The sequence below is a fragment of the Chelmon rostratus genome, chromosome 18 (genome assembly GCF_017976325.1).
Source record: "Chelmon rostratus isolate fCheRos1 chromosome 18, fCheRos1.pri, whole genome shotgun sequence".
In the NCBI taxonomy this organism is placed as follows: domain Eukaryota; kingdom Metazoa; phylum Chordata; class Actinopteri; order Chaetodontiformes; family Chaetodontidae; genus Chelmon; species Chelmon rostratus.
The window spans coordinates 15,642,616-15,703,563 of record NC_055675.1 but is presented as its reverse complement, the minus strand read 5'-3'; the positions used below and the strand labels follow the sequence as shown (position 1 = coordinate 15,703,563).

General features: G+C 44.0%; 4 protein-coding genes across 6 annotated transcripts; 2 read left to right on the top strand and 2 right to left on the bottom strand.

Annotated features, from left to right (window-relative positions):
* The first annotated feature begins 1,269 nt into the window (after nucleotides 1-1,269).
* Nucleotides 1,270-8,818, top strand: LOC121622488 (reticulon-4-interacting protein 1 homolog, mitochondrial-like). The gene is made up of 9 exons (XM_041959465.1): nucleotides 1,270-1,859; nucleotides 1,952-2,103; nucleotides 2,886-2,954; nucleotides 3,449-3,573; nucleotides 4,047-4,095; nucleotides 4,210-4,346; nucleotides 4,947-5,130; nucleotides 6,839-6,934; nucleotides 8,031-8,818. Exons 1-9 carry the CDS (start codon nucleotides 1,580-1,582, stop codon nucleotides 8,232-8,234), a joined length of 1,296 nt encoding a protein of 431 aa, XP_041815399.1. The 5' UTR covers nucleotides 1,270-1,579; the 3' UTR covers nucleotides 8,235-8,818.
* Nucleotides 8,819-8,910: 92 nt separating this feature from the next.
* On the bottom strand, nucleotides 8,911-38,843 carry LOC121622487 (beta/gamma crystallin domain-containing protein 1-like). Its single transcript, XM_041959464.1, has 22 exons — nucleotides 38,659-38,843; nucleotides 34,289-35,706; nucleotides 30,234-33,717; nucleotides 29,771-29,950; nucleotides 29,070-29,108; nucleotides 28,160-28,278; nucleotides 26,835-26,991; nucleotides 26,437-26,576; nucleotides 24,788-24,914; nucleotides 23,643-23,678; nucleotides 22,710-22,873; nucleotides 22,389-22,512; nucleotides 21,011-21,156; nucleotides 19,568-19,694; nucleotides 18,764-18,793; nucleotides 18,532-18,644; nucleotides 17,904-18,036; nucleotides 16,755-16,894; nucleotides 15,211-15,334; nucleotides 13,162-13,320; nucleotides 11,409-11,571; nucleotides 8,911-10,715 (listed from the first exon to the last, which is right to left on the bottom strand). Exons 1-22 carry the CDS (start codon nucleotides 38,659-38,661, stop codon nucleotides 10,627-10,629), a joined length of 7,215 nt encoding a protein of 2,404 aa, XP_041815398.1. The 5' UTR covers nucleotides 38,662-38,843; the 3' UTR covers nucleotides 8,911-10,626.
* Nucleotides 38,844-43,123: 4,280 nt separating this feature from the next.
* LOC121622177 (melanocortin-2 receptor accessory protein 2A-like) lies at nucleotides 43,124-45,463 on the bottom strand. Of its 3 annotated transcripts, XM_041959061.1 has the most exons (5): nucleotides 45,206-45,463; nucleotides 44,983-45,120; nucleotides 44,337-44,436; nucleotides 43,771-44,195; nucleotides 43,124-43,652 (listed from the first exon to the last, which is right to left on the bottom strand). In XM_041959061.1, coding segments are annotated over exons 2-5 (645 nt in total). In that variant the 5' UTR covers nucleotides 45,101-45,120; nucleotides 45,206-45,463; the 3' UTR covers nucleotides 43,124-43,650. The 3 variants fall into 3 exon arrangements, with proteins under 3 accessions (XP_041814995.1, XP_041814993.1, XP_041814994.1); XM_041959059.1 differs by having other exon boundaries at nucleotides 43,124-44,195; XM_041959060.1 differs by having other exon boundaries at nucleotides 43,124-44,195; nucleotides 44,983-45,463.
* An 8,246-nt stretch (nucleotides 45,464-53,709) lies between these two features.
* On the top strand, nucleotides 53,710-54,262 carry ripply2 (ripply transcriptional repressor 2). Its single transcript, XM_041959247.1, has 3 exons — nucleotides 53,710-53,832; nucleotides 53,935-54,005; nucleotides 54,100-54,262. Exons 1-3 carry the CDS (start codon nucleotides 53,710-53,712, stop codon nucleotides 54,260-54,262), a joined length of 357 nt encoding a protein of 118 aa, XP_041815181.1.
* Nucleotides 54,263-60,948: the final 6,686 nt, after the last annotated feature.

Genomic DNA, 60,948 nt, shown 5'->3' with positions numbered 1-60,948 from the left:
CTGCCAGCAGTGACCTATGTGTAATGGTCAACAGCAGAGCAGCTGTTTTGCTTTAAGCCCCCTTGTAGTTTGCATGCTAACCAGCTAATAGTGAAGCAAGTTTCAGTTTAAGAATGAGCAGTGCTACTGATGTGCTGTGTTCATGCATCAAGAGGGCATCTTGTTTGTGATCACTGTTCCCAAATGAATCTTTAAGACATGATACACTAATGCCATGTTATAACTGTGAAGCATCATGTAAACATTAAAACAAACCCCAAATGAACCCCCTGGGTATTGCTCAGGCATAAACAGATAATGTTTTCAGCCCATTTGCCTTTGGTTTTCTGCGCTCATCTCTGCCCCATCCATTAGTCTTTGCTACACTGATATGCATTCCACCCATTTATCTCCAGCTGATGGAGCACTCAGCAGTTACTTTACTGTCAAGTAGACCTCTCAAGCATATCAGTTTATAATTTTTTCATGTACACTTGCATTTTTATGATAATAGACTATTATTGCTACATAATGGATTTTTGTGTTTGAGCCTTAATGGAGCCACTGCAATTCTGATCTTTCTCCTAGGTGTGTTGATGTGTTTGGTTTGTTACTACTAAAACATTAGCAATATCATAATGTCATATATAACATTTATCATAACACAATTTATTATTAGCATTGCTATTTTTTGAACAATGAACAAACTATAACACAAAACACTACAGACAGCATAGTATAATATTAAAGTCAATAAAGCATTGAGAGGTCTATATCATTCATAATAAAATAAGAAGATGGATGGATGGCTGGATGATTATGTATGCTTTACAAACAGAAAGTATGGGATTTACATACAAGACAAATCATCAAAACATCAAAAAAATTATGCCCATGAATTCAGAGATTATATTGGAGGTATGAAGTCTGTTAAAAATAAATTCAAATTCAATACACCTGTTAATTATGCTGGTAATATGAAAAAGCAAATGCCAATGTTTGTATTTCTATAAGGTAACATCATTATATCATTATATTGTTATTAGTGTTATCATCATCATCATCACCACTGTCATCAATGAACGGATGAATATACAACATTTATTATTATTATTATTATTATTATTATTATTATTATTATTATTATTATTATTATTATTATTATTATTATTATTATTATTATTATGTCGTCTTTCACGTAAGAGTCATTCTCTTACTCTATTGGTCAGCATATCTAGTTACAGAACTCTGATTGGCTGTCGTCGTGAGTTCAGAGGTCAGTGTGTTATGTAGCCGTCTGGCATGAAAGGGGTGTGTTATCAGCTGATTTTTGTAACAGCGGTTTGTACTTTAGCCTAATGTGACACTCGATAATACACTTAACGTGCACAAAGGCGTCGTCGCTCATTTATTTGACCTATTATGCACATTTTTCGATATGCTTTTAGCGCTGACGACCTGCAGGTGCTAGCTCAGTAGCCACCTAGCTAGCCAGCCAGCTAGCTGAGTGATAAGTGTTCCTACAATTGATATGTTGTGAAAAGCTGACCTTGTCGGCAGAGCCAGCTGAGGAACGATTGAAACAGGTTCAGATAAAGCCATGGCAGCAGTCAGGTTCATGTGTTTGTTCAGCGCGAAAGCAGCAGGCTCGACCAAAACATTAGCTCGAGCAGGAAGGAGTGTGTGCTTCAGTAGAAATGTCTGCAGTTCACCTTCAAGACTACAGAGCTGCATGTCTGCATGGGTCATTGATCAGTATGGTACCAATGGGGTTTTGAAGTACACAGAAGAAATCACCGTCCCCAGTGTCAGTTCTCCCACTGAGGTGATGATCAAAGTCCATGCGGCTAGCCTCAACCCTCTTGATATATCTATGAGGGGTAAGTGTTGTACTAATACTCACCTGAGCAAGAAAATCAGTGATTTGTGGTTTAAGCTTCTGAACATACCTGCTCCCTGTCTTCATTTTCAGGTGGTTATGGAGCTAAATTGCTTAAATTAAGAAGGGATCCACTGTCTGTGACGGACAGTGGTCGTGAGTTTCCTCTGATTCTGGGTCGTGATGTGTCTGGTGTGGTGGTGGACTGTGGATCTGAGGTTACCCATTTCGTTCCAGGGGATGAGGTAGGAGCTGCGCTGCACACCAGTCATTTAGAAGATATAATATTATGTAAGGAGTGGGAATAATTTTATTTTACAATGCTATAACAAAGTACATCATCTGTTAAAACAATTAGAGGGATGTCTTGTGGTTAATTAAGTTGAATTCCTGAGAAATGGAGGCTCTTCATCATATTGATGCAAAAGTCATAAAAAGATAAGTAGACGTTGCTTAATTTTAAAGGATCATGAGCCAAAACAGTTGGAAACCACTGGCCTAACACACTTCAAGATGTTTTTAAAAAGTAGCCATCATAACATAAATGTTAAGGCAAAATCATTGATAGTTAACAAATGTGAAATGTGTATTATCTCACATCATAATACTTACTCCTGATTCACACAACTCCATCATTGAGTTATTCGCAGACATTTTCTTGGAGGAAAGATTGAGCTCTTTCTGCTTGGTCATCACACGAGTGCAATTCATCATAATTTGAAATGTCTACTGTGCTGTCGCCCACATATACTCATTACTGTCGTCCTGCAGACAAAAATGCAATTATGCAAATTGAATGTGATTAAATAACAGAACTATACACCAGTAAAAAAAATAAATAAATAAAATCCACATCCAGCGTTCCAGTAGTCTTGTTCCATCGGTGTAAAAATATCTTTGGAAATGACTAACGACGAGGACAGGAACAGCTAAGAGCTTAATAGTCGATTAACTACAGTCTGGGATGAAGAGTAGGCGGTAAGATGCACTTGTGTTCAGCATGTTAAATGTCATATCTGTGTTCCAGGTGTGGGCTGCTGTTCCCCCATGGAAACAAGGCAGCCTGGCAGAATTTGTGACTCTAACGGAGTACGAGGTGAGCTACAGAGCCAGTATAGTTATATCATTGCAGTAGTTTTTGCTTCAGTCCACTAATTAACTGTAAGAGGGTTTACTATTCAGTCCTTGTCTTGCTTAAGACCCACTTTAAAGTGATTTGACTTTCCTGTCAGTATGTTTTCAAGCAAATGGAAAGAATTGATTTAGAGCTGTTGTACGATTTATAAACAAAATGTTAAACAAAAGTTTGGAAGAATTGCATCCTGTTATGCAACCCTGCAGTGTAAGAAGTAATTAGGATTAAGTTTGTTTGGTTCGCAGGAGCCACTGTGGCAGCAATTACAGAGACCCACAAATTGCCCTCTGTGTTTTTTGCTGCACTGTACTTAATTTATTCAGCAGCTCCGAACCAGCTGCCCCCACAGCCGCTCTGCTGATTAGACTCGGCTTTTTAATTGATAATTAAAAAGATTGTTGACATGTTGATACATTTCTAACTTTTTACATTGTCTGTGCGGTGGTTTTTTGCAGGTTTCCCACAAGCCGAAATTACTGAGCCACACAGAGGCAGCATCCATCCCCTATGTAGCCAACACTGCTCTGTCTGCACTCGTCAATGCAGGGGGTCTTTGCAGAGACAGCTCTTCTAATAAAAGGCAAGGACCAGCCTGATCTTGGATAACCTTATATTAAACCCCTCTATTCGCAGTATCAGGGCGGAAAAAGTAAGAAGTCTTAAGTTCCTGAATACATTATGAATGGCCATCAATTAATTCTTTAAGGTCTTTGAGTTTCTAAATGTGCTCTTTTTCTTTGAAATCAGTGTAGTCTGGCAGACTTATACTCTGATAAGACATCTTTTTTTTATCACATTCATCTCAGTGGTGAAATTGGTCATTGTAATTGGCATCAAAAGGATTTAAAGATCATGTCTTTAATCCATGAACTGTAAGATTTAACCTGATGTCTAATTGAATGGAACTTTCTTTCCTCCTCAAAAGAAATAGCTTCAGATCCTGCGAATCCCTTTTTTACCCCCCGAGGCTTCCACTTCTCTTAGTAGCTTTCACTTAAATGAGTCACACAGTAATTGAATGACCCTCTGGTCGCTGGGGGTTTCTTCTCCTAGAGTTTTGATCACTGGCGGATCGGGAGGTGTTGGAACATTCTCCATTCAGGTAAGGCGTAATGCACCAGCGTGTGCGTTTGACTCTTTTACACTCTGCATGAATGTAACGCCCCTTGCTGAGTCTGTGTGTACAGTTCTGTTTTCTTCCTCTGTGTGCTGCCAGTTATTGAAGGCCTGGGGTGCCCACGTAACCGTTACCTGCTCTCAGAACGCTGAAGGCCTTGTTAGAGGGCTGGGGGCCGACGAGGTGGTGGACTACACAGCGGGGGATGCGGCTGAACAGCTAGAAATGATGGGAAAGTATGTCGTTGCTGTGAAAAGCATGTGCTTTTAGAAGTAACCACACAATGAAATCATACAGCACATTGTGTGTAAAGTGGTGACATTGTGTTGTTTTTGTTATGAAAACAAATCGCAGCAGAATGTGCTTTACTAGCCGCAGGGCCAGACTCTAATGAAGCATCATTAGAGTCAGTGCCAGGCCAATGAAGCTGCTAATAAAAAGGAATCATCCAGGACTGCGAGAACCGTGTGTGCTTCTCCCCTTTAAACACCCCCAAATGTGGCAAACATCTTCCTGTCAGCATGGCACAACTGCTCACTGACTTGCTTTCCAGTTTCCATGGAAACCAGGGCTCAAGGTCTGAGTGGACGCTGGTTCACCTCTCTCCTCGCCCCCAAAACCAAATTGGTTAATCCTGGCTTTAGCTTGAAGACAAAACATCGTTTCTGAGCATACTCTATAAACCATTGTCCTGGCAGTGCTCACCTGAGATGATGAAACATGCGATGCTCTTATAACTACGAATCTGCTAGGACTTGCGCGTATGTTTATCAGTGTTCTAAAGGTTTCACCAGCAGGATTCCTTCAGGTTTGACCGTCTGTGTTTGCACCCTCAGGTTTGACGTGATTTTGGACAACGTGGGTGGGGAAACAGAGCAGTGGGTGATAGGCATGCTGAAGCCCTGGTCTGGGGCAAAGTACATCACACTGGTTACTCCATTGCTACACAACACCGATTCCATGGGCCTGCTGGACGGGATGTTCCACGCTGGATTCACCCTGCACAGCAAGGCCATACAGGTAAACATGAGCAAAACCAACTTTCAGCACTGAATCAAACACAGCTGATGGGAAACATTATGGTCTGACATGCGCCTCCACTCGCCCTGTAGACAGAACACTCACTATCCTGTTGTTTGTTTTTACTAAATCCTTCAAGCCTGGTATTTCTCATGATGCCATTAGTTGTGGGTGTGGGCCACAGGGGCTCCCAAGCTGAAATGAATTGATCTTTCACTGGAGTGGAGATACGCCATTGTGTAATGGGTAAACACCTGTTCCAGCCAGTAGCTGTTTTTGCTTTATTTCCATTCGGTTGATCAGATTAAGTTCAGTTCAAATGGGGAGAGAGAAAAAAATCATGTCATAACTTGACTTCATAGCTTCGTAACATACTCAGTTTATGCTTGAGGTGTAGAAATGTGCCCTGCAGGGTGTAATAGATTTAATCGTGCACAGGTGAAGAGAGAATCTGAGCCTTTATAGTTGGAGTCCCTGCATAAGCCTCATGGTTCGCCCTGTCCCACCAGTTGCTCTATTAGTGGAGAGCATGTGTAATGAGGGTAGTGGGTGAATAGGCGAAGACTGGGTGGAGCCGCTCTGGGGACTGAGTCAAGTTGTCCTGGGCATTGCAGGCGTTGGTGACCGCACGGCTGGCGGTGTTGGAGTTGGGTATGTGTGGATGAGACTGTGTGCGCGTGTGCATGTGATTGCTGCTGAACCAGCAGTATTTGGTGTTTTTGTGCAGATTGTAGCCGACTACCCCCCCACCCCCGGCAAATACCAGTGTTTGTGTGTTTCTTGCCAAGCCTCAGGGCCCCTTTGTCCACAGGAGCAGCCAGCTGGTCAGTTTGTTGGGGCTCAGCCACAGCAGGCACACCCTCAGCTCTGGACAGCAGGCTTCAAATGGGGGACCGCAGCGCAACTGAGCCCTCTAGTGTTCAGCTTCCTGTCAGCACTGAGCGGTCAGGACGAATCTGTTGTTGAAATGTTTACCGAAGGCTGAAGAGGTGTGGCAGATTGATGCCACATCATAATGTACAGTAGCATGATCAAATATCAGGTGGTGTTGAATTTCAGGATTAGCACATGGGAGTTTCTTTCTTTTTCTTTCTTTCTTTCTTTCTTTCTCTCTTTCTTTCTTTTCATTTCATTGTGTTTTTCTTTGGAACATAATTAAATTTGAGGAACAAAATACCTGTTTTCAGTAGATGGATTACATTGCTAGGAAGAATTAAAACAGTTACCATAACAGATAATTGCAGAAAAATCATAATATATGAATTATAATAACCTGGGTAAAAAGGAGGAGTTAGTTTGCTCGTTAAGATCGCCACCAGCATCCTTCTCTTTTTTTAAGTCTTCAAGTCAACCAACACAGAGAGTAGCACAGTATCCACCTGTATTACAGGTGATCTCAGGAAGAAAAACCCAGTAACTGTTCAGTAGCTACTGTAGGTAACTCGTCTATCTGTGAAATAAGGTGTTACCCAAGTCACAGTGATGATGGAGTGTCTCCAGCGTACACTGCCTGTGTGTCTTGGTTGGTTTTCAGTAGTGGGCTCATGGTGTTTTTTTTAGCATTATGTTAAAACTTTTGATATTTATGAACACGTAGAGAACAAATTTGGATTCCCAGAGACATTTGTATGCTAATTTCCTCATCTTTTCATGCCAAGATAACCACTCTGTGTTCTAATTGATGCCTCCTCTCTGTTTCGATTCCTAGAACATAACATCTAGTGGAGTCTTCTACCGGTGGGGATTTTATGCTCCAGATGGGCCCGCCCTGGACGAGGTCAGCAGGCTGGTGGATGCAGGGAAGGTACTGTACTGCCTTATTACTGATTTCATACATGCTGGCATACTGGACATACAGAACCACTCATGCTGTTAGAATGGGGAGATGGAAATCCTCTCATTTGTACACGGGTCACGCACTGAGGGTGAAATTATTGCTGATCGTATGTGCTGTATGATATCCATCCCTCTCATCATTGAATATGAACGTACCAGAGATTCCATACATGCCTGTACTGAAGGCTCCCCTGTGGCTTTGTGAAGCACATCCCATTGTGCCGGCTGGTTGGTTGGTTGGTTGGTTGGTTGGTTGGCGGTTTGCACGGTTGCCTGCTGGGCGATTGAGTCAGGCGCCAGGAGACGATGAATGGATTTTTAAACAGTGCTGAGCAGCCATTCGCAAAAGCGTGTGGCACCTCTGTCCTTTTGTCCCGGGGCTTACAGCGAGCGGCACACTCAGCCCAGTGGCGGGAAGCTACGGACCCCCCCTCCCTCACCCCACACACACACACGCTCTCTCAGTCAGAAGTGTGGATGCTTTCCAGCGTGACGCCACTGTGCTCCCCATTCATTGTTACCAACAAGAGATGCTGACCAGAATAACAAGCCTGGCTGCTCATGTTGTGGGACTAGTGCAGGATTGTCCAGCCTCATCACATTCTGGACCCCTCCCTCACATTTTCAGCGATGAAAGCAGCGATGATGAAGCATTAGGAGCTTGGGGTTATTTGTTTGTCTAAATTGATAAAATGTGATTGGTGTAATTGCCATGCATTGGACAAAAAACACTGTAGCAACCTCACATCTGGGTACAGGAGTTGTGAAACTAGTGTGGTTATCCATTTTATCTGGTTTATGCTTGGGAGTTTACCCCATCAGCATGATTTAGAAAGCACACGTTGTCACAGAAACATCTATGTCATTGATTCAGTTGTCAAACTGTCAACGCTAACTCTGCTGTATAATAAAGCCGTCCACTCATCCATTTCCCTAATCCATTAAAACAAATTATCCCATGTGCTGATATGCTGAAGGTTTAAATCTGATCTTTTAATTGCTTCCTGACTTACCTCCTGATTTTAAGCTCATATTCATGATATATTTCTGCTGGTTCATCACAGATCCTGCCAGTTGTGGAGGCCCAGTTTCCGTTCGCCCAGGTGCCCCAGGCCTTTCAGAAGTTGGAGGAAGGCCACGCCAGAGGGAAGACGGTCGTCAGGGTGGTTGAAGAGGACGACAGACAGGCCGAAGAGTTGGTGCAGAGCAGTCACACAGAGGCTGCGGCGTCAGAGCAAGAAGTGCAAGAAACGGCGAAGCAAAACTGAAGACAATAAGCAGGGGGCTGCGATTCCTCTCATGTTTTCAGGGTCACTCTTAACAGCAGTAGACTGTTTTTCAGAGAGATCAGAGGTGCTGCTGTTGGTGCAGCAGACAACAAGCGTGACCTGAGCTTGGACTGGGAACGGGCCAAAGGTTGTTCTTGTTAAAGCTTTCATCCTCATGTCCTGTGTTGAAGTTTTCAAGCAGTATTTCAGTTATGCTGAGTTCATGTCACAGAGAAGTTTCTATAATTACTAACCGCAGACTAATAAATACCATTCAGGTCAGCGTACAGCTGGTAATTATAACCAGGCAGCTTTCTGATTCTGCAATCTATCCAACAAGGAGTTACATAATAAAAACACGTCTGTTACAGCCAGAAACTTTATCAAGAGATGTGTTTATCGTCCAGCACCAGGTGAGGCAGGAGCAGATGAATTTGCATTTCTTTGCGTTTGCACCGTCTCCATGTTGAGTTGTTTGACAGCTGGAATCTTTCGCACCGCCATGCTGCATCTCGCATTATGTGAATGCAGCATAAAGAAAGTGAGCCAAAAAAAAAAAGTAACCATTCAACATTTGGGGAAAAGCAAACGGTGAAACTTAAAATTGGAAGCATTTCGTCTGTACATTACTGAAAACCCAGTGCAGCTCAAGCTACTGTACAATGTGTTTAAGAAATCTTGACAAAAATACTTTTATTGTTCTGAAAAAGAGTTGTGTGCTGTATAGTTTTGATTAAACAAAGAAAAAAAAGACATTTCAACTGTTGTTTGCTTGTCGCATGGAAAATAAAGCCACAGTATGTGTGTGTGTATAGACAGTTGTGTTCAAAATAATAGCAGAGTGTTTAAAAGGTGAGTAAACTTCAAAATTCTTCAGATAAATTGTATTTTAATGAACACAAATGCATTGGGGACACTACACATTCTATTTCAAAGCAAGAAAACTGGAAAAAGTAATTGAATTTGATAATATTTTGCAGAAAGTCAAGAAATAATCTGTCTTTACAAACTCAAAAATGTACTGTATAAACTAAGAAATGCTTGAAGATTCAACTTTCCTGAGAATCATAAATTAATATTGAGTTGCATAACCACGGTTCCTGATAACTGCTTCACATCTGTGGTGCATGGAGTCGACCAACTTCTGGCACCGGTCAACAGGTATTGCAGCCCAGGACAATTGCACTACATTCTACAATTCCTCTGCATTTCTTGGTTTTGCCTCATGAACAGCACTTTTTATGTCAGCCCACGAGTTTTCTATGGGATTAAGATCTGCGGATTGTGCTGGCCACTTCATTACTTGGATGCAGTTTGTCCGGAACCATGATTTTGCCCGCTTGCTGGTGTGTTCGGGGTCATTGTCTTGTTGAAACACCCATTTCAAAGGCATTTCCTCTTCAGCATACGGCAACATGACTTTTTCCAATATTCTGATGTACTCAAACTGATCCATGATCCCTGGTATGCGATAAATAGGACCAACACCATAGTATGAGAAACATCCCCATATTATGATGTTTGCACCACCATGCTTCACTGTCTTCACTGTGTACTGTGGCTTGAATTAAGTGTTTGCAGGACGTCTGACAAACTGTCTGTGGCCGCAGAGATCGCTCTTCTTCTGAACAGTGTCTTGAACGACCCATTTTACTCTGTTTCTCAAGGACAAATGCACAGCCAGCATGTGTAGCGTCAGTTGCCTTGATCCTTAAATGAGGGCCACCTGTTTAACACCTATTTTTTTTCACAGAATCAAAGACCTCACTAAGTGAACTCAGCACTGCTATTTTTTTGAACACGCCCCTTTCAGTTAATAATTCATTTTCACAGAATCAGCCGCATGCACGTCATGCCTGTTGGGTCTGTTGGTTTTCTATACCTTTACTAAACCTTCTAGAAACCTACTTACAGTGTAGAAGATGAAATTCTGACAAAAACAGTGATTTATCTTGCTGGTGATGTGGGACTGCTATTATTTTGAACACAACTGTATATATTTATATATATACATACAAAGACATACAGTGCATCGAAAAGATAACACTTTTTGTTAACACTGTTTTAAGTTAATTAACATCAGGCAATTGGATTTATTCAATGAAAAGACACAAAATAAACATTAAGACATTACTGGAAGTGTAAATTATGAAGTATTCAGAGTTCAGGCTTCAGACTATTTGTATGTTCATGGGCAGTCGTGTGTTTAGCGGATTCTCCATGTTGACCGTCTCATCGGAAACCTGTGCAGTTCTCCTGCAGCAGAGGGTGATAATCTCCAATGACGTGCCTCGTCCTTGAGCGCTTGTTTTGCAGCTGCATAACAGAGCCTCTAGTTGTGAGCTGTGCCTCTGATAATATTAGGGATCCAGTCCAGCAGCTCATTTTCTTTTCATATAATCTCCACGTCCCACAGTTGTTGTAGTTTATTTGGATCGAGTGTGTTTAGAATCACTTGGTTTTTGTCGTAGTGTTGCCCCCCTGAAACAGAGAGAGGGGTTTATTATTACTGCCGATCAAGTGTCATATTTTGGCTGTGTTTTTCATGCAGGTGGGATCACTTCATGTTCTGTATCATACTGTATATTATTAAACACAAATGCTTATTATCCAGGGTCAGATCATATGGTAATGGTCATTTCTTCATGTGTTTAATTCCAACTATAATCAGAACTAATATCCTGCAGTGAATCAAAGTTTGTACACTGACATTATTTAGTCCACAAGGTGTCACTAATTGACAGTGATGCAAACCCAAAGCTGCCACAAATACCCAGCTTTCAGTTGAAGTGAAACTCGTCAACACACAAAGTTAGGCTCAGAGTCCTGTTGCTAATACAGGCTTGGTTTGAACAATAATTAATGTATGGAAGTTGCATCCCAGGTAACAGTAGTGTAATGTTGCTGAGGACAGTGAATATATCTTGCATTTAAAACAATCTGAACACAAAGAATTTTTGAAAATAATTGTAGAATTTGCTTTAATGTCCTTTAATAGATGGGTTCAACTATAAAACCTGGACATAAAGTGTATGGAAGTTTGACTGACACCGGAGAATTACATAACTATGAAATATGTCACTGTGATCATGGCGGCAAACTTATCCCAGCTGCTGCTAACGATCCGAAGTCTTCTATACAAATCATTAATACTAATGACGGACGGATGCTCACCTTTGACTTCCAGGACCAGATCAGGGGTGGGGGTGTAGCAGATAAAGCCCTCTGGAGTGATGCTCCAGAGGTGGACTTGGTTGTCCAGTTCCGGGGTGAGACCCACGCGGCCTCCTGCTATCGTCACACTGCCACTGGGACTCAGGCAGCACTCCTCCAGCAGCTGGAAACACAGGCAGAGGAGTTGGTGGCTTCCTCGGCGGCATTTCGATTTTTATTTTTCATTTATAAGTTGGATCGGCCAGTGTTTAAACAAACTGTCTCCTGTTTAATTGTCATGCACTGCTTCATGTGGGTGTAGACAGTGGTGGACATATTTAGATCCTTTACTGAAGTAACCCTGTTAATACCACACTGTAAAAATACTTGTTTCAGACTAATTTTCATTTTAATTTTTTTCTCATCAGTCTGCACACAACACTCCACAATAAGAGGCAAAAACAGTGTTTTGGAGTGTTTTGTTAATTTATTAAAAACAGACTGAAATATAAATTCTTTAATCAGTATTATTATTATTCAGACCCTCATAATTGAGCTCTGGTGCATCGTACTTCTCTCAGTGGTGTGTGAGATGCTTCTGCAACTTAATTGGACCTGTTGAGGCAGTTAACCTGTTCCTCATTGAGTTCATTGCACCTGATTAGGGACACACCTGTCTGTATAAGGTCTCACACTTGACGGTGTGTCAGAGTGAAAAGCAAGCTGTGACGCTGAGATAATGGATTTGTTCAGGTGCAGATCTGGGGAAGGATAGAAGAAAATGTCTCGAGCATTGACCCAAGAGCACAGTAGCCTCCATGAGTTTGGAAGAAGCTACAGTCTTCCTAGATCTGTCCGCCCAGCCAACCTGTGGAGATGGATGAGCCTTAGAGAAGGACAGCCATCAGAGCAGCACTGTACCAATCAGGTCTTTATGGTAGAGTGGCCGGACGGAAGCCATTCCTCAATAAAAGCCACGTCAGCCTGCTGGGAGTTTGCCAAAGGGGACCTGAAGGAGTCTCAGGCTATGAGAAGCAAAATCCTCTGGTCTGATGAAACAATTCCCAACAGCATGCGTGTGGAGGAGACCAGACACTGAGCATCACCTCATTAATACGGTCTTAATCGTGCTGTGGGGATGCAGAAATATACAGCAATCCTGAGTGAAAACCTTTTCCAGAGTGCTCAGGGCCTGGGGAGAAGGTTTATATTTCAACAAGAGAACCTGAAGCATGCTGCCAAAAAAACAACACAGGAATGGCTTTGGGAAAAGTCAAAGTCCTGGAATTGGCCAGACCTGAACCCAATAGTGTACCTCTGGAGAGGTCTGAAAATGGCTGTACATCAACGCTCCTTCCAACCTGGTTGAGCTTGAACGATTGAAAGATGAATGGGAGAAACTTGCCACAGAAAGGTGAGCCAAGTTTGTAGGGTCTCTTCAAAGAAGACTGGAGTCTGTCACTGCTGCCAAAGGTGCTTTAACCAAGTACTCGGTCAAGGGTCTGAATACTTATGTAGATGGAACATTTGACTTCAAAAATCTGTTTTCACTTGGTCATTATGGAGTTTTGAGTGCAGATTGATGAGGATTAAATTAACTGTCTGAAACATGATTAAAATGTGGAAAACCTGGTTTGCTTTCTGTATGCACTGTAAGTACAATCTGGAAATGTACTTAAAGTATTAAAAGTACTCAATGCAGAAAAATGTCCTGTTACTGTTGTACTATTATTTATATATATAAGGGTTAGGGTTTTAATGATGGTACTGGCACCTTGCAGTGGAGATGTCCATTCTGGTAGAACCAGATCTGCTCGAATCCATCAGTCTCCTCGGTTTCCTGGATCCGCATTAGTTTGACATCATCCAAATCGCCGGTGACTGACATCAAGAGCCCGGTCTGTCTGTTCCTTAAACGGAAGTGCACTTGCTTCTACTCAAAAAAAAACACAAGAAAAAGCACGTATGATCAGAGCCTCAGTGAATAACAGGGTTTATAATATGTTAACATGCAACATCTGCACAAAGTCTGACCTTTACAAAATTACAAGCTTTCCAGGAAGCTTTTCTCCACACTAACCAATCTGAAAAATCAATTTTCAGGTTCGAGGTGAGAAATGTAAAAGCAAGAAAAGTCAGTGCTGCGAGTCCCATCAGGATTTCGCTGATTTTCACATTAAAGCTTGAAGATCACAATTCTCCACAATACAAGTGCTGATTATGCCTCAGTAATTGCAACATGAGCCGCTGGGAAGGTCTCACCTATAACAATGACAGAATGAGCTAAAATAAGTCGGCTGCCGAGGCTTGCTCTGTGTAGCTGTCATCAACTCACAGGTGCTTTTTAAGTCACACCTGCTGACAGGACTTTTTGGCGAGGGGGAGGCATTTACGCAAATTCTTGATGTCTACTTTGAAATGCTCTATCAAATCTAGGCCTGTTACGTATGTTGCCTGTAGCCAGCAGCCGTATAGTTCTGTAACTGTAATAAAAATACAAGAAAGCCAAGTAACATTTGGCACTTTTTCCCTGAAATTTAAGTGTAACAAGTAGTATGCAGCAATTTCGGGATTTTGTAAGATTTTATAAATGCAGCCTTGCATCTGCAAGGACAAGCATACAGTAAAACAAACAAAACATGCCCGGTCCTAACCAATGAAGCAACTGGCTAAATTTACACAGTGAGCCTGCAATGTTAGAAAGTCTGTCCACGCCCCAGCACTGCTCTTTGATAGCTGCTCAGAGGGAAAACTGGACTATTTTTCTTGTCTCACTAGTTTCCTGTTTGTGCGTTTGTGAGGATAACGTGAGTACCGTACCTCTAGAGCCTGTCGAGTATTATTTCAGGACATGTTATAGCTTAAAGTTATGGTTTTAACTGTGTGGATGATGCAAGTTACTCGTGCTGATATGCGAGCCTTTTTCCTTTGAATGATTCCCTCACAACTCACTCGTTGGTTGTTTCACTTAATTTCCATAACTACTTTAATATATTACCAGTGCAGTTATTGTCACTGCCTTGCATTTACTCTGAAGTGCTTATATGTTTGTAGTTTAATGTGCATGTGAATGTGATCTCCATTTCCATGTTCTCTATATTACCTTAATTACCTTAATTGCTCATAAATGCTTCATGTCGGTTTGAGTAGCAGCTAAGGTTCATAGTGAGCATTGATTGATTATGGATATCTTGTTTGTGTGATGTCAGTATATTCACCATTAGTTGATTAATGCCGGATTTGTGAGATTATCATTTCATCATTACAAGCCTTGTTATAGGTTATGATTCTACTATGGATTATATTGATATTCCTCATTGTAATCTTCCTTTACTTATTTTTATGGACCATAAACACAAACACATCTTAAATCCACACATAAACTGGACACACAATGTGCAGCAACTAAGTAATAAGACAGCTGTGGACCAAATATTTCTCCTCTGGAGCCTGATTCTGTGACTGGAGTCCATATTTGCCGCCTCAACCGTTTCATGTGACTATGGCTGCCAACGTCCTCACTCTCATGAAAATATGGCCTTATGTAGGTATGCATGGAAGCTCCCTGTTGGCTGGTTCTGGCCAATCATATTGTGCTATTGAGATGAGTGAAAACACTGGACTCCAGTGCTACTACGAATAGCAACAAATTATGTTTTTTTAAATGCTTGGCCCCTAAATGTCCACCCATAGCCCCAGTCTGTTATAAATGAATACTGTTTGAAAATGAAGTTAATGCCGCAAAACATTTAGAAATGCACAAATAAATACTTCCACCATTGTGTTGTAAGCGTTGTGCTCAGTGAGGAGCATCAGGACTCACCTGTATAAGAGGGCGGAGGGATCCTATTTTCATCCAGCTGCTGAACGTGTGCCAGTCAGGCACCTCACCAGGTTTCAGCAAAATCTGAGCTCCCCGATAGTTGATTTCCTTATATAAAACCCACCTGGTCACAGAGAGGAGACAAAAGTTGGACATGTTCAGCAGCTACAGTGAACGCAACACCACTTCCTTCTCAGCTTTCCTCTTGTGGCACTTTGACTGACCTGATTAATCACCATCAGTCCAAAGATAAATACTGTTTACAACTGTGTGTTTCCTGCAAAGGGAATTTGGGCTGTACGGAAAACAGTTTTTTGTGTCCGTGCATTATTTCTTCATTTCAGCAGACTGATGGACGTGCAGAAAGTTAGACAAGAAGAAAAATAGCTTTCATATTTCTCTTTCTTTCATTACTCCTCTTCCTTCTGTTGGCTCCTGTAACATTGTGCTGCATTTTGGCAAGCAGCTCTCGGCCTGAGAGAACATCCTGATTAAATATGGTTCAATTGAAAAAGTTTTGAATCTTCATTTCAGTTGCTGTGAGGCTATCTATCAATCTAACTCGCAATGCTGGTGGGAGCAAAGTTTTCTTTCGAGTCCTCGCTTCCATGCAGCACCGTGCCAAAGATAATCTCCTAAAATGTGCCGAACTGCACGTCCGTACAGTGTCGCCATGACACTAAATGTTGCCTTTAACTCTGGTCTCAATGGCTCTGTTCTTTGGCTGATTGCCTGTCTCCCCGGCAGCAGGAATGTGCCACTGCAGAGACAAGTGCTGGCTCACTGTGAGGCTTTTATTTCCTCAGCATGGCCTCACACCCCCAGTCTAAATCTCACACATCAGCAGCAGGTTTCCATCATCGCTCCATCTGTCAGGGCTGTCATACGGCCATACTGCTGACCCAGCACTCCGCATGCACTTAATTTGAATGTCTGAGCACACGGGCCGAAACTGCTACCTACCTACACGGTCTTATAAAATAACTCAGGAGACCATATTCACCAACAGACCTGGATTAAACACTGTTCATGCAAATCTAAAGATACAAACTTCCTTGAAACTTGAAAAGAACAACATTTATTTAGACACACACCCTTGACTTTGCATCTTTATGTATCTCTAAACCTTTCACCTTAAACCTTGAAGTACCTTGTTTCATCTGTTCAGAGTTACCCCTCTGTGGATCACTGTTACAGTAGTGGCACACTACATGGGTGTGGTTCACCACAAACAGCCTAAAAACTCTCTCGACTTGGCAGTTGATAACTTTTAAATTAGAAAGAGATTCAACAGAGATTCAAGTGGAGCTGATGAGGACCAACAGACGCCACTGAAGGGTGCCCAAGTAAAAATTAAAGGACATTATTCTGGTTCACACGCTCTTAGCAGAAAAAATGACAGCAGAGTGGGTTCACACCCGACTAGAAACACACATGGGCTGTCATGCATGAACCTCTCGAACTCACACCAAGAGGAAAAACTGCTGCTGCTGCTTTGCATCCTTGCAGAGCCAGTTAGCACACCGCAGTTGTAATGTACTCACATGCCTCCTTCCACCAGCACAGACTGCACCCTGCTACAACCACCAGCCAGCTGAAGGTTGACCGATCCGTCTGTCAGGATCACCCTCCTCCCCCGCAGACCACACCGCTCGAACAAAGTGATGGATGGCAGTGAGAACTCCTGCAGAGAGGGAGAAAGCACGTTAAGATTGAAATTAAGACGCCACACTCACGGCTTTGCACTCCCTGACATTTCCCCTCTGTGAACTGTAGCAGATCGGTTGTAGTCATGCTGTAGGTCTGGCGTAGTGACTTGTCCATCGACTCAATTATGTGGAGAACGATGACTGACGAGATGAACTGAGATAATCTTCAGATTAGTTGCCCTCCACGTGATGCAGGCTGGTAGATGTTCTTGGGTTGAATGTTGTTTGTCAGTAATCATGATTCTCATAGAAGCCAACCCAGAATATCTTTTGAACCAATGGAATCTTTCTTATTCCACTTTAAAATTTAGTTTTAAATAACTAAAATTTAAATTATTTAAATGCATGTAAAGCACTCAGAAACTACCCTGTGTGTGAAATGGGCCTTAAAATTAATTTGCCTTGCCTTGTCTAATAGGTTGGATAAAGTAGTTGGGTACTTGCACCATGTACTGCTATGTAAAGTTGAACGTGTAATTTACGTATTCATGTTTACACTAATATTTATTGACCAGAAATTCTCATTTTCAAAAAGGAAGTCTTGGCATAAAAAATAAACCTTTAACATCTGGCAAACTTGTTAGCAAACAGAGGCCTTTTCACTCACCCAGCAAGCACAGACATTAGCATTCATTCTGTGTCATGGTAAGGTGAATAATAAGCTCCAATTGTGTGCCTGCCAAGTCCTGAGGGTAATATTTTGCCCTAAATGCTCCGGTGCTCACAAGCTAAGCGCTAAGTGCAGCTAGGATGAGAACAGCTGGAAAACGAGCAGCACCTTTCACATGAACCATAATCATTTGATGCTTTAAAGGGGAAATATTGCCCGTCAGTGGTCATGTTGCCTCGTGGGTAATGTAGGCGCCAGGGTTTTTGACAAGGATGAAGATTGAAGAATGCACAGAATAAAAAAAGATGACATCTCTGGTTCTGCTGCATTTAAATTTAAATGATTTTTCTTATTAAAAAGTAGGAGAAACTTACAAAGCCAACAGTCTGTAGTGACAGGATGGAGGAACTTGCGTGGAAACAGCCCATCGCTCTCAGGTCTGGGTAGCTCCCCATGTCTAACACATACATCCTGCCGGCGAAGTCCCGGCCCTCATATGCCAGCCAGCTGAAAGTCATTGACACAAATTCACAGACATACAAACACATTAACACACACACACACGAGAGGAGCACAGCATGACACTCGCGCACTGGCTTGATGATGATAGACGATGACCATTTCAAACTATTCGCATAATGTAGGTTTCCAATTTTAACATGCACATTAAATTACTTGCTAGCACAGATTGAGATGCAATGCACCTGCTATGCTTGATTATTCACGCCTGAGGATGAACATGACAAAGCAACTAATTATGAGACATTTTTTATTAAGCGGCAGCCTGAAGCAGATCCTGAGACCCAGAGATAATTTTGGAATTTGAGCAATAAGCAGCTACAACTGCATCACGTCACCTTTGGAAAATCCAAAAAATCTATTACTAAAAAAAATCTGCTTTTGCAGGATGGTGCAAAGTGCTTCAAATACCCATGATTCAACTTAATCACCATCACCGCAGTGTAAAGGTTCGCGTGCACCATAATGTGCAGTATTACTCACCTGCCAGACAGAACCTTGCAGGAGGCCACAGAGAAGCCGTCCTGCAGGGAGGCCACGCTGTCCTCCAGAGCCACGACACAGCCTTGAAAACCCGGCTCAGAGAAGAGCTGCACCTGAGGCACACAGAGCAAAACCGCCTGAGTCACCCCCACCGAGCCCCTCCACGTCAGATAAGACAGTCACCACCTCACAGAGATTAGATGTGATCTTTCATCCATTTCAGTCCACCTACCTTAAACTTGGCTGCGTTCTCAAAATCATCCTGAAAGGAAACAACAGCGTAATGAGACTCATTTACATCAACAAGAGAAAGGGGGTCATTTGCATATTTCTATGTTGCATGTAAACACAGCAGTGGTTAATGTGCACAGGTGAGAAAGACAAAGACAACACCCATCTTTATTTCTTTGCTTTATAAACAAAGCCAAATTCTTGACGATATTATTGGTCTTGGTTTTGAGAAAATGCATGATTTTAACTTCAGAGGCTTCTGGGTGGAGCTGCACCACCACAGCAGACTGTTCATGGTATCTGTCCGTTCGCATCATCTGGCTTGAAATCGAGCTTCGTGATGACTCACCTCTGTGATCTAAGATGTTTTCGCATTCAGTCTTATGACAAGCATTTTTCCTCTTGTGCATATCAATTTACTCTTGTTTTGCCTGCGCCTCATGCTCCCAAACATAATCTACTGTACAAAGGCTTGTCTGTCCCCCCCCCAGAGATTCCTGTTCTCCCTCTTAAATTTTGACTTGGTCACAAGAATGAGTGTCATGACTGGTCACATGCGATGAAAGCACTTGGTTAGCCAAACTGGGACGACTAGGGGAAGTGAGAATACAGCAAGCACTCCAATATTGCAAAATTGCTCAATTATTAATCGCAGAATGTTAAAATCAAGAATAATGTGATTATGTGAAACTAACCGTGCAGCTCAGGTGAACGCAGTGCTGCAGTGACTGAACGTGTCCAGCAACTGAAAATTTCCCCAGCAGAGCAAAACATTTCAAAACTTTGTCTGAGTCACTGCTCTTACCAGCACGACAGGCATCGCCGAGGCAATTCTGGGCTGCAGCGCCCCCCAGTCCTCCGGGCTTCCATACAGGCCTTTCTCCAGGAGGTAGGGCTCACCACAGAAGCCCGGCTCCTCAAACACCACCCAGCTGAGAGAGAAAACAGAGGGAGGAGAAGCACGAGGGCCCTTTAATTTTGCACCGACATTTCCGAATTGTTTTTTCTCCCTTGATCTTAATTCATGGAGGAACACAGCCTTTGATGCACCCACACTCGTCAACCACAAGAATTCACAGTACGACATGTAAAAGTGTCCATCTATCATGTGAGCCAACAATCCCTTGTCAGAGTCCGAGCCGATAATCGCCTCCCATGTGGTAGTATCTCAACAGTTATGTACTGCATGCACTCTCTTTGCAAAATATCTTGGGTAGCTGTGCGAGTGCGTGCCGCAAATGCAGCCCCAGACCGGGGCTGCATTTGCATTTGCGGGCCCGTGTGTGTCCTGACGTGCTAGACAACAAACAAGTCTCCCTCGGCAACTGCTAAAACAACACACTATGCCAATCAGAGGCTCGGAGGGATGGCAGCACGGCATGGGCGAGGCCGTGCAATCTAATAACAGGCTAGCAGCAGAGCAAGAATAACCCCTCGACACCGCGAGAGTCCTGCCTGCTAAAGAGGGACGAAATGTTCCACTTCACATTATTCATCATTTTGTTAGTCTCTCCCTTGGGTAGCAACAATCAGCGTCTTCTGCATTTCATTATGCTGATTTGAATAATGATTCTAATTTTTCCTGATTTGCACCTGGTTTTGTTTACCTCTTTTTTTTCTGCTGATCGTGGCATAAAGACACAGAAATCAAAACAACGCGGGAGCACAGCCGCTGCATGGATCTTCTATGGAATAATGAAGATGATGAACAACACATTTGAATCTAAAAGCAAAGCCTCTTTTACGGCATTCAGTTGTCTAAGAACTGTTCCTGCACACCCTGCAGTCATTTCACATTCACTTCCACGGTGAGAGGGTGTGAAGAAACATGCTCGATGACCAATTTACGCTGACAGGAAGTGAGGTGTGGCAGACTAAACATTAGCGAACAAGGTAATCTGTCTCGACCTGTCAGCATGGGTGCGGCAGCCTCACCGCTGCACACCTGATCTGCAAAGAACAGCAGTAAGCTTCACAGGACCTCAATGTTAGTGTAGCCTTAAGTAATTATCAGGTTGGAGCGTAGGAATGCGTCTTGAAGCATGCACTGTAGTGTACGCGGCAGCGGAGCAGGTAGGGAAGCGAGCAACACACCTTAAGTTTTGCAATGGAAAGACATCTGAGGAATTCCAATAAACGAGGATGGACTTGAAAAGTTCCCTTTAGCAGGAGAAACGATCCCGGCCTTCCTCTTGCTGCTCACACAGCAGCGAAGGCCACAGGGACGAGTATAATATTTGTAACTTACACGCCACCGATGACATGAATTGATTGCGTCCTCAAGCCGTAGCCAGTGGCATCCATGTTGATGACGGGCACCGTTAGGTCAATGTTGACTCCCCGCTCGCTGAAATCTATGTCGCTGAACATTTTGAGGTGTGGAGACAAGAAATCCTGCGGCGGAAATGAAAGCACCTGGTGAAAACCTGGCCAGCATCACGCCAAGCTGCATCACAAATGAACAGGGCAATATGTTCTATGGCGGTGGTTCTTTTTTTTGCACTGTGATCTTTGGAAGAAGAAGAAAAAAGTCCAATTCCCTATATGAACCAATGACATTTTCATAAAGCATTAACAATACCGGAGAATTTAAGAAACAAGTCAAGATGAACTAGCAAAATAATATTATTAAGGGCATGAACTGCATGTTCCCTCTTGACAACACAAGTTTCTATTTTTCTAGCTTTCAGGCACAAAGGGTCACATCCAGCACACGGAAGGCAAGACAGACTCATATTTTCTTGGCTTTAGATTTTAGATAGATTTGCTTGTAAGAATCTGTTCATCTTGCTGCACACGCATCTTTTCACCGTCTATTAATCTGGATCTTGACAGCCTTGCAAATGTGAAAGATCTCATGTCTTTGTTTAGCCCTCATGAATCAAATTCTTGCTCCATATCTCATATATCTTGATCTTGAGTCCTGGTGCATGTTTTTCCACGTGTGCCGCCTTCTGTGATGGCCCGCCCAGTTTGAGAACCACTGATCGAGGGTTTGACCAGTAAACCACTTTACCCGAAATATTGAACTTTTTTGTGCCATCCAAAAATCAGCAGTGCCCGCTGCTACTCATGTGAAGTTTACTCCCTTACCACATCTTAAAATGCTCCAAAAACACCTGTTTGGAACATTCCACAGGTAAACAGGTTGATTGATAACAGGTGATAATATCATGACTGGGTATGAGAGAGGCATCCTCAAAAGGCTCAGCTGTTCACAAGCAAGGATGAAGCGAGGTTCACCACTTTGTGATCACATGATTGTTTAGAGGATGTTACTACATGGGCTCAGGAGTGCTTAGTAAACACAGTTTGTTTGCGAGTGATTAATTCTCCTTTTATTTGCATTTCACAGTGTCCCAAGCTTTTTGGAGTCTCCCTGCTTCCTCACCTTTTTGCTGTCAATAATGCGAGTTTATGTGGAAAGTCTTGGTCTGAATGCTTTCATATGGATTTTCCATTCTGAGAAGAATAAACTGTTCAGTTTGGAGACTAATCTCAACCTTCACAAACCCATAACTGAAACACTACACCACCACCGCCACTTTTCATTACATACCTTTGTATTATGAGCTAACTTTGGTCACACAAAGGTATGCAGTGAGTTAGCCCAGTGTGGTACTCACAGCCAGTACTGGTTGCAGCGACAGCAGCTGCTCTGAGCCTCCCCAGCAGCTGCAGTCCAGGTACTCTCCTTCCTCCAGAATGTGCTGCTGGCCCTCAAACCCAGGCTCGCTGTAGCCCACCCAGCTGCAAGGAGAGGAGTGCAGCGGTTTTGCTGGTTAGAGCTGTATTTATAACTTGTGACTCTGTTACACAACCTCAAAATCACCATCTGGCAGCAGAGTTAGTCCTGCAGACACCTTGCTCCGAGCGCAGATTAGCACCGAGATTAATCCTGCGCCAGCACAGGAAACGAACGGTGCGACAGAAGAGCAAAGACTCACAGTCCTCCGATGATCTTTAAAGAGCCCACAGACTTCGGTTTCTTTGAGTCAAGGTTTGCTCCATCCGCTGAAATGCCTCCTTCTTCGCTTTCACAAAAGCTGAAGACGTCGCTGTCGATTTCCAAACAGGAGCCCTCGAAGCCAGGCTTCTCATACACCACCGCCTGCGACAGAGGAAGGACAGGGCTCATTAAGCTCGACTGATCATTTAATACAGACAAACAGCGATTAAACTCAGGTGTACTCAGTATCACTGTACGTTTTTTGCACCTTTGTTGTATTTTTATTCAAAGCCAATTAGGTCCTTTGAGTTTGAGATAAAGTTGCTGACACTTTATCTACGACAGTCGGTTAAAGCGTAAAAAATGAATATAAATTTGTGTTTTTGATAAAAAACAAACAAGACTTCCTTCCAAACGGGATCAAATACATTTGAGTTTAACGTCTCCTTGAACGCCTTGCTGTGGTTCAGCGTAGCCACAAATGAAGCGAAAAACACATGGATTCACAGTTTAAGCTGTCAAACCGTACACCAGTACAAATATGCACATTTCGGTGATTTTCACCTTGTACTCTTGTTGAGTGACGCTACGAGAAGTTGAGTCTGAAAAACGGCTCTTTGTCTTTCATCCTGAGGTCTGAAAATGCCTGCTGCCAAAACAAACTGTGGTTTGCACTGGAAAGTCCTTGACATCACTTCTGATTTTGGCTTGAAATAAAACCAAACAGAAGAATGGGCCAAAGAATGCACCGCACAATACCGGGAGGCCTTTGAGACAACATGTTTTCTCTTAATAAAGTAATCACAGCTCGTCGTTTGGTGACTTTATAATTTGCAGATTTAAAAAAAAAAGCCCTGCTTCTATCAACAATGAGCATGTGCAGCATACAAGTGAGGTAAAATAAAGCTGTAGAAGGCTATGCCAATCCTACCTTGACTTCATTGGGATTCTCCACTTTGAAGCCACCCTGGAACACAGACATCATCATCAACAACCATTTTCTCTAATTAAATGTACAGAGACAGTTGGCAATTCCACAAACAGTTATATTTTTTTGGACAATTCCACTGAACAGTGACAGGGAGCACAGAAAATGAATAGAGGACAGGACATGCTGACCTAAACTTCTGTGTCTCTGGGTAACTAATTACTGCTGATTCTCACATTGACTGTCTTTGAACAGAGTGTCAGACAGGGGATATTGACATAAAGGAAACTCTCATTACAGTCACAGTAATTAATTCGTTTTAGAACTGAAATGTTCAAAGGAAATGTGTGTTCATGAAATTCTGTCATTGTCATTTTACACATGACTTAGCAGGCACACAGATACTGGCGAATAGAACAGAGTTGAATGCTAGCTTCAACTCCTTACTTTAGCATGCTAACATGCTGATGTTTCGCATGGAAGCATGCACACATTTGCTAATCGGCACTAAAAACAAAATACAGCTGAGGCTGAGGGGAATGCTTTTACTTTTGCTGGTATTTGGTCACAAACCAGTGTTGGACACATTTAAATTTTGACCTGATGGAGATGCTGGATAAAAAGTCACAAAACCACTCGTCCTGAGCTGCACATGAACACGTGCACCAAATATCATGGCAACCCATCCGACAGCTGTCGAGACATTTCATGCATGCAAGCCACAAATGTGAACCTCATGTTGGTACTACCAGAAAAGTCAGGGTTTTAAGATTCATCCTATGGGCACCTTGAACTTTGACCTGCTGGTGGTGCTTAATGAAAAGTCAAAGGATTATCAAGGTCATTAGAATTTATCCTCTGGGGACCTTGAATATCTGTACCAAACCTCCTATATTTGCTGAGATATTTCACTAATAGCTAAAAATGGTGGTGCTACAGGAAAAGTCATGCGCTCACTAAAGTCAGTAGGATTCATCCTCTGGGAGCCATGAATGTCTGCAGACAATTTCATGAGATGGTCTGGAGCAAAGTGGTCGGCTGCCTAAACATTACCAAAGGACCATGTTGCTAGCGTGGCTAAAAATAGCAAATTAACTTCATCCTCCGCCATCCGTATCCAACATTAGATGCCGCACAGAAATACGCACCATTTTAAGTGGTCTAAGAGATCCAACAAATGGTGATGGGAAGCCCCAGGTCTCAGGAAAAGGGTACACTCCCGTCTCCAGCACAGCCAGCATGCCCTGGAAGCCCGGGTCACTGTACACCAGCCACCTGAAGGACGGAGAAACACACAGATTGCATGTTAATTAGGCAACAAGCCAAAAGGTCCCACCACATTAAAGCTAACTGAACCTCTTGGCAGTTTTAAAATGAGTGTGAGTCATGACCTTGCATGGCTTTTTGCTTTTAGAAAACAGCAGTAAGGCATCATCGCAGCGACAAAGAACAACCTGACATTTGCTTTCCCACATCAATCAGTAGCCACAGGTGTGATTGGTAAATTTACTCAGTGCGCTAAGTATTCCTTAATCGGCTGTCATATCTACGTCAGCCATGAGTCACGCGAGGAGGGCTGAGAACAAAAGCTGTTTGTTTTAGGATGAAACATCTTGGGAATGGAATGCTTCAGCTCAAAAGCATTTTCCTTTGCGATTCATTTTGAGTGTGGGCAGCCTTCTGCTGGAACTGTGCCCCCTACCTCCGGCATTTTGAGCCATTATGCAGCGCAACACAAAACCTCGTACCAGTGACCACATGTGAGCCACTGGCAGAAAAACATAAACCCAGCTCATTCAGTCAGCGCAGAGGAAGCGATACCAAGAACTGAAGCCAGCCTTATGGCGCTGAAAGATATATAATAACAGGAGCCGATGACTCAGTTTGGTCAGTGAACTCCGAGCTGGAAGTCTGTGAAGTGAATTTGTTGCACACGGAGCTACATCTGGTTAACAGTTGCTCCACTTGTCACAGAGCAAACAGGAGGAGCTGCTGAAGCAGGATTATTTGTAAGTGCCGAGATGGCATCTGACAGCAATTAGTTTGGTCTAGATTCTGAGAAATGCTGAAACAATCTCTAAAATGTTCTACCAAAGCTGTAACGCTACAAAGAAGAGCTGTGGGGAAAAAAATGATCCGCTGTCCTTAACTTCCTCTGGGGCAGGGCACAAAACCTCCTGACTGTCTCCACCTCTCACGTGGAAAAAAACCTTCCACCCTTTGCCAAATTCTCTCCACACCTTTACTGTCTCTCGCTCTCCATCTAGTCTCCACCTCTGCTCTCCGCAACACCCACTCTCCCTCTCTTTCTCTCTCTCTCCGTTTTCTAACATGCAACAGCAGGACAGACATTCCTGAGTGTGCAAACGAGCGTCAAAGCAAAGACGAAGATAAACGGCGTGGAACGTAGTAATGATTATTATCTCTCAGCTGTTTGTCAAAGCAAAGACAGCTCTGCGTTGAGCACGGCGGGCCACATTCCCGAGGTTATCTCCTGGTGGGTCATTAGCGATAAAAAAGATCAATGCAGAAGACTGGGATTGTCTCATTGCCTTGCTGCTACAAAGCAACGCCACTCCATCTTGGTTCTTTAGCACCTGAATGCATCGTATTCCAAATAAAATCTAATCTCCAGGTAACTACCTTTCCAACCGCTCTGATCAATCACAATAAGCAGATCATGTGTCTCGCTAACGATTTCATTTTGTCAGCCTGTTTGTTACTGTCAGGCATGCTTTGCCACAGGTCAATCGCAAAGATCTGAATGATTGGTATTTGGTGGAACAGCCGTACTTACACCCCAGAGTGCACTTGGATGGAAGCAGTGCTCAGTGGGATGCCAAATGAGCCCGTCTCTATTGTGTCATCATGGTAAGGTGTTACTCTGCCGAGGCCCTCCGGTTCAGTAAACAGATCAATATGAGGGATGCTGTAATCCTACAGAGAGGGGGAAACAAACACAGCAATTATCAGCGGTGGCCCGTGCTGGCTCTTAAATCATTCCTTTGCAGTGTAACCAGGGAAGCGCTGACTCTTTTTCACATTTATTCTGTTCTTAAGGAGTCTGGAGTGAATATCAATGAGGCAATAACACATATTAGCTGAGCTTCAGAGGTCCGTGTGAGGCGAAGGTGATGTAGACACTGAAATACTGAGGGCCAAATGAGGTCGAAAGTATTTATCCAGTGCGCTCACCCAGACAGCGAGTCGAATGGAGCCGATCAGCATTGGCGGGTCGCTGTGTGCTCCTGTCTCCGGCCCGGGCTCTGCCCACATGTTTGTCAATTCGATGCCCCCCTCCTCCAAGGCGATGGTGCGTCCCTGGAAGTCGGGCTTCTCGTAGAGCACCCAGCTGTGATGAAAACAAAATAAAAGACATGTAATCATATGGCAGAGACAGATAATTACATGCTGGGCGAAAGAGGAAGGACCAGGATAAATTTATCTGATATGAAAAGTGTTTTTAAAGCAATGCTTGAACATTCAGGAAAATTCTTCTTTGCTTCCGTGCCAAGAGTTCGATGGGAAGATCCATACCACTGTTATATCAAGTAACAGCTAGCAGACTAACAGTCAAGGCAATCTCTTTGTCTACCAGCACTTCTGAAGCTCACCAATTAACACGTTATATGTCATTTATTTGAGTTTTGTTCATATGAATTCATTATTTTACAGAAGTTATGTGCTGGACTACTTCTTGACTACGAGCAGGAACTTCCTGAAGCCTCTGCTGGTTGCCCGGCAACCTCATGGTGGCAACAAGCATCAGGAAGTTACTGCTCATGTCCAAGAGATCCACCACATCCCCATAAAGCTCACAAATTGACACATCATATGTTAAATCAGTACAAAAACCAAAGAATACTAATGTTCTGTTGCATTTTGTAGATGTTTTTGTTCCCTTCAGAGAAAGCAAAGCTAGTTGTTTCCCCGTTTTCAGTCTTTGTGCTAAGCTAACATGCTGTAACAGTGCATTTAATGGACAGATGTGAGAGTGGTATCAGTCTTCTCTGAGGGTACCAACTGGAGCTTGACAGCCACTGTTTTGTTTGCCTTTGTGCACACACAGGGGACGCACGTGCACGCACACGAGAGTGCCATACACCCTCCTGCCGAAGGTTTCCACTGACTATTCCACTCATCTAAAGGTGGTGAGGTTGTCAAGAGGCAGGGAAGAAGACGACCGCCAGCAAATAAACACGAATGTAAACCATGCAGGTTTCAAAATAAAAAAGAATTGTTTTGCAAATGTTTTATGGTGAAGCAAACGCATTCAACCTGTCTGCCAAGCCCGAAGGACACGCAGCTTGTTTTGGTGTGACACTGACTGTAAACACACACACACAACACGGGCCCTTTCATGGAAGAGAGTGTGAGAGTGGGTACATAACGAGCATGGAACTCTCAATGCTGATATTCCATTTAACTAATGCCGCGATACATCCAGGAGCCTTAACAGGCAGCGCTAACCACTTGACACCAATTAGAACAAGACCGTTTTCTGTTCCAGTTCTACGTACCATCCTCTAATGACCTTCACAGATACGAGAGGCGAGAGCTGCAGAGAGGTTGCATCTGCTACATCCCTGTAAATCTCATACGCCTGGCCGCTGAACTGAGCCTTCTCAAACAACACCATCTGCATAGAGACATGGGGTGAAGAAGAGGTATCATCAGTGGCAAAATACATCTTTACTCCATACATTCAATAAAGGCTCATGGAATGATGTGACCCTAAAGGCTCTTTCCTTTGTTGCTCTGATATGTTTACACTAAAAGCATATTCATTTTCATCCACACCTAAAAGCATATGCATGCACACAGTCACTTAACCCACCAGGGCTTACTGTTAACATAATGCATCACTTTAATATGAAAGCTACATTTTTAGTTTATAGGCCGACAAAATGTTGAAGTTGCGAATAACAAACTACAAAAACTGTCTGGTTTGGACCCTCTGCAGTCAGCAACACTGTCTTTTTTCTAGTTTTATTCTAAAAGGCTTCATCTTTTCATGCAGTGCTGATCTTTTGTTTGTGCATTAAAGCCAGTCATGACAGTGGCTCCCCAGCACAGCTAAAGCTGGAGGGAGACTGAATTAAAACAATGTGTAGGCAAGAAACTGAAAATGTTGAGCACCAGGGGAATACATTACTTTTTTTTGTTTTTTTGCAACAGCTACTATTAAAGTTCTACAATAATGAAGAACCACAAGTTCTGCATCGCGTTGGCAGAACCGAATTCCCTCATTGTAATCACATCCAGCTGAGCATCTGCACTAGACAGTTTTTTTTAAATACATTGTTTACCCCCAAGTACACCATATGAAAAGCAGATGTTTTTGCAGAACAGAGAGTTGTCTGTCCAGATTCCTCCCCCCCGGTTCTGTCTCTGTTCGACAGCATGTGGGCAAAGCTGTGCCTACTGTACCTTTCCAGGGCGCCTGTGAAATCCTTTGGCGATTCTTATCTAGAATGCAAAAACAAAGAATCATCATTGCGGCAAAGGCTAGGTGGGAAACATCTACAAAACGCTGGAGAAGCTAACCAGCGTTCGTTTGTGCTGCAGCTCCGTGCCTGTTGAATGTCCTGACCTTTTAGTTTACTTGCCGGGACGCAGTGGGTCCGTGGAGACTACACTGTTTTGGATTTGTATTCAGGCGCAGGGGCCAGCAGGGGAAAAAAAATGCTTCTTAATCCAGCATTCTTACAAAAGAGGCAATTTGCAAGTCTGGCAGCTACAAATGGCAGCGAAAGAAAACTGAAAAAAGTCAGCAACATCAAGTCAGTAACACTGATTAATGATTTCAGTCGTTCTTTTAGAAGAGTTCAGTTGGTCCAACTTCACAAATATGAATATTTGCTTGCTTTCTTTGCCTTATTTGACAGTGAACTAAATAACTTCGGGTTTTGGACAGCTGGTCAAGCAAAACAAGCAATTTAGATATATCCATTGAGGCTTTTTCTATAATCTTAAGCAGTGCAGCTTTAAGGGAAATGACAGCGATAAATACTTTCCAGCTCACCTGCCAGTGCAGCGTGGAGTCTAATCTCAGACACACTTCAAAGAGCTTTCATTTGTAATAATAAAGCATTAGGCATCCTTTAACAGTGTGTGTGCTGCACACTTACAGTTTTTCTGCCTGTCCCCTGTGGCTGAGCCGGAGGCTGCTTAAGCTCATGGAGGGCAGGGTGCGTGGTTGGAGGAATCCCAGGAAAAGATGGAGGCACAGCATCAGGAAGCACCAGACCTGGTTTTGCAGCCAGGTCTGCTTCATCTCCACCAGCTGGAGCTGACATTTTTCCAATAACCTGAAAGCCAATGTGGCAAGTGTAAAACTGTTTCTTGTGGTTTTCCACTTGCAAAAAAATAAAAAATAATTTAAGGCATTTAAGTGTGCTGTTATTTTGAGACACACTAAAAAAGGAGCACTCTGGCATTTCCTTTCATTCACCGACCAGAACACGGTGATAGGTGAAGTTCTTGATCTGTGACTTTGAGGTATTTTGAGTGTGAAATCTCAGTGTTGTGAGCACAACTCTTTAACGTTCTTATCATTTCTAGCTGGCAAAAGTAACACACAGAGGAACTAACCTCGATTTTCTCTTGCTCCCGTCCTGTTGTGCTCTGCACTGGTTTTGCTGGTTCTCCCGGGAGGTACTTCTCCAAATAGTCCGGCAGCTTGATGTCGTTAAAGGAAGGAAGCGGAGGACATGAGTCACTGACCACAGGCTCCACAGCCTGGGCTTCCTCTCTCTTGCTCGGGGCTGCACTCTGTTTGGCCAGCATGTCTCTAAATGGAGCTGTGGCAGTCGGGCTCGGCGTGGGTGGATGGGATAAAGGTGGAGGGCTTAGCTGGGCCTCGCTAGGTGACACTTCCGCAGAGTTGGTGCCCTCTGCCTGCGTCTGAACCCCATTCTTCTTCCCTCTGAGGATGGAGGAGTTGAGGCTGCTGAAGACGCAGCTCCCCTCCAAGCGAGACTTCACCTTGATCTGCTCGTCCTTCTCCTCTTTGGCGTCCTCCTCATCTTTGATGGCGGCCTTGTCCTTGAGGCGACAGTGGACGTCCAGGCTGCTGATCAGCATGCTCCTGTCTGCCAAACTAGCCCTGGCAGGCTTCAGGCCAGATTTTGTGTCGTTCTGGAGCTTGGCTAAGGTGCTCGGGGTTGTGTCTACGGTAAACTTCTGCTTCCTCAAGCCAAACTTGAACTCATCGGGGTCAAACGTCTTCTCAAAGTGGTCCTCCTTGATGGCGGGCATCGCGAATGGCGGCTGAGGTGGCCGCAGCAGGTTGTGTTTGCGTGGTGGGAGGGAGAACGGGGAGCACAGATTCTTGATTTTCTCAATGAAATCATCATCATCTAGCTCGCCAGAAGTGTCCAGAAGATTGCTCTCACTTCCAGAGGAGCTCAGTTTGGGCACAGGCATTTTAAGTTTCCGTTTGGGAAAGTCCACATCCAACCAGCTGGAGGGGGCGTCTTGCCGTGTTGCAGAATCATCTTTGCTGAGTCCCCGTGGCGAATGGGGCTTCTTCATGGAAGAACGCTGGATTGCGTCTGGGATGAGCTTATTAGCCTCTGGGGAAGTGGGTGCTTTCGGAGTTGGACTCAGCTTGGCGCTGACCGTCTCCTTTTTGACTGCGTGAGACTGAGGATGTGAGGAGATGTGACCGTTAGCAGCAGGTGAAAGCTCATTCATTGCCGAATGGAAAGTTTTCTCAGGTTTCTTCTCTCCCGCACTAACCGTGGCGCTCGAAGCAGCGCTGTCAGAAGGCCGCTGTGCCATTTTCTCTGCACCCTTGAGTGTAGTGACACCACTTGAGCTCTCCGTACCTTTTGATGCCTCACACTGTGGGCGTCCAGGTGCAAGTTTCACGACACCACCTGAGATGTTGGCTCCTGAGGGCGCCGATTTGACAGTTGAACTTTTGTTGCTGCCCTCCTGCCCCGCTCCCTTGCTGCTCACAGATTTAGAGGCAGACATCAGAGGAGGCTCTTTCACAGACGATGCTCTCTCTGCTGTGCTGTCAGCCTGTGGGGTTTCATTAGCGGCTTTTACAGTCACTTCCTCAACTGCCGTAGTTGCTTTGGTAATAGGCTTTGCGCTGGCGAGCTCAGCATCATTAGCTCCATGTGCACATGAGTCATCTGGTGGATTCTCTGTTTTTTCCACAGACACGGAGTCAGGCTGAGGCTCTGCTGCAATCCCCACAGTTTCTGTTCCAGGGCTTTCTGCAGACTTTGTTTGCAGATCAGTAGGCGCGTTTGTTGCCGTCTCTCCCTTCGAAGGCTCTTTATCACTCTCGGTCACACTCGCGGCCTCCTCATTAGTCTGGGCGACAGCACAAACAGCAGCCTTTTGTGGATGCGTAGTCGCCGCCTGTCTGGCGTGTTGTGTTTGAGCAGGGAGGTCTGATGTCTTGTCTGAGGACTCTGCTTCCACTTGCCTAGTTTCTGGCTTTCTCTCATCTTTAGCCGGCTCCGTCTTTTCTTTTCTTTCTGGATTACGTCTTTCATCGTCCCCAGCAATGCTCCTCTCTGTCCCTGAGATACCTTGTCCACCGTCAGAAACCCTGACCTCCGTGGGGGTTTTATCTGAATGCAGGAGCTGCTGTGGTGTCCCTATGTCTTTCCCCTCAGTCCGATTTGTTTTTTCGCCCTCCACTTTCTCTAATCTCTCCACGTCTTTACTCTCGGCCTGCTTTATCAGCTCTGTGTCCTTGTGCTGGGAGTGCTGTGTTTGCCCTGCATCTTTCTCACTGGGCTCCCTTACTTTTCCTTTACTTTTTGGTTCAGATCGCACTGACAACTCTTTCTCTAGTTTGGGAAGTTTAACAGGTGGCTCCAGCTCCTCTGAAGGAGTCTTTTTAATGGGTTGTTCAACCGCAGGCGAGGGGGAGGAGGCTGGAGTTCCTCTGCTGTCCTCGGACTCCTTTTCCCTGTCCTGTGTGAGTCTGTGTCCCCCTGCCTTTTCCTCCTTTTGGGATAAAATAACAGCATCCTTGTCAATAGGCGTCTTTGTTCCACCACTACAAGGAGCAGTATCGGGTTCATCTTTGCTGACAGATGGTTCAGGCTCCTGTCTGTTGGCCGGCTTGACAATATTCTCCTTTTTAAGCGAAGAATCTAACTGTTTTTTCTGTTTGTCCTTTTTGAATTCTTTCTGTTTGTTATCAGGCAATGACTGCCCATCTGATGCATTTTCTTGGGCTTTATCAGATGGTGATGAGACTTTTTCTAAGGCAGAGGATGTCTCTGAATCATTAACCTGTTCTTGTTTTGTAGCAGTGACCTCTGGCTTACTTGTTAAGCAATCTGGTTTGTTTTCACTAGTTGGGCTGATGGGACTGGTTGGTTCCCTGCTTTTTCTCCTTTTCGAGCGGGAGCCCGTTCTGGGGGTTTTGGACTGTTGGCTAATATTATTGGTCGGTTCTGCAGGATCCCCTGGACCTTTAGCTGGAACGCTTGTTTCAACAACCTGAGGTTTCCTACCTCGATCTGCTGTTTTCGAGGCTGCTGTGTCTATTGTTTTCAAGTCTTTTGGCTGTTCTGCAGAAAAGGAGATCTTCCCCCCTGCAGCAGCAGTATCTCGTCCATCTGGTTTTAATGTTATCTCTGACACAGCGTTTGTTTGCATCTGCTCTTTAGCATCCAGTTTACCCTGATTGTCCAGTTCTGGTGATACTGAAGCAGCAGCTGGCACAGACGAGGTGGGTTTTTGAGACATTCCTGTCATTGCTGCCTTTAGAGGCAGTGCTGCCCTGTCGTCTCTTTTAGATGCCTCTGTGAAGTTCCTCGCTCGCTCCTTGATCGTCATCGGCCTCTCCCTGGCGGGTGACGCAGAGCTGGACCTGGCCGGGACATGACGTTCAGCTGATCTTGACCTCTGATCTGACAGCGAGAAATCAGCTTTCAGCCTGTCGGCGGCTTTTCTGACTGGAGAGACATCTGCGCTCCTCGGGGTCTGGAACGTCTGCTTGTTGACCTGCCCCGCAGGGCGCTCGAAGAGGCTGATTTTATCTGCGATGCGGCTCACGACTTGTTTAGGCTCCTCATCTATTTTCTTCAAGTTGGGCAGTCTGTGTGTGATAAGAGGTCAAGGTTTGAATTCAAACTTGTGCGTTGCAAAATTCAAAACACTTTCATCTGATTTTGACTCATGTTATAAACTTGATCAGCTTCCTGAATATGCACCATGTTCTCTGTTAAATCAGCATTTGTTTGCACAGCACATTTAAAACAATCACAGTTGGCCAAAGAACAGGCATAAAATACAAATATAAAAACGCAGGCAACAGCTGATTTGTCAAGTCTAATCTGACCTATATTCTAACCTTATCTTAACTTCTTTGCAGTGCTAATTTTGAAGGGTGGGGCCGTTCCTTGCGCTATGACACACAACGCTTGTTCACTGTGCAAACACCTGTGCTAATCCACCTGTTGCAGTTAAGGCACATTCCCTGTTTTGACAGCTATGTCATGTTTGACAAAAGCTTGACAGGTAGGTGAAAATGGCTGCTAATGCTAGAGGAAGACTAGCTTTTAAACATTTATTCTTCACAAGATATGACTGGAAAACTTTCATTCGCAAATCACAAACCGCCCTGTCCATCTTTAACCACGTGTGACCACACCTGGGTCAAGACTTACCTTGCATCAGTCTCTGTTTTGGGCTTATCCTTTGCTTCATCTTCAGTCTTTAGTGCTGACTTAAAATCCTGGTTGTCTGCCGCTTGACTTTGTTTCAAAGGCACATTTTTTGCAAAAAGCTTCACCTCGCTCCGTGAAACCTTCAGACTCCTGCGCTTGGACTCCGGGGTCTCCGTCTTCCTTTCCACTTTGTACAGGCTGTCATCGTCCTCCATGTCTGCGACCCCATCAACCACACACGCCTGACTCGCTGCCGCGGCTGAGTTTGAGTCCTGGAAGTCGTCCAACTGCTTGACGGAGTCAGGGCAGGAAGTCTTGGCCTCCCCTCCTCCAGGTGAGGCCTGAGAGGTGGGGTTGTGCTTGGAGGAGGAGCTTGCAGATGACTCTCCCACGTGAGTATTTGGACTTTTGCCCTGTGGACTGGTCACAGATCTGCTATCTGATGCAGGGAATCCCTTTGGGGCAGGTTGGGCACTGGGCGACATTTTTTCCTCTGGGCTGTTCACTCCATCTCCCTGAGAGTTCTTCCTCACTTTCTTCCTGGCTGCGTTTTTACGGCCCATGCTGTCTGCCTCTGTTTGCTCTCTATCAGGCTCAGGCTTGAACTGAGATTCTTTGTGTGCTTTCAGTGACGCTCCAGCTACAGCGCTGTAATTACTCCCTGTCCCAGCAGCGGGACTCACATTTGTCCTTCTGTTCTCGGCCCTTGTTGAACTGGAGCTCTTCGGTGAATCAAAGCTCGCTGATGACTTTGCCTTGGGGAGGACCTGGAGACTTTTTGTGACTTTGGTGCGGACAACTTCCTGTCCGGCACAGCTGTCTTTGCCGCATTGAATCACACTGGTCTCCTCCAGGTACACATGGAGCCTCCTGCCAGCCTGTGCTTGTCCCTGTGCCTGAGGCTGAGTGTGGGCCTGGTCAGAGTCCCATACCACTCCCTGCTCCGCAGAGGAAGAGAACTGTGTCAGATGACTGGCATTCTTCTCAGGATTCCCGCTCGCTGAAGTACCGTTGCTGCTCTCCTCCCTCTCTTTGCCCTGCCCTATTCTCTTCTCCCTGCTCCCCACAAACTCCTCCTCTCTTGGAACTCCTTGTGCTGTCTCACTGCTGCTCACAACAGAGCCATCTCTGTGGGCAGACTGCGTGGCGTCCTCCTCCTCACAGGGGAAAATGTCTCTGGAGGAACCCAGTGGATTGGGATTGGAGCTCTGTGCTTTCTCCTCCACCCACTGTTGTCCCCTTGCCTGGGGTCTCACAGACTCCCGACTCTCCTCTTGTCCCTCTGATTTAAGAGCCTGATCGCTAGTTGGAGAAGCATTTTCAGTGGGACTCTTCGGACCGTTTCCCCTCCACGGAGAGAACCAGCTCCCGATACGGCCCAGGACCCCGGTGCTCGGCTGCGTGTCAGGGCTCTCAGACTAAAGCAAAGCAGAGAAATAACTTACATAAATGCCTGTTTACTCATGCAGTGCCAGTTAATAAACATGCATATTTCAAATGAATAACCTTAAATGAACTGACAGTAGTTACACATGGAAGTGCAAATACCAAAGACTGCCAATGAACAAAGGAAAGGGAGAGCAGGCTTGGGATGTAAACGCAATATAAGTGAGGGCTGTTTGGTCATAGACATGTTTTAGTACACCCATGCATCTCTCAGCATAGCAAAGGCATGCAGGAGTGCTTATAACCTGTAAGCTTACCGTAGTAAAAACCATATCATTCAGATTCTTTATGTAGGTTGTGAACATGATTTTGGTTTAGAACAAAAACTCCTAAAGAGCATAAAACAAAAACAAAATCATTCCAACAGGTAAACAAGAGAAAGAGAGAAGCAGAAAATTATCATTAACAGAGAAATTCTACCTTTAAGTGACACATTAATCCTTAACTCTCTAACTTTTCTTTTTTGGCAGCAATCTTAAAATCAACTCACCCTTAATCAGACATAGAAGAAAACTTTTCGCCCCCTCACTAACAAATAAAGTGCTGTCAGGTTGTACAGCGTAGGATCTGCACTAAGACGCATGTCTAACTGATGAACATGTCGTGTTTAGCCCTCCATGCATCCAGTGAAGCATCCACAACTACACAAGCGGGGCAGAGCTGCATCGGAGATATGGGCGCTGATGAAGTTCTGCCCCTCACTCGCACGCAGCCCGGTGGTAAAATGATGCCTTCAAGTGCTCCTCGTACATTTCTAACACCAGCGTCGCTAAGGAGCGTTAAACCGCCAGACTGCGGTGTTGGTCTTGGCAAACTAAAAGACTGGCAGCTGTCAGCTATGCTCGTGAATATTTTACCCTAAGAGAAGAAAAACAAACAATTTAAAACTTTTAAAACTTTCACCTACTCTTCATTAAATATACTTAAGGCTTAACAACTCCCATGCAGTCACACTAAATTCAAAAAAGTACTTTAAGCATATTTGTTAGAAATTAAAAGTGACTCACTTAAGAAATCACAGCTTGTACAGGCTGGAAATACATGATTTAAAAAAAAAATATTTTCAATATTTCTGCAGCTTTCGAACTGTTTTGTCCAAAGACAGTATATTTAATGTTTCACCTCATCACCTTCATGAGGAAATGATTTTTGTAAATATCTACTTATTCTGAATTTGATGCCAGCAACACATTTCAAACAAGTTTGGACAGGAGCAACAAAAGACTGGGAAGGTTTTACTTGGAACATTCAACAGGTAAACAGGTTGATTGGTAACAGGTGATAGTATCATGATTGGGTATGAAAGGGGCATCCTGGAAAGGCTCAGTCATTCACAAGCTGGGATGGAGCGAGGTTCACCACTTTGTGAACACATGATTGGATAAAGGATTTATTTACATGGGCTCCGGAACACGTAAGAAAACTGTTGTCCGTGAACACAGCTCGTTTGCAGATGATAGCAGTCTGTTTTTATTTATGTGTCACACAGCATCTCAACGTTTTTGGAAACAAGGCTGTAGTTTAGATTGCTGTGAAACTTACTGCACAGCTGCACACATCTTGCTTGAAAGACAAATGACATGTGGTGTATGTCTGTGCACATTTGCCTTGTATATAGCGTGTTACTGTCAGTACATACAGTACCTGTTGATATGTGTACACACTACTGCAGTGTGCTGTTGTTGTTGTTCGGGTTCAGAAACTACGCAGCACAATCAGAGCTTCGCTCCACCACAGCAGGAGAACAAACACCGCTTATGAGCTTAAGATAACCTGTTCCATTTAATGCATGAGTTCATTACATTTTAATTAATTTCTTATCATGAAACAGCAGCAATGGGATCATGCAAGAATCCACATGTTGACACATAGCAGCTTAGCACCTCGACTATCAAAGTATCACTTGGTTGTCAAATATGTGAGACACTTGCTAGACCTCGAGCTAAGCCTGTCCGAATTTGATCCTGTAGTTTTTCACCCTTACAGCAGAGAGCAAAGAAAAAGTCTGCAAAGAAAGTCTAAAAATCTGGAAGTCATTTTTTGATAAACAACAGTGGCATGAAAAAATGCTCCTCCTAAGAACTCTCCAAACTGGACTCACTGTGTCTAATATTTCTCAAATGGGCTGAAAAAAAAACAGGACTGAACATTTCAGTTTGAAATTACATGCAAAGACTCTCGGTAAAGTGACATTGCCGTCCTATAGCTGTTGAACCACCTCGTCCACATCGACGCGTGAGGAGCTCAAGATTCCTACATTCAGTTTGGCACGTGAAGGCAGCAAAGAGGCCGTGTCCAAACAAACTTTTCCAGGGGAAATGACGCATTGGCTGTGTGGCTTTCAGAGTCTCGACTTCAGTTTTTACTTTTCCAAATCTGCGTGCTTCTTGTTTCACTTGGCGGGCAGCTCAAGTCAGTCTTTCCATGCTGCCGAGTCGAGGAATTTAACCCTTTAACCGCCTGTCTTTCAATCAAATAAAGGATTAAAAGTCAAGATGACAAAGAGTTTGAGCTGTTTTTCACTTTGCATTACGACACGCTGCCTGTAGGTGTGGGAGGGGTGGTATTGGTTAAAAAAACCTGTTTTTGTTGGGTATTATATTTGACATTTAGGCTAACCGTCAAGATAAGCCTATAGTATTATTAGGCTTATTCTTTATTGTTGGTGTTTGGAAGAATGGCGTGAAGTGTTTACATGTGAAATAAAGCGGTCGCAGGGATAAAAAAAATTGCTCTTTAAATTGAGAAGCTTTTCGAAAGCCCACGCACTCCCGGCGACGGTCTAACAAGTTTCTAGACAAACTTAAGCCCCATGGAACCAAAACAAACGGCGGCCCTGACGCGTCCAAGCGACCCAGTCCGCAAATAGCCCGACCTCTGGACCCGAAAAGCCCACATGCCCAAGTTCACGAGCCGAATCTTACCATGATTGCAGCGCTCCTCCTGCCTGCTCGCCTGTCTCGGGAGTCCAGCACTCAAACGCAGCCTCCTGCAGAAGCCCTCATGAGAATGAAGCCTGTCAGTGCGCCGCCGCCGGTGAGGCAACCTGTTCCGACAGGGACTCTGCACCTGCGCAGCCTTATTAATATTTAGTGCGCTCTAACATGAGAAAACTCCAGATCAGATCGGTGTCATTTGCGAACGTTGCTTCAGATATGTTTTTTTTTCCTCTCTAAGGTTATAAGGGCTCAGGTGCTGTTGGAATCTGGCCTGGCCAGGTAACACACCCCGAGGCTTTGCGCACCGTGACACAGCAGGTAGCTATGGTGCTTTATTGTGCAACTATGTCAGGTCTGCATACAGCGAGAGAGCAGGTACAAGCTGTGACTGTACTTTAGTTCCAGGTGTATGAGTTCCCCTTTTTCTGTCATGCACATGAGAGATTCTTAGTATCCATTCAAACTAAAAATCCCCTGCATGCATGACCTCTACCTGCCCAAGGGCCCCACTTTAAAAAGCAGGCTATTCTTACACCTACTACACACACATACACGCGCACACACACACACACACACACCTGCAGTGTAAGCACCTGAACACATCACTTCCATGTATCACATCCACAAGCACAAGCAAACACATTCTGGCTGCCTGTCTGCCTCTTTCTCTGAGTCTTTCCCATGACTTATTGATGCGCTGCTGAAGCTGAAACCTGCCTCCACCTCATGAAACATTTACACTTTCCCCTTATTTCCTCATAGCAAAACACATGAGAGGGGAAAAAAACAAAATGTTCGCTTTGTTCTTTTTAGACCTTTCACATTACATTACATTACATTACAGTGTGTCAATATGAAAATGATGCCACCAATTATTGGATTATTATAGGAAAGGAGTGGTTGCTACTTTTACAGGTTTGGAGATAATTAAAGAAGCAGCTGACGAAAAAAAAAGTGCAAACATGTTAAACAAGCAGCATTCATTCTCTCCACCCATGCTGACTCCACTCATTGACCTGCATTGTAAAGATTAGCTCTGGAGCTTAATCCTCTGACAATGCAAATGTGTTGGGGATGAGTCACACGGCCCGCGTTACCGAGCAACTTCTGTTGACCCAAGTTACAACACGGAGTGAGTTCTGTACTTTTCTGAGGCGGTGTGGTCCGTGAATTGTTTTCGGCACTGCCCTGCTGTGTCATATCCATGCAGCCGCAGACATGCTCACCTGGCAGCTGCTTCACTGCGAGCACTCTGCTTTCAGGACGCGCTGCAGCTCCACTGGAGGCGTGTGTAAACAGCTGCTTTGTTGTCGCTGCGCTGTGAGAGAAAACGAGTTGCTCATGCTCTGCATCCACCCAGATTTTCCAGATTCAAACAGACGTGCTGCAGGGGCCAGAGTGACAGTCCTCTGAAGTTTGAGGAGGAATACATTTTGGGCTTTGCCGTAGCACTGTGAGTGCAGTTCTTCAGTAATGAACTAGCTTTTCAAATAAGATTTTTCTTTATAGCAGCCCAGTTTAGAATAAATCAAGTTTAGGGTGGCTACAATTTAGTGTTATAAGTGTGGGAAAAGGCTCTGACACTATGAGGTGTGGCCACTGATCGCTCCGTCTTTTAATACCAAAGAAAAATAATAACATGCCAAGCTTAACAATACATTTTTATCTTTGGTTACTTGGATGCAGAAAAATGCTCCTCAGTGCAACACATTAAGGACACATGGATGTTTACCTTAAGGTAGAAACACAGGTTTGAGAGCTGCTTTTAGGGATCCCAGCAGCTATGAAACACTGAGAAAGTCAAAAAATACTGAAGAAGTAGTCTGACGACCTCTTTAATCTTTTTATTGCATTTGAATATTGGATGCAAATCCCTCTCTACTATGCTACACGAGGGAGAGAGAAAGAGATTTTAAGCCTTGTGTATATAGGTTGGTTCAGTGAGTCATTGGCTTGGATTTGAATGAGATTTATTAAATTGGCCTAAGTCATAAAACTGACGTCTGAACAGATAATAAACAGCAAATTGCAGGATCAGAGCTTGAAAGCTGCTCATCCTTGAATCAGGGATGCGTGTTGACTTCTTTGCTTAATTGCTCTTGCTCATATTCTGGCATCTTATGCTCAAATGCCCACAAGAAATGTGTCGTACGCCTTGTTCTCTTGCGACCACATATGTCGTTACCATTCGGCTGACATTGTACTTTCAACGCCCACTGGACCCCGAAGAATTTTCAGCAAATGCCAGTGTTTTCCCTCCTCTCTCCCCCGCCTCTCCCTCACAGTCGCTCCCCCATTTGTTTGAGCGCCGTTGCAGCTCACCAACTGTCAGCCACGATGCCTGGAGAGAGCGCCTCGGGGCGTTTAGGAGAAAGAGCAAATGGCAGACTTGGCATGGAGGCGACACAACTCCATCGCCCCACCCACTGGTTGTTGATGTTCACTGCACCCTTGGAGGCCAGCCCCCACGAGGGAAAAATTTGAATTGGAAAAGACTGTTAAGAACTTCACTGCTGAGGCATGTGGAGCCTGGAGCCGACAGCAAGTCATTCCTGTTTCACACTAAAGGCGCACAATGGACGGACTGGGTGTGAATATAATTGCATGAGGCCACACTAGCAGAGAGACATTCACACAGAGGAGTTTGCACATGTCTTGGACAGGTGGAGACGCACATGCAGTTTTCTCTAGAATTCGCTTTCAGCTTTGTCGCCTTCAGGCCTTTGCAGCGGTTTGACTGAACACCCCCTCATTCGGAGGATAAACAGGAGTGTGATTCACTGCTGCTCCCTCCTTCTCCGCCAAGCCGTTTAGTCCCACATTGCCGCAGCGACCACCCCCAGTGATGTGCAAATGGTTTGATTTTGAAGCATTTGGGAATGAGGGGAAAGCAAATTTCATGCGGTGAAGGCAGTCACCCGCTGGTGTTTCTCAGCTTGTTCAAGGGTGCCCACCAGAAGAGGAACTCCTGCAGACACTTGAACATCTCACTGGCTTGATGTCGACCCTTAGCATTTGTCATTGTTTACATTACATAACCCTAGACACTCACATGCTGTCTGCCCACACAACTGTCTGAATCCCGCTGCCCTTAATTCAGATCTAACTGCAACCGCGGCTGGGCTCTAAACTCGCCGAAACACTCTTTTTTTTATCCCTCATTGATGTCATAAATGAGACTGAACAACACCTTTCTTAGCTCAGTGACAAAGGCATGAATACAGTGATGTTTGTGCTGTATGGTATTCTGCACTTAGCAAGAAAAAGATGGGAAAGAAAGAAAATTTGGTGGGGTTCATTTTAATACCCTGTGAGTTTTAGAACTGATCTCACTATGTTCCCCAGTGTCAGATGCTGAGATATTTCACAGGACAGAAAATAATTAGCTGCTGCTTTCCCTGCTGGTGAGTTCCGTATAGAAAAACAATGCTGATCAAAATGCTTTCCCAGCAAATAGTTCTGGGCAACCAGCTAATCACATTTGTTCAGCCCGGTCCCAATCGCCCGCCCTTTAACAAACATGAGGCATGTCAGCGGACGACAGAGGACTGAGTGTTTGAAGGCCTGTTTTCACATTTAATGGCCTGTTTCTCAAAACCTGAAAACTGATCTGGTGGAGTCAGTGTCGCGTTAATGCTGATGGACCCGCTGGTATTCCGAGCACATCCTTCGTTGCTCGGGCATTTGCCGATAAGTGACACAATTTGCAAAATTACCTCCTGGCGTGGCTCGAAGTCATTTCATTTGTTTTGCTTGTGGAGGAGATTTTCTGCGTGGATGAAGACACAGACAAGTAGTGTCTGTCTTCAGCTCTTCTGCTAAATCTCCCCGAACTTTTAAGATGACTCAAACGCATATTAAAGACAAACGTGACTTTTAGCTGATCCTTTCACTAAGCATTATTTGGCCACTTGGGGGCAGCGCAACAAGTTTTTAACAGCCTGTTAGCAAACAGTTGTTTAATTACAGCCGACATGGAGCAACATTAGCATTGATTTTGGAGTTGTCCAGTATTCACTCCACCAACTCATGAGGAAAACATCTGGCTCCTTACTTGCTAAATGCTCCACTATGTCGCTAATTCTGTCAGGGCACAGAAATGTTTCGCTGGCAGGCAATTACAAATAGCACCAATGAGAGCGGTGGGAGTCAATCTGAACAAAAACCAAACCAAAGCCTCATAAAGCTTAGGTGCACTGCAGAGTTCAGCGGGTTTGAGGCCACGAACAACAGCTTTCAAATTACATATAGTAATGTGATTAATTGTTTAAGTCAAAATTTTGCTTAGAGCAGCTCGTTTATATTTACTACCTCTAACAAAGTTTGAGGAAATCGTAAAGCTGAGAGTATTTCGTAACCATTGTGCAACGTTAAGAAATGCTACAACACACCAGCGTTGAGTTCCAAAACCTTTTAGGCTTTATTTGGATGATGTCTAATCTAATAAAATGTCTAATCTAAGACAACTGTGTCTACAAAAGTATTATATCACATAGTTAGCCAAAGTCTCAGGTTACCTACCTGTGAAAGAACAGTATGTTAGCTTTGATGCGACTAACTACACGGCTTAAGTACACTTCACCTTGAGGGCGTTTTATTTAAAAACAAAAATAACTTTTAATTCCATGCTTTTAATCTTGTCTGTAGACCAACTGGCTTCTGTGTCCTGTGAGACAATGTTGTCCAGCGCTGCAACAAGATGGTAATGATAGCAGAATGAGTTGTACAAAGTGTCTCTCCCCGTGTGGAGAGCCATCCAGTCCACGAACAGCTGCATCCGGTTCAGAAGAGCTGAGGTAAAAGGTGCCATTTATGAGCTAATTATATCTTCAAGAAGACCTGTCACTTAATAGGGAATTTGGGCCATTTTGTGGTCTCTTGCTTGTTGATCTGAATGTATGCTTGTTGAAAAGGCTAAAAACACTCCAGGTGGGTGCTGCAGGTGAGTATGTTTGCCCCCCATCAGGTCACCAATGGTCCTGCGAAAGGAAAGCAAAAAACATTACAATACCGCCACGTCCATGCTTGTGCCTTAGCGGATGTCACAGTGAGCATCCTGAGAGTGAGAGTGGCGCTCCAGGATGACGGACGGCTCACACAGCAGATCATCCTCTCCAAGCGTTGAACTGTGCTCCAAGTTCACAAAGTTCGGGATGTTGAAGTGGGAAAAGAAGGCACACTCTCGCTCTGGCTTACTCTCCTCTATTAGTCCCTTGAGAGGCTGGTGTTCCCCAGCTTCCTCCACATCCTCCTCCATGTCGTCCATCCCGGATGAGCTGATCCCCCTGGTCCGGCTGCAGGTTGCCTTCTGGGCTTGGGCCCCGCTGTGCTTTCCAACGCCCTCGTCTTCTGCTTTTTGCTTCCCCTGACCCTGATCCTCCTCGTTAATGTAGAAATGGAAATATGAGCGGGACCCTGCTAGTAGCGGACGCGAGAAGGCTTTGTCATTTTCGTCCTGGGGGCCGTCGATGTCTACCAGACAGCTCCCTGGTCGATGGCGCTTTTCAGCAGAGTCTGGGTTTCTGTTGGGAGAGAAAAAAAAAGATCCAGCAGGAGACTGAGAGGCATTTATTGTCATTTTTGTCTCCAATTAACCTGAACATGTGAAAGGATGTGAAAGGGAAGAGGAAAACATGGGCTGCGAAGCCTCCTGTTATACTCACTCTTGGTGTGGCGCTCCTGTCTTTGTGAGCAGCGTGAGGACAAAGAACATGAAAATGACAAACACAGCAAGTCCAACCCAGAAGCCGATGACGATGGAGTCTGAAAATGTCAGAGAGGACAGAATCTTATTAGAGCAGATTGGCTGAATGATCAAATCATCTCTCCGCTCCTCCCTCAGTAATTGAGATTAGAATTTCTCTCAGGGGCCATCGCCCTCAGAGCGAAATCCTCAATTACTCAGTGAAAGTGCTCCAGTGTTTCTGAAAATCGGACTGATAAACTGTGTCTGTGCGCTTGCTGCTGGTCATTTTGTTTGTCTCATCATGTGTCTTGCTCATTACTCCTGGAGAATTAAAAACGCACGCGCGGGCGCGTCAAAAAAAACACCAGATAATTTGTTCTTTGAAAAGCAGGTGGCGCGTGTCACCCATCAGCTGAGGCAATAACGATAACGCCAGGAGGGAAATGTGGCCGTATGTCAGTCATTATTCATTAACGCTCGTAAAGGTGATTAACCTTGTTTGCTGACGCGCACGAACGCGCGCGCGCACTGGAAGGCGCACGCGCGCGCACACACGGCGCAAAGTGTAATGCATTGAAAGCAATGATAGGCTGTCTCATTAATGTATACAGCTGTTTTCTCACATCTGTGCGCCTTGAGTCCCTCGAAAGACACGGGCTCCTCGTCGTCGTAATATTCATACTGCCACACGTAGTCACTGCGACGTGCGCTGGTTTGGCTCCGGTTGTGGAAGTCGGACATTTCAAATCGATTTCTCGTACCTTGACAGCAGAAAACACATGCAATCAATCCAGTAAGGACGCTGCATGCATGAATAATGTGAATGCATCCATAAAGTTTACGAACCACAGTCCTCCAGGGGTGTGATACCGGTCTGCGTTGTTGAAAACAAGTCCACAGCCTCAATTTGGGAACTCCTCAGATGTTATGGTCGTCTTCCGGAATTTAACAACGTGCCAAAGAGGTGATATAGCGCAGGGATGTCCATCGCTTAACCGTTACGCAAAAACTATCCATCCTCGCGTGAGAGCGAGGCAGCGAGCTGCTCAGTGCGCATCACCGTCATCCAGCATCAACTGTACTGTTGGCTCACTCACTCCCTGATACTGAGCTCACGCTGCAATGAAAAAAGAAAAAAAAGAGAGGCTCATTTCACCAGTCAGAGTGAGGCGGGGAGGGATGCTGCTTCATACATGGTGAGTTGTTTTAGTAGGGAAGGTTAAAAAAAAGGTGCATGTAAATGTTTTTCAGTGAAAAAGTCTGAAAGATTAAAAAATAAATAAAGTAAAATACCCCCCCCATTCACCTTCTTTTGTTTTTTTTCTACAAACATATGATCAACATGGATGAGAAAGAGGATTCAAGTATCAATATTGCCTTTTCATCACTAATGTTGAAATGAGGCAGACATTGGAAGATGAAGCTAAACTCAACCTGCCAATCACAAGTGAAACACCACTTCATCTGAATATTATTAATGTGTATGATAAAGAGCCCATCTGGAATGATTCATTAAAAGTCAGTTTTCAGGCTTACAGGAACCTACATTTAGATAATATCAAACAGAAAGTTGAGAAATTTACCATTATCATGTCTTTTATAATAATTAGTTATTCAGTCATTCAGTTTCCTGGATTTGTTCCTTCCTCATTTCCTGGATACGACCCCAAGAGCGGATAATTGTTAGTGCTAATCTGTACATCATATAATTATACTGACTGTGCTAATTTAATGCACTTTCCTGCTTTGTCTCAACAGGATACAATACAAGATGTGCAGCAGTGGAGGTAAATAAAACTGCAAAATAAAGCCATTTCATCTTAAGTTAGCTTGGTAGAAGTTCATAACCTGAACTGTGTGTGACTGCATGAATTTCAACTGTTCAGCCAGTCTTTCATAAAATGGTCAAATAACGTTGTGTTTGTGCTGTTGAGGTACAACCCAAATCTGTTTTGAGCAATAAATGGCAACATCTTGGGAACGCTTTTGGGTTTAGTGATAAGTTTAGTGAAAACCGCCACTATTTTCTAATTAGCCACCCACCAAGACCCCTGTGGGCCTACCATTTGCAATTTTAGTGGAGCAAGGGGTAGCAACCAAACAAAACAAGCATGAGTAATGATTTTAAAATTACCTGCACTGGGGAGAATTTGAAAATGTGTGGATGTGTCTGCTGGAAACGCTTATTAAAACACTGAAACAGCACATCTCAAAATGCCCACTTTCCATCCTTTGATAAATCGACATTCAAGCAACAGGCTTCATTATGAGTCCTGCATTACTTTAATTTCTGAAGTACCTCTTAAGCAGAGCCACTTAAAGCGTCCATTCATTCACGGATGCTCCATGATGAATTTTCCACATCTTAAAATCTACATTCACCACAAATGCATAAAATGCATTAAATTATAGCTTTATAAAGAGGAAGGACTCAAGTGCAGACAGTTGAAGCAGGCAGGATGATTTCGGCGATTTGATACAGAAGGCTTGCAGGCAGGTACAGGTAGGCAAGCAGATACGGGTCCGGGTCCAGGTTCAGATTGAGGTTACAGTGCAGAGTTACCAAAGCAAAAGCACAAGACTAGAAACCAGCATGAAATTAGCACCCTTTGTATACTTAACTGTGTTGGAGTGATCTCGGTATAGACCAGTGTGAATAATGCCAAAACATGTCTGGACAATTCAGCTGCAACTTGCCTTGTTTGTGGCAGGCCTGGCAGTGTTTTTTGGCAATCAGCACAGTCATGATCAAACATGGTCCTCCTGCAGATCCGTTGAGTTAAAGCCACTGTGTGCAGGATTTGAAAATTCCTCATTTTGGCACCGTTAGTGTCAAGCATGTCACAGTGACATACTGAACCTACTGCCAAGGAGGATGTTGATTCTGGATGATTCTGCAAAACCCGGGATTATGTTCAATCACCTTTTTTTTTTATGTCTCATGCCAACAGTTTCAAAATGATTTCTAAAGCATCTGCATGTGGCATCTAGTGTGTAGATAAGAGTAGGGATAAGCGAAATGCTTCGCTACATAAATGGCATTGCATTGCCACTAAACACTGGCACTGGATACAAACAGTGACATGTTGAACTGTCTAATTTGAGCACATTGCACAAGGATGCTGGACAGATCTGACCTGGGAACATAAAGCAGCTCATGATTTTGACTGGGACTGTGCACTAATCGTGTTCACACTTCAAATAAACTTAAATTCAAGAGGCTGCTTTACACGGAGCGCTGAGACTAGACACTAGCTTTGTGTTCCCTGAGAGTATTTGCGAAGTTCTCATATCGAAATTCTTTGTTTTGAATGAATCACGCACAGCTATGAATCATCGCCTCCTTCAAGTCCTGCTGCTCAGCCGAAGGTGAAGCTGCACAATACTATATTAACAACATAAGCTATTGCAGTGAATTCTTCTCCACAGTGGCTATTGCCCTTGAGGCCCAGACATTCACAAAAGCAAAAAAAAAATCTTTGTTATGAGATGATGAATCACAAATGTCACACAGTCATATAAAAGAAAAAAAGAAAAAACAAATATTAGCATGCATGCAGCACATTTACTCAGTTCATTTACTTGTCTGCGTTCGTTTTATCAAAGGCTGGAAAGGGTGGAGAGGCTCTATCAAAGCTTGCCGTCCACAGTATTATGTCTCACATTCACCTGCAGATCAATAATGCATATTTCAATGAAAGCAACCAGTTTCTCTGCGCTCTCCCACTAGGCCTGCTTTGGCGTGTTATTCTCTGGCCCGTTGCTTTATTCTTTAGCTACCGCGGTCATGGGGGGATGATATGCTGTGCTGTTTTCACAGCGAACGCTGGAAGAGCTTTGATCAAAAGAAACGCGTCCAATGGTTGCTGGCAGCTAAGTGGTCAAAGCGCTCGCCAGAGAGGACTGCACCACCAACACAACTGACATGTGCCAGTGTTAAAGGGACATGTACTCAAAGCAGAAAAAATACAGCAGCATTATTATTCATTTGGAGTCATGTTTCTGTCCATGTGATGAATGCAAGCAGAACATTCACTCTCTTTTAGCTCTGTTTTTGGTTTCCACCAACTCCAAAGGGAAACCCCTGTCTTTTTAGCCTCTAAATTCTCCACTATGTTCTCCAGCCTCTCTGTAACTGTGTCTGTCTGCCGTTTGGTGCTCAGCAGGTGGTGTAAAACTGGGTTTTTTGAGCTTTGTGAAACAAAACAGTAGAGCTGTGGGCCAGCATGTTCAACAATGAGCTGAAACTGACTATAAAGCTCCATATATTTGAGGGGAGCTGCAGTCAGGTGGTAATTCTCTGTAGGTTTATTGCCACTGGTGACACCTCGATTCAAGCAATTATGCCTTTAAAAATTCGTAGCATGCATTAAAGGGACATGAATCGTCCCATTAATGCATGTTAATAGTCACCCCCATTTGTCAGTACTGTTGTGAGGTGAGCCTGCAGACCTTTGATGCATGCAAATGACCCTGACTGCTGGTTTCTGCTCTCGCTGACTCACCGCTGCGGGTTCTGCGGGGTTGAGATTCAGTTCGATGAACCATCGCATCTACCAGGAAATTCTTCACCCCAGATGAAGACAGGAAAATGCAATGACAGCCGCAAGACGCAGAGAGGGTGAGGGTTCAGCTTTCCATCTCTTCGACACTCTGCTTCACACTCATCCGTCAGTGCACTGGGTGTGGCCGTTCCTGCTACGGGCCAATGCATTTTCCAGGGTTGCTTCTTATTTACTGTCTCGTCCTTCATTTGCACAATAAAATTATGGTCACAAACCTTCTCTGCAGCTTTGAAGCTACTACCGCTCGAACTGCTAACTGCTTTAAATCTGTCCAGTTGTGAATTGGGAGTAGAAAATTTGAAAGAAGATATTATGAAATATTCATAGGTTCTGCATCAGCATTGTTGCTACGTGCAATGCATAAGTCTGATATTGCTGAGCCAGATTCATAATTTCCTAAGAGACAGTGAAGTCTTTTGGCAGTTGAGCTCTTTTATATTTGTCTCTCGTCCCATCCAGTCTTTTATTCTCTCCCAATGAGAAAAAGATTCACTCACTCATTTATTGCATCCTAATTCCCCGATGAGTCATTTGCAGTTTCAGCCCCTGCAGAACAACTTTTCCACCCTCCACCAGCTTGAGTTCACTCAGTCTGGGATACAGAGGCTCCCCTGATGCACATACACTTTCACATGCAGCACTCACACTTAAACTCTCACCTTCCATTCAGCAAACACTGCTTCCCTTCTTTCACCCTTCAGCATCAAACCTCAAAGACTCTGTTTCTCCTTTGTCATCTAAATTGACTCCGGCAAGTGATGCTTTTCAGTGCTTCTGCTCTGATGGATGAATCTGCTTTTGTCAGCCTAAACCCACCACCGTGCTGCATGCTGATCATCACAGATGTGGATCCAGAAGGAAGAGGCAGGGCACTGTCATCTTGACCCTCGAAATGAAGAAGCTGGAGACTAAAAGAGAGGAAAAACAAAGGCGGTGAAATCTGAATTCATTCATGACAGATGGAGGATGCCACAAGAGATTGTTATTAAGATGAATCTTAAGTCAATAATAAATGCATTACTAATACAACAACCACCATAAATAAAAGGATGCTTAAGGCAGATCCATATTTCTCCAACTAAAAGCCATAGTTAATGAAACCTTCCTGCTTCTGTTGCCATGGTATGTCTTCATATTTGATGCTTCATGTTTTGCAATTGAATACACAGTTGCTGTTTTTCTCCAAGCCCAGTTTGCCTCTGCTTACAGGGCACTTTTGTCATATGGTTTCCAAGGAAACACTCGGGACTTCAATTAAACCAGGTTCTGGATCAGCCTGACCTGCACAGCCATTCTCGGAACATAAGTCAGAGCTCATGGAAGGCTATAGGCAGCTCATAGACCACGAGGCCATCGTGACCTCAAATAATGTCAACGCTTTGTATCTATCAGTCTCAGATGATTGTATGACATTAGTGAGGTGCCGCTCCTTCAGGTTGAGGATTTTAGCAAACAGGTTTGATAAAACTGCCACAGAACAGCTGATGGATGGATGAGCAATGCACTATATTTTCTGCAGCTGGGTTGTTATTAAGCCCTGAGCTTTGGTGGTCATTTATCACTTGGTGTGCTGTAAGGATAGTTCATATAAGAAATGTCCTCTTAGGAATTGTTATGATCCCATCCAGCGCATCAGGAGTGCATAATAAAAGTTAGGAAAAGGAAAACAGAGGAATGAGGAGAAATTGAACACCAAATATAACTCATATCTCACAATCAGCATCACTTGCCACCTGTTCAGTCTCCTTAGTAACGTTAGTTGTGCCCTTCTAACCCTGCAGCCGTGGACTAATAGGTGCTTGACAAAGTCACCGAAATTATGTCTCAAAATCTTAAATCACCTCTGATTTGCATTGTTCTGGCTTTGGCTGAAATTTGATGCAAGATGAATAACTTTCAAAGGGAGCCAATAAAATCAAGGCATCCGTGAGCCTGCACGGTCCCAGCAGGCGTCAGTTTGGAGATGAGTCATTTCGCTTCGAGTGGAAAACAGAGGACTTAAAGTTTTGGAAGGAACTGAAAATTCTCACTTCTTCTGTGCTTTGCATGACTGTTGAGACTGCTTCCCAACTCTTTTAGTAAATCCTCCAAAATCTGTTAAATAAGGATTAAATAGGTGTTCATAAAAATGGAGGAGCTCTCCATTTGGAACTGGAGGGGAGCTGCATGTCTCCCCAGTGGATGCATGTTGGGAAGAGACTGCTGGAGTGTGAAGCAAAAACATATCAACCTCTCTTAGTTACTGCACCTCTCTGTCAGTGGCCAACATTCCCCATAGATATACAACATGTTTGAAGACATTGTCCTCAGACTGGGAGGATTTATTACATTCAGCATGTTCTTTCTGAAGAATTTATTAAAAGATGGTTTTCTTTGAAATGTATCTTGTAGAGAGCTATCTTCTCATTTCCAGGAGAGCAGCAGGGAGTCTATCTCATTAGGAACACTGTATGTTTTATCAGTAGCCCAGCATGGACCAACCACCTGCCCACTAAAGTTCAAGCAGAACACCAAGCCCTTAAAACACTGCTACCACTGGTGCATGACATAAGAGCTTGTTTTCCATTCAGTGTCACAGAGTGCAACACTAATGTGTGGGCTTCTCAACTAAAACACAGAAATTGAGTCAAAACAGGAGCCCAGCACAGAAATAATGGCTAAAAACCAGTCACACACATGGGAAGATGTCATTAATTCATGTTTAGGCTGTATGCTGAGCTTGATTTTAACCCAGGGCTAAACTGGACCAAATAATGAATTCATGTTAATTCTGGGGACACATTTAAATCTGTTATTTACACAGCAAAATGCAAAAATAAAAAGAAGTGGTTTTACTGAATGGGCTACTAGAAAATGATGTTATTTGTGGTTGACTGTTGCCATGGAGAGGTATTTTTTTTGGAGTCAAATATCAGTTTTTTCAAGATAGAAGCCTAAATGAAAAAAGAGGTAATATGACCTGTGAATGACAGAGAAAGAACTGAGTGTGAAGGGGAGACAAAAGTGGAGTAATAGAAGTGATAAAGGACAAAAAAGGGGCTCTTAGTGAACTTTTCAGTCAGGCAAGATCAGCCTCAGCAGAAGAAAATGATGAAATATGAGACACATATTCCTGATGTTGAGCTGCAGCTTTTTCTTTGCATGATCCACATCTTTTTTGCTAGCGCTGACCATGATGGCTGCCCTGAATATTTTGTCCATTCTTGGGTGCTCCTGTGTGTGTGTGAGCGAGAGCTCTATTTCCCTCAGGTTTCCTCTTCCTACTTCGCACTGTCCTGTTAGAATGAACCGTGTGTATTTTTTAACTTTTACTACAATGTTCAAAACATCCGAGGTGTACCTTTTTTGATGAAGAAAGAAGCCTGAAAACATAAAAAGCTCTTAATGTGTTGACCTAGTTTTAACTATATTGTGTGGTTAAGAAAAAAAAAAACCTTTAGCATTGCATCCATTTACCCATTTTGTGAACATGATGGCAAAGGTAATTTTTGTGCATGTGTTGGAACAGCTCAAGCATGTGATGTGTCCATATATTTTTGCAATTATGGCATGAGGTACATCAAAAGAGTGAATGACACAAAAACACAAAAGAAACCATGTAGCAGAGCACAGAGAGTCCAATTAGCTCCAGAGCAGAAAGGGAGAAAGAGCGAGAGATCTGTGGAGCTTATTAGTGCCAAGCTCTGACAGTTTTTCCCTGGAGAGTAGCGTTGTGACGTGGATGGAGCTAGTGGTCGAAGGAGTTTTTACGCTGGTCATGCAGGGCTCATGTTTAAACACACACACACACACTCACTGCAGGCCCCCATTAGCTCTGAATGGAGGCAGATGAAAACACACATACCGGTGTCTCTGTGAGAGCTCTGTGATCTCACCTCTCACCTTCTAGCATTGCAGTTTTTGGAAACATTTCATCCAAGCATGTAGCCCTCCGCTGCCCCCTACTGGTGCACCGAGAGGAAACACTAACTTATCTAAAAGAAAGAATGGGGCTAATTAAATCAGTGGATTACAGAGGGTCTTTGTCGTGATGGGCAGACACGAGCAGCCACTTAAGAAAGCGCGAAACGTAATTATCTTTCCCATATGGCCGCGTGACGCATTCAAGCTCCGCATCTGCTGAAGTGCAACTGCAGGCTCGACTCCTGCTGCTGGGCGCACAAAAGGCCGACGCGTGTCGCCCCCTCCGCCCCGCGCACGAGCCGTCCTCCATCACCTCGCTCAGCGGGCAGTGGCAGTAGGGCACGTGTTTCTTCACACCTCACGCACAAATGGCTACATACGCAGAGATGCCCAAAGGTGAAGGGGTCGGAAAGTTCATTAAGTTTTTATCAGCAAAAGCAAACCGAGCTATTAAGCTCTGTTTTGACTTTAAATGCATCATGTTACAGAATAGGAGCGATAGATTAAAAGAGACTTGTGCATGAGCTCAGACCTTCAACGTGCATCACATGCAGAGAGCTGCTGCGCCTTAAGACTGTTAAACATCCGATCAGATAATACACAGCTCATCTTGGGAATATGTTTCAAATAGGCCGGTGTGTCACCAGACATGTTTTTTAATCTATATTCAAAATTGAGAAAGAAAGCGACCATATGGTTGGAGTTTGCTGAAGTGTGACTTCGCACCTCAACACCGTGGCGCATGGAGACACTTGGGGACGCGTCAAAGCGCAATTTGGCACAATCTGGCCGCCAGGGCCAGGATAAAAAGGCCTGGAGGTTCCTGTGCTCAGTCACACACCCTCTGAGGACTTTACGCAGGACTGACTACTTCAAGGAACCATGGGGACTGTCGCAACCAACAGTGGACTAACTTCTGCTTTAACTGGAGTTAATGTCGCTCAGCAGTCCGGCCCTTTGTGGAGGCCGTGGACCGGAACAGGGGACATCACTGCCGCACAGAAGGTGAGTTCAGATGAGCTGAAGTCTTGAAGGTTTTTAAACTCAAACGTGCATCACGCTTAATGGATCGTGAGCTTAACAAGATCGCTTGGTTTTGACTTTCAGGCCCTTTCGCTTCATGGAAACTCTTCTGCTGCAACGCACCCGAAAATCCCTCAGTTCGTTCACCCCGTGAAGTAAGCAGAGTTCCGATCAATAAATGACCATTGATTCTCATGCAGGCTGTGTCATCCTGAGTGTGTCTTATCGGTTTTTTTTCTCTTTTTAAAGGCTGTTCTGGCCGAAATCGAGATGCTTCGATTATCTGTACCAGGACGCAGAAATGCTGCTGCGCAACTATCCGGTGCAAGCAACCATCTGCTTTTACCAAGACTCCAGCAGTGATGAAGACAGCGATGACGAAGAGGAGGAGATGGAGAAGGAGCTGAACTGAACGCGGCTCTGTGAAGCCTCTGAGGACGACTTGTTGCATAATGTGCTAATATATTTCTTTTAACTTATTTCCTGTAAATATATGTAAATAGACCTTTTTCATTTCTATACCAAACAAGAATGTAAATGCTTAAATTATTCCTTGAACATTTCTACCTCTTTTGTATTTTGCTGAAAATTGCAATAAAATACGTTAAATGAATGTCGCAGTCTGGGGTTTAATTATTAATGATGATTTCTGCTGTTGGTGACAGACTAAGTTAGTGGGGTTTTAACTAAAACTATGCAAACACTTCATCTGGCACATACGTCTGCTCTGAACAGCTCTTTTCCCAGGGATAAGTGCAAAGTGATAAACGCGCTATTTCCTGCGCCTGAAGTGCGGAAACTGCGTGACACGTGGAAGGTGTCAACCGTGTCAAGAGTGCAAGCAGATCTGCGTTGAGATAGTCAAACAGAGACCGCGGTACAGACAGAAAATCGCTTCCAGGATGGAGCACGAATGAATGAACAGACGGATGAGTGGTTCACACCGACTTTCACAAATCTAAAACACAAAAACAAACCAGCATTAGACATTAAATTAACAGTCAGGGCCGAGTTAACACTTAATGGAGGCCTGGGGCAGAAATAAGGTGTTGGGCCTGACGCCTTGTTCCTCCTGCTCTCTGTGCGTCTGTACACCATCACCCCCAAAAATGCATTCAGTGTGCACAACAGACTGCATTGTCTCACCATCACTCTCATCTAGAGATGCAGTCAACCACCAGCATGGCCTGTGTGTCCCAAAGTAATGAAAAGTCACTTAAACAATTTATATGAAAATGCGCTTTGAGAGGCAATATCACACAATAAAAGACCTTGAAACTGATTTAGAGTCTGTCTTATAATGCAGGAGTCCATCAAGTATTTCAGGTGATGCAGTGCTGAGGTCATGCAAATTAAAAACCTGGAGAACTCGCTCATAGGTAAATGACTACACACTAAATACTGTAACACAGTGAACCGGTGATCTGGGCCAGATGATCTAGTGATTCAGACATTGTGAGAACTATTCTTTAAAGCAGTGCTGCAGTATAAAAAGAAAAGAGTTTATATTGATCTGAAGTAACTGTGACATACATGTGAGGTCATTTGATTGTTATAAAGTAGCAGCAGAGTGACCTTAGAGTGACTTTTGCCTGTAGATGTGGAACACATTGACATATGGTAGAGCTGGATTTTGAAAATATCCCGACTCATTGCATATGACGGGTGAGCGCCCTGACTCCAAAGCTTCTGTTCACTGCATCGGAGCATATTGATTGAGTTTATAAATTATAGGAAAGTGCATCCATAAAACTGCAGGATGTGTCATCTAATACTCAGTCTGTGCTGTTCAAGCTTTTCTTTCTTGCAAATTATTGTTTGAACACATTTTGCACATCTGACCTCATCACTTGAACTCTTCAACTTACCCTGGCGCCAGCCTGTCAAGCCTTTCCGTGGGAACCCCTCGGGATCATCTTTAGGTGTTTTGCGGGGTGCAAAGTTTACACACCTTTTTAACGTGGCCTCTGGGTGCACCAGGGGCGCTGGGCTGCTGCTGAACAAGTGACCTCCACTGGACAGACTCTATTCTAATTACAAGAAAGACGTTTATAATAAATCAACCAACTGATTTCCGCTCACATTTTATTCTTTACACTCATAGTGATACACAAAATTCAAAAAGTGAAGCTAAAACCAGTTTAGCCAGTATCAAGATTGTAGATGTGTAAAGCAATAAAAAAAAGCTTGTGCTGCGTGTTTAATGTTGTGTAATAGTTAAATTCGGGCCTGATGTTGAGAGCTGTGATGAAACGATGACGCTCTGATAACCTCTTGGCCTGGCTGAGGCTTTCCCAGGGTTGGGTGTCAGAGCCGCTGGTTTTAGGAGTGTCACTTACTTGGGTGTGAAATCTGCTCACCTCCAGAGTTAAATATCAAACCAGGGACTGATGCCCTGTCTGATGAACTTCTAACCTTTACTGCACACACTTTAGATCAACTGAAGCAGATATTTCTCAGTGGGTTTATCTACATATGCATAAATTATGCTGTGTTTTGTGCTAGGGGACTGTTTATATACAAGTAAAGAGTTTCTGTAAAAAATGTAAGTAATGCAAGAAATTAATACTGAATGACTATATAAGAAGTGGGTGGTTATTAGTATATGCATGTGTACATGTCTGCACACAGTCTATACAGCGTGCAGGATTTATACCGACGATGATGGCTGATACGTGTCTTTTAAACCGTACGAATATAATTTAGAATTTGCACATCACAAAAACGTCTGTACATGCTGTCCAGTACCAACATAACTTAGTGAACTTTGGTGAACTTTGCACAGTTTCAGCTTCTCAGACGCAGGCTGCACTTTCCCAGGAGCTGGTGCGAATGTGGGTGTGAGGATTGTGCACCTGAGGGGGGTCGACAGCGCTCAGGCCCATGTTTGACCTCTGTGGTCGCATGTGTCCCAGCCGTGCACCCTCTCTTTGCCACCTATTAGTCTTACATGAGCCTGTAATATAACTTGTAGCCAGTTTTTAAAATAAAATGTAAAGCAATGGATAACAGCTTCCCACAGGTTCAGTCTGCTTATTTAAGATCTGCCTTTGTAGGTCATAATTCCATCCTTTAAAAGATGCTACTTTCTAAGCAAATGCCATAAATGACCTCATAATTTGGTGCGTCTTAAATTGGATTATTCATTATAATGCACTTGATGCTGAGGATGCTGCTTTTTGTGATTTGTAACTCTGTGCTGACAGTTCATCTGGAGTGTGCTGGCATGCCCCTGTGAACTTTGACTCAGCCTGTGGTGCGATCACAGACACCAGAAGAGGTGACGAAGTGTGACTCGGCCGAGCTGAGACTGAACCGAATGTGCCCGGTTTCCCACAGTCACACCTCCGCCTGGCACTGGGTGACGGAGGACTGCACCCAGTCAGAGTGGTTCTGATAGGGGGCGGTTCATTTATGGCAGGTGACACGTTGTTGTTGTGTTTTCACAAGGCAGTTCAGCTGTGAGCCAAAGGGGGGCACTGCGCTTCTGCTGATGTACAAGTTTGTGTTGAAGAAGTGCATGGAGACAGGAAGCGCTGCTTTGTGTGGAGAAGAAAATATGACATGGAGAATCACATGTTTACCTTCTCTCTCTCTCTCTCGCACTCCATTTTTTTTTTTTTTTAGCATTGATAGAGTATTTTACTGTTGTGCATGTGTGAAAAAAGTTCCTCTCAATGCAATGATGGATGAAGATGGAACAGTAAGTACTGCTTTTCTCCATTTTTAACTTTAATGATGTTGACTATGGATGCCATGAAGATTATTTTGTGTACAGCGGTTAGGCTGACATATCAGTGCCAGTTAAAGTAGCAGGAACTTCCGATATTAAATAAAGTGTTGAGTGAGTGAGTCTGGGATGAGTAGCTGTCTCAAACATCCAACATGTGAGGTGGTGTTTCTAGTGTGTGAATGGTCACCACCTCAACCTTCAGTGTGTAACAATCAGCTAATGCAACTTAAGTTTTTCTCTTCTTCTTCTCAATGAAAAACTGTAGAATCCTGACAAGGCCTATTTCAATTTCTGGCGTTTGCCTTTAGTTTGAGCTGCACAGCACAATGACTGCATTTTACCAACAGATGGGGCAAGGTAGCCAAAAACAAGATTTCAATTGACTTTGGGCTCAGTGATGTAACATTGCCGCACTGCCACCTGGGGGCGGTGTTGCACTTGTACAGTAACCTGTAATATTCAATGACCGGATGTCGACAAACTCCACATTTATGAAAGATCAGATGATTTTGGAGGGTTTTACATGTAATATATATATATATATATATATATATATATATATATATATACACACACACACACACACATACATACACACACACATACACATATATACATATAGTATTAGAATATTAAAGATTAGAGGATGTGTTTATTTAATGTTAAAAAAGCATGAATATGGGCAAATAGTTGTGCTCCAAAGTAGTTTATAATATGTTCCACTGCATTGCTGACAGCAGTCAGGATTTTATAGAGAAAGTGATTTACAATAAATTGTGTTTAAATGTCAGTAGATCCTGTTTCAGGGTTCAGTCAGAGTCAGAGGGAAATACTGGATTGATGTATACTGGATTGATGTTTACTGGATAATTTACGCTGCTCAGATCAAATATGTGGTAGTAGCTGCAGGTTTCAGTTGCCTTTCAAAATGGCCTTAATTGTGACTTTTTAGCAAATGCTGATAACAGATTTCAACTCACAATGGACTTTAATCAGAAATTTAGATCTTTGAGTGTAAAATAGGATAAAATAAAATAAAAGTGAAAAAAAAAACCCAGAAGACTGTTATGAATTTAATTAATTTAAAATGTATTATTTGCTTTTTTAAAATGCTACCTTTTTATTTATCCCAAATCTATAACTTATAAAAGAGAAGATATCTTTTATTTAGGTAATTACTCTACGTTGAATATTTTTGCATTTGTCATTATTTATACTGCACATTTTTTGTAGACATATGCGGTTTGCGAATGCTTTCATAGCACTGTGCATAAAGCGACACCTGTCATTCATGCACCCTGACGATAAAATGCAAAACAACATGTGATTAAGCAGCGACAAGGGTGAGCAGCAGTCTTGCAGTAATGAGACGAACGACAAGAAGCGGAAATCAGTGGAGTGAACGCCTTCATATGCATTTCTCTGCTGAGCGAGAGAAAGCACTGAGTTGCTCTGATTCCTCTCTGCACATAAACATAGTGGCTCACGCCGTTGTCTAAGAGATATAGCTGTTGTGCTTTTCTGCACCTTGTTATCTCCCCCTCCACTTAAATAGTTAGTTTGGTCTCCTCTCTCTGAGGTGTGTGCAGTGGAGATAATTACAATTTCAGCAACGTTTGCCAGGTGATTACCTCATAATCCCCTATTTCATTTGATAAGTCACGCATTGATTTAACTCAGAGTTGGACCTAATGGAGTATCTTTTCCACCGCCACAGTGATTTGTATGCTGGGGCGAAAGGACAACGGCGGATTGGAGGCAGAAAAACAGCGGCTCGCCATCCGCGTTCACTCAGCCGCTGGTGAAAGATGAGCAACGAGAAGGCAGGTTTAATCACAGCAGCCTGAATGCAAACAGTAAATCACTGCAATGGCTGATACAGTAACGCGTGGTGGTGGTTAAAATAGTCCCTCTCACATAAAAGCTCCCTGTTTCTTTTTCATTTTCTCTCCTCTTGCAGGAAGGGAGGGGGATGGAGTGATAAAAAAAATGGTGGATGAGAGATAAGAAGAGCGACCTGCTTGGTATTCACCTGTCTCTCTGGATCAATAAAGGTAATTTGGGCTGATTCCTCCCTGTAGGCCTCTTAGCAGACAGACGGGGAGAGGGGTCAGCCACTGCTGAGCTGCGGGGAGCTGGAATAACTTAGAAACACACTCTGCAAATTACTGCCCCTGTTTGAGAATCTCTCATTCAGCTATTCCTCTGCCCTGACAAGAGCTCCAATGTGACGCAGAGTCCTCACACGAGTGTGCCTGCCCTGTAGGTTTGTAGACCGCTGCATGTTTAGATATACAGTATCTGCCGATGTCTGCTGGCTAATTTGAATACTGTGGCTGCCTCTTAACTTTCTGGCCCTCACTTTTTTTGCCTTAACCCCGAGCTGAAGAGAGATGTGAACCAAAAGTTTCGTCATGACTATCGGTTTTCACTATCTGGGCTTTGTTGCTTTTTTTAAAACGCTGTGATGGCTACCGAGCAGTTCAAAGAGGGGCTATGATACCCATGAAGATGATGTTTCTGGAGGTGGGAGCCTGGGCATTGAGATTCGCAGGTCAGGCCTCATAAATTACCATGGAAACAGGGGTGTCCCGTTGAATGAGAAGTAACTCTTGCACTACACACACAGACACACACATTTGACAACCCTGATGCAAGACCATGGCATAAGAATTGATTTTCCTTTTCACCCTTTTGGATTTGATTAAATCTCGTGTTTCCATTCTTCTCTGTAAACCTTCTGGTGATTGTAGTTTTTCTTGCATTTTCTTCTCCCCCGTTTTTTTCCCTTCGCATTCCCGATCCCAGCCTCGGCCTTTCGGCCTCTCGGGGCTGCAGCGGGTCTGATCAGTTGGTTATAAGCATGGAGGATGCCGTCCGTCATGTGGGGTCACCAGTCTGAGAGGAATGCTCCATGTCAGAGATGTCAAGGGTGGAAGGGTTGGAAGGGGGGGTCCCGAGGGAGACAAAACCCACCAAGACTGAACCCCACCTCCGGCCAATCACTGCTGTGTGTCCTGCTTGTGTAGCGTGTTACATCAAAGCACACAGGTGTGCGCCGCACCTGCATGTACACACACACACACACACACACACACACACACACACACACACACAGGCAGCTTTTCTCTCTCGCCTATATTCACGTGCAAACTCGGTGTTGTGACCTCGTGTTGGAGTGCTCACATGTTACCAAGCGCACTCACATGCTCCTGCATGCTCTCTTCTTTTCCACGCCGCCTCTCAGGAAAAGGTGTAATGTCGACTGCAGACAGTGCAAAAAGGCGCCATTGTGTGCTGAAGAACAGAGGCGAGGCAGGTCGTTGGTGCGGGTGATGGTGGAGCAGGCCTCGCTTCAGTTTTGG

Excerpts from the sequence above, each read along its gene's own strand:
- LOC121622488 (XM_041959465.1), top strand. The coding sequence starts at position 1,580 with ATGGCAGCAGTCAGGTTCATGTGTTTGTTCAGCGCGAAAGCAGCAGGC. Across the intron at positions 2,104-2,885 it reads ATTTCGTTCCAGGGGATGAG|GTGTGGGCTGCTGTTCCCCC; the intron begins GTAGGAGCTGCG and ends TCTGTGTTCCAG. Across the intron at positions 5,131-6,838 it reads TGCACAGCAAGGCCATACAG|AACATAACATCTAGTGGAGT; the intron begins GTAAACATGAGC and ends TTCGATTCCTAG.
- LOC121622487 (XM_041959464.1), bottom strand. Across the intron at positions 18,037-18,531 it reads TGCAAGGTTCTGTCTGGCAG|CTGGCTGGCATATGAGGGCC; the intron begins GTGAGTAATACT and ends AATGACTTTCAG. Across the intron at positions 16,895-17,903 it reads CACTACAGACTGTTGGCTTT|GAGTTCTCACTGCCATCCAT; the intron begins GTAAGTTTCTCC and ends CCCTCTCTGCAG.
- LOC121622177 (XM_041959060.1), bottom strand. The coding sequence starts at position 45,100 with ATGTCCGACTTCCACAACCGGAGCCAAACCAGCGCACGTCGCAGTGAC. Across the intron at positions 44,437-44,982 it reads GGGACTCAAGGCGCACAGAT|ACTCCATCGTCATCGGCTTC; the intron begins GTGAGAAAACAG and ends TGACATTTTCAG. Across the intron at positions 44,196-44,336 it reads ACAGGAGCGCCACACCAAGA|AAACCCAGACTCTGCTGAAA; the intron begins GTGAGTATAACA and ends CTCTCCCAACAG.
- ripply2 (XM_041959247.1), top strand. The coding sequence starts at position 53,710 with ATGGGGACTGTCGCAACCAACAGTGGACTAACTTCTGCTTTAACTGGA. Across the intron at positions 53,833-53,934 it reads ACATCACTGCCGCACAGAAG|GCCCTTTCGCTTCATGGAAA; the intron begins GTGAGTTCAGAT and ends TTTGACTTTCAG. Across the intron at positions 54,006-54,099 it reads CAGTTCGTTCACCCCGTGAA|GCTGTTCTGGCCGAAATCGA; the intron begins GTAAGCAGAGTT and ends CTCTTTTTAAAG.